The sequence below is a fragment of the Solanum verrucosum genome, unplaced genomic scaffold (genome assembly GCF_900185275.1).
Source record: "Solanum verrucosum unplaced genomic scaffold, falcon-dt-bn FXZP01000228.1, whole genome shotgun sequence".
Taxonomy (NCBI): Eukaryota; Viridiplantae; Streptophyta; class Magnoliopsida; order Solanales; family Solanaceae; genus Solanum; species Solanum verrucosum.
The window spans coordinates 1,176,066-1,248,154 of record NW_026020210.1 but is presented as its reverse complement, the minus strand read 5'-3'; the positions used below and the strand labels follow the sequence as shown (position 1 = coordinate 1,248,154).

At 35.4% G+C, this 72,089-nt stretch overlaps 2 protein-coding genes and 1 pseudogene across 2 annotated transcripts; 1 reads left to right on the top strand and 2 right to left on the bottom strand.

The window, feature by feature from the left end:
* Positions 1 to 18,905: 18,905 nt before the first annotated feature.
* Positions 18,906 to 27,902, bottom strand: LOC125830457 (protein NRT1/ PTR FAMILY 8.3-like). Its single transcript, XM_049509655.1, has 5 exons — positions 27,736 to 27,902; positions 27,387 to 27,492; positions 27,083 to 27,300; positions 22,344 to 22,900; positions 18,906 to 19,728 (listed from the first exon to the last, which is right to left on the bottom strand). The coding sequence occupies exons 1-5, from the start codon at positions 27,787 to 27,789 to the stop codon at positions 18,906 to 18,908; spliced, it is 1,758 nt and encodes a 585-aa protein (XP_049365612.1). The 5' UTR covers positions 27,790 to 27,902.
* Positions 27,903 to 33,869: 5,967 nt separating this feature from the next.
* LOC125830400 (protein NRT1/ PTR FAMILY 8.3-like) lies at positions 33,870 to 38,249 on the top strand (annotated as a pseudogene).
* A 1,378-nt stretch (positions 38,250 to 39,627) lies between these two features.
* On the bottom strand, positions 39,628 to 67,368 carry LOC125830401 (protein NRT1/ PTR FAMILY 8.3-like). The gene is made up of 5 exons (XM_049509593.1): positions 67,158 to 67,368; positions 65,705 to 65,810; positions 65,371 to 65,588; positions 47,505 to 48,061; positions 39,628 to 40,534 (listed from the first exon to the last, which is right to left on the bottom strand). The coding sequence occupies exons 1-5, from the start codon at positions 67,197 to 67,199 to the stop codon at positions 39,715 to 39,717; spliced, it is 1,743 nt and encodes a 580-aa protein (XP_049365550.1). The 5' UTR covers positions 67,200 to 67,368; the 3' UTR covers positions 39,628 to 39,714.
* Between the last annotated feature and the right edge of the window lie 4,721 nt (positions 67,369 to 72,089).

Genomic DNA, 72,089 nt, shown 5'->3' with positions numbered 1-72,089 from the left:
CAGTTTTCAAATGAGCCCATCCTAGAGTGGAAAGGGGGAAATTCTATGCCTAAGGGTCAGTTTGTTTCTTCTCTTAAAGATAGAAAAATGATTTCTAAGGGTTGCATATATCCTCTTGTTTGAGTTAGGGATACGGATATTGAAACCCTTATTATTTAGTCAGTCCCCATTGTAAATGAGTTTCTGAAAGTGTTTCCGAATGATCTATCTGGTATTCCTCTTAAAAGGGAAATTGACTTTGTTATTGACCTTCTCCCAGATACGAAGCGCATCTCTATTCCTCCTTATTATATGGCTCCGACAGAACTTAAGAAATTGAAGGAAGAATCAAAAGATTTATTAATAAGGTTTTCATCCGACCAAGGATCTTTCTATAGGGTGCTCCAGTTTTGTCTGTTTGTAAGAAGGATGATTCATTTTGCATGTGTATTAATTACCAAAAATTGAGCAAGGTTACCATTAATAAGTATCCTCTTCCAAGGATAGATGATTTATTTGATCAACTCGAAGGATGGAGTTACTTCTCTAAGATTAACCTCTAGTCGGGTTATCACCAATTGAGGGTGAAGGAAGGTGACATTCCAAAGACAACTTTTTTAACTCAGTCTGTTCATTATGTGTTTTTGGTAATGTTGTTTGGTTTGACTAATTCTCTAGCCGCATTTATGGACTTGATGAGTAGACTGTTTGGACAATATCTTGATATGTTTGAGGATTGTGTTGCAAGTCCTTAAAGATGGACAACTATTTGCTAAGTGTAGTAAATGCGAGTTTTGTTTGAGATCCGTGGCTTTTTTTTGTCACATTGTTTCTGGTAAGGGTATTGAGGTAGATCCTAAGATGACGGATACAGTTAAGAGTTGGCCTAGACCTATATTTCAGATATTTGAAGTTTCTAAGGATTGGTTGGATATTATAGAAGGTTTGTGGAAGGGATTTCTCTTCGATTGCCCCACCATTGACTGTATTGACCCAAAAAAAGTTCAATTCTTATGGTCAGAAGCGTGTGAGAAGAGTTTTAAAGAATTGAAAGATAGACTTACCTCTGCTCCGGTGTTGAATATACCGAAAGGATCCGATAGGTTTGTTATTTATTGTGATGCTTCAACGATTGAACTATGGTGTGTTCTTATGCAAGAATGGAGGGTGATTGCTTATGCTTCAAGGATTGAATTATGGTGTGTTCTTATGCAAAATGGGAGAGGAATTTCTTATGCTTTAAGGCAACTTAAGATTAAAGAAAATAACTATCCTACCAATGATTTGGAACTAGCGGCGATTGTTTTTTCCTTGAAGATTTGGAGACATTATTTGTATGGTATCCATGTTGATGTATTTATCGACCATAAAAGTTTGAAATTTGTGTTCAAGGAAAATGATCTAAATCTTCACCAACATAAGTGACTAGAACTCTTGAAGGACTATGACATAAGTGTCCTTTATTAGCCGGCCAAAGCCAAAGTGGTGGTTGATGCCTTAAGTTGGTCGTCTATGACTAGTGTTGCACATGTTGAGGATGGTAAGAAATAATTGGTTCTTGATGTTCATAGACTAGCTCGGCTAGGTGTTTGGTTGGTTGGTTCAAGTGAGGCTGGTAGTGTTGTTCAAAATCATTGTTTGTGTTGGATGTGAAAATCAATCAAAGTCTTGATCTGATTTTGGTTGATTTGAAGGAAGTGGTGCTTAAAAATTCCATTGAGTATTTCTCCCAAGGAGAGATGGTGTTCTTTGATATCAATGTCGTTTATGTGTTAAAAAATGTTGATGACTTGAGGGAGAAAATTTTAGCGGAAGCCCACAGTTCTTGGTATCCCATTCACTCAGGAGCCACTAAGATGTACTATGACTTGAGGGATATCTATTGTGGAATGGGATAAAGAAGGATATTGCAGAATTTAAGGCTAAGTGTCCTAATTGTCAACAGGTGAAAGTTGAGCATCAAAAGTTGGGAGGTTCGTCCCAAGATATTAGTATTCTTATTTGGAAGTGAAAAGATGTGAATATGGACTTTATTGTTGGTTTACCCCGCACCTGGTGACAACATGACCCAATTTGGGTTATTGTAGATCATATGACGAAATCGGCTTATTTTATTCTTGTCGAGGTTTCTTATTCGGCGAGGATTATGCTAAATTGTATATAAGGGAAAAGGTTAGATTGTATGGAATGCCCCTATGCATTATCTCATATCGTGGTACCCAATTTACCTCTCAATTCTGGAAATCTTTCCAAAAGGATCTTAGTATTCATATCAAGCTTAGTATGAAGTTTCATCCTCAAATCGATGGGAAAGCGGAGCGTACTATCCAAACTTTGGAAATATGTTGAGAGCTTGTGTGATTAACTTGGTAATTCGGATGATCCTTTGTCTTTGATTGAGTTTGCATATAATAATAGTTACCATTCAAGTATTAGTATGGCTCCATTTGAGGCTTTTTATGGTAAGAGGTATAGATCTCTTATAGGTTAGTTTGAAGCTGGTGAAGTTTCTTTGATAGGTACTGAGTTAGTACATGAGGTTTGGAGAAAGTTTGACTTATAAGAGAAAGGCTGAAAATGGCTCAAAGTCGACAGAAGTCCTATGTTGATGTTAGAAGAAGAGATTTTGAGTTTGATGTCGATGATTGGGTTTACTTGAAAATTCCCCTACGGAGGTTGTAATGAGGTTTGGAAAGAAAGGAAAGCTTAGTCCCTAATATGTGGGCCCATATCAGATTTTGAGGCGTATTGGTAAAGTTTCTTATAAGCTTGATTTGCCTAATGATTTAGTATCGGTACATCTGTTTTTCCATGTTTCCTTATTGAAGAAGTGTGTTGGATATCCGACATCTATTGTACCATCAGAGAATATTCGTATAAAGACAAGTCTTTCTTATGAAGTGGTTTCAGTTGAGATTTAGACCGACAAGTTCAAAAGTTGAGAAACAAAGAGGTTGCATTCGTAAAGGTGTTGTAGAGGAATCAAATGGTTGAGGGTGCTACATGGGAGGCTGAGGCCGATATGATGTCCCAAATCCTCATTTCTTTCTCTCCGATCCTACTTTGACTTGAAGTATTAAACATTTCATGGTTCAGTTTTTTGGTTTCATGCATCTTAGTCATTCTCATGTTCCTATATGTATTCGTGCATGTTTTATTAAATAATGCTTGAGTATGTTTTAGCCTAGAGTTGATTCTCCTCCTCAGATATGTGCATTTTGATGAAGTTGCATTCATATTGGGTTGTAAGTTTCTCTCCTACTCTTTTTATACTATCTTGATTTCTATTGGAGGACGAATGTTCCAGAAGGGGAGATATTGTAACACCTCCAACTTTGAAAAGGTCAAAGTAGGTTAGCAGGCAGGTCCACATGCCTAAAGATACCATAGACCCTTCATGTAAGCCTAAACGGCTCATGAATAGGACCACAACCCGTTTAGGGAAGTGCTCTAGTCGTTTAGGGCTACCAGGATTTGGGGTCACCTAGACGGTTCCCTATACGACCATTGGTGCCTTATACGGACCGTCCAGCCTTCCATATATGTCACCCCGTCAACTTTTAAGTTAGGGTCATTTTGGTCTTTCTCCTATGTGTTTGGTACCTAAGCTATGTCATTTCAACCCCTATTTCAAGACCTATATAAGTGATTTAAGTCCTAAAACTACCTATTCTAAATCATTCACCTAATTCCTAAATTTCCCTCCAATTTCATCCCTAAAATCCTCTCTAAGGCTAAGGAAGAAGAAGCTAGGGTTTCACTTCAACAATTCACCATAGCTATTGGGACTTGATCACTAAGGTATGTTATTATTCACCTATGAAGTAATTTCCTCAATAGGTTCCTCAAAAAAATTCTAATTTTACGAATTAGATTCTCAATTCAAAGTTAGAGTTTTATTCAATCTTCATGGATTCTTTTCAATTGATTTTTTCTATCTTTTAATGCATAAATTGAAGTAATTACATGTTTTTGAGTTAAATTCATATAAACCTATGCATGATCCATGATTTTAGACTATGAACACATGATAAAGCTTATGAACTATGAAATGTGACTTTTATAAAGATAAGCATGCTTTTATGAAAGATATGTAAATGATTTGAGAATACATTAAGAGGAAAGTATCAATGTTGTTGTTGTTGTGAAAGATTTTTTCACATATTACTAGGATCACGATAGTGAAAGGTTTTCTCACATAAGGATTCATAAGGTTGAAAGGTTTTCTTACCTATGTTGAATCAAGTTTTAAAAGTTACTATAAATAATTAAACCTTAGCTTGGCTTGATTGCTTAATTGTGCCCTTTCATGGATGATGATATGATTATGATAAATGACTACTACATGGAAGTTTACTTAGCACCGAGCAGGATTTTCGGTAAAGGTATTTTTTTAGCGTCCGTGGACTTTTAGCAGCAATCCCCAAGTCATAAAACTATGTCCCACCATAGGATTTGTCTCAGATAGACACTAGTTAGTGGATCCACTTTAGCTCAGATTCATGGTTCCTACCTTGGCAAGTAAGGACATCTCTTTTTAGTGTGGTATAGACATTGGATTCCATGTTATAGCTCATATGGCCTATGTCGGTTAAATGGTAAACATCCCACAGTAATGAACTAAGGTTCCTTTCTAAGTATCTCAAAAGTGTTTTAAAGATTTTAAGTTTTCATTAAGCGTGATTATGATTTATGTTTTATAACCTTTTATCTTATGATTTAGCTTGGTCATTGCATCTCATGTAAGGTCTTTTTTAGCATGATTTCATAACTTTATGCATTGTTATCATACTTAGTACATTTCATATACTAATGAATACTTGTGCCTACGTTGTTTCACAAATGTAGGGTCTAATGCTCCTACCTTTCATACTTGTGGCTAGTAGATCGTATTGATGATTTGAAGATCAAAAGTTAGTGAGTCCACATGTTCCGAGGACTTTGACACTTTTATTGCTTTTCTTTACTTCAGTTTTCAGACACTTCTATGTGGTGCATGGGTTACGTCCCAACCACTTTCTCTTGATGTAATTGATGGCTTGTTGAGACAATGTTAGATTTCCGCTTTGTCAAAACTCTTTTATGATATAAGACAGTTTCTTTGAAATCTTTATTTCTATTATCTTATATGATGTATGCTAAGTGTCTTGTATAGGGCCTTCCGGGGTCCTATACTGCATGTTACACCTAAGGTATACTTTGGGTCATGACACATTAAGTAACTTAAACATGACTACTCAAGCTCTACAATCGACTGAGGCATAACAAGTATAAAGTCAGTCCATGCCTAGAACAACATCAAAATCCACTATGTCTAATTCAAGTAAATCAACCATGGTATCTTTATGATAGACAGAGATGGTAAAATTACGATAGATTCTTTCTACTTAAATACACTCACCAACAAGTGTAGAAATGTTGAAGAGTTCAATAAGTTTCTCGAGGCTAATCCCAAACCTCATGGCTATATATGGAGTTATAAAAGATAAACTCACACCTGGATCAAGTAGGAACCACACATCAAAAGAGAAGACTTTGAGCATACTAGTGACAACATATGATAATTTCTCCTGATCCTAGAGACTAGCCATAGCATACAGATGATTTGAACCTCCACCCGTTCATGAAGAAGCTCCCATCTAGGGAACTCTATCTACTAGAGTAACTAAAGAAAACTGGGTCCTATTGCCCCCATTACCTTGCCTCATTTTCAGGTAATCTCTCATGAAGTGACCTATCTGACCACACTTAAAGCAACCATTCAAGCCATCACAATATTCTCGTGGTGATTTATGCCACACCTAGAACAATTTGGGGTCCAAGATGATCCTTTTTGCCGCACTACCATGGGACTGAGTACCTCTGAAGTTCTAAAAATTGTGACTTCTATGATCAATCTTGTTCCTTTTTACTAGTGTACTAGCTAATGATGGAGTAGGTCCATATGACCTTTGTTGAAAAAATAACCGATTTTTGATCTTTGCTGACTAGTTTCATAACTTCTTGTTTTGGCCCTCTTATTGTGAAACTCCCTTTTGTCCTTCAACATATCTTCCTCTACCTGTTGCACGTGAATCATGAGACTAGCTTTTCCATGTATCCTATCAACATAGTTTCCCTACCCTCCCTATTCGATAAGTGGGAGAGTTTAAACACAAACAAACTCATCATGATCTTCATATCAGCCATTATCTCCATGGCATAACGGGATAGTTGCGTGAACTGGAGGCTATATTCATGCACACTTATAGTCCCCTATTTCAGGTTGAGGAACTCCCTCACTTTTGTTTCGCTTAGCTCTCGGGGAAATAAATACCCCAAGAACGCATTCTCAAACATTGTCCAACCTAAGGGTTGTAACGCCCGAGGCTACCCCCTGGACGCAGACACAGGACCTAGGATCACGAGTGACCCCAAGCTAACCCCGCTAGCATAACATGAGCATACTAATAGTAAACTAAAGCAATAAATACAGTGCGGAAACTAATCATGAGATAAATATGATGGGGAATGCCTATATACTAAATCTGAATATATGATAACTGAGAGTTTACCAACGGGAAGGTCAAACTCAAATGCTAAAGCTAAATCTAATTATGTCTGAAATAAGCCTCTAATTGACTAGAGATGCTGGGACATGCCCCAGCTAAATGTAGCAAAACTAAAACTAAAGACTAAAAGCATAAAAGACAATCATATCACTTGTCCTCGAAGAATGAGGACTCACTACTAATGTTGTTGAATTGGAGATCGAGAATCGATCACTGCGTGATCTGGAAGCTGAGAACTTGAACCTACATCACGAGAACGTGTAGCGCAGAGTATGCATCAGTACTTGAAAGGTACTAAGCATGCAGGATAGAGTAAAGCTGAATAATAATCATAACTAAACCAAAGCATATACTGAGGAATGATATGATATAGACATGATACTGAACTGAGAACACTTAATATAAAATATCTGAATGCAATGACCAAATTTATAACATGCTGAGACTGAATATTGAACTGTACTAATAATATGGTCAATGCAATAGAGTCTGACTGAACTGTGGGAGCTACCAATAACTGACATAAAACCATATGAGCTAAACGTGGAGTCCGATATATACGCCCCATCGAGAGGACCCAATATACCTTGCCAAGTGTATAAAGGAACGACTGGCGTGATCACTAAAATGATGCCCACAGAAGGGACTTACAACCTACAGGGGCACCTAGTTCTGGGACTATGAGGGTGACAGACCCTAGTCCAACTCGGTATTAAGTTTCTCCCAATTGATTAAGTAATTAACAAGTTATGACTAAAATTCTGTAATATATTGGATAGATCAAAATACTAACATGCTAACTAAGAATGCAACATTAATATATTGATAATGACACATTCAAAAACTGAGCCATGTATATCTGAATAACTGAAATATCTGACCTAGCATGTGTAATCGAGAACTAAAGAACTACATAGCTAGGGTTATGGAATTCATACAAGAAATGATGTAACAATATGATAATATAATTTGGATAATTAAAGTAACTAATTTATACTGATCTGGTGAAGTTCTATAAATTCTAGGTCTAAATAATAATAAGGGAATCGAGAATTTGACTGAACCCACTAGGGTGAAGTTCTATAAATCCTAGGTCTAAATAATAATAAGGGAATCGAGAATCTGACTGAACCCACTAGTGAAATCCCACATACCTGGTGATGAATTCCACGGAGAAATCTTACTATTTCAGGGCTGGAACTGATGGAATCTTGTTGCGTTCTTGAACTAGGGTTCTTGACCTCTTTCTCCTCTTATGCTCTAATTTTTCTAAGTTTCGATGAATGATCTAACTTAGGTAAGTTCTAGTTAAGTTTCTACGCTAAAACTGATCAAAACCATGTAGTTTAGGGTTTAAACGACATAGTTTAGAGGTCCAACGAAATAGGAAAAGACCAAAAGACCCCCGACTTAAGTGTTGTCGGAGTCACCGACGGACGGGACTGACCGACCGTCGATCGACTGACGGTCCGTGCTGGTCAACCGTCGATTAGTACTGGAGGCTAGTTTATAGGGGTCTGATCCACAGACGCGGACCACGGTCCGTGGGTCCGGCCATGGGTCTACCCTTAGATGAATTTAGGGGCTCAGATTTGGGGAGTTGCAGATGTGAACCACGGACCACCAGCACGGGCCATGGGTCACCCTATGGTCCATGGGTGGCATCCATGTGTTAAACCTGCAACTTCTGGAAATCTATTTTAAGGTTTGTTTTCATATACGGGGTGTTATATTATCTCCCCCTTGGAAATATTCGTCCTCGAATGAAGACTAAACTAGCTGAAATGAAGGGAAAGAGCTACAACCCTACCACTAAACACTGTAAACTAATTTCTGACTGAACTAAGTTCCAAGAATATGCAAATACGCTGAAAATGCAAGTACAAACTGAAGGAACATGATACTAAGACTGAAATTGCACACAAATGACTGAAAAACTGAAGAGGAACTATTACCTCAAGCTGGAATGGAATCGGAAGAAAAAAGGTGAGGATATTTGGCCTTTATGGCTTCTTCTGCTTTCCAAGTAACTCCCTCTACGGACTGACTCCTCCACAAAACCTTGGCTAAAGCAACCTCTTTGTTTCTCAACCTTCGAACCTGGCAATCAAGGATTTCAACTGGTGTCTCTTCATAAGTGAGACTATCCTTCACACCACACTTTCTAAGGGTACAATATATGTTAGATCACTCACACACTTCTTCAACGGCGAAATGTGGAAGACCGGATGCACTGTTGCTAGTTATGTTGGCAACTCTAACTCATATGCCACTTTACCAACCCTTTTTCAAGATCTTGTAAGGGCCTACATATCTAGGACTGAGCTTCCCTTTCTTACCAAACCTCATCACCCTTTTCATAGGTGACACTTTCAGGAAAACTCAATCATCAACTTGGAACTCTAATTACCTTCTCCTTACATCTGCATAGGACTTCTGGCGACTCTGGGTTGTCTTAAGTCTATCTCTAATGAGTTGCACTTTCTCCATAGCATCATGAACTGAATCTGGCCGTATCAAGGCTGCTTCACCTACTTCAAACCAACCAACTGGAGATCTACATCTACGCCCAAACAATGCCTCATAAGGGGCCATCTAAATGCTGGAATGGTAACGATTATTGTAGGTCAAATCTATAAGAGGGAGGTGATCATCCCAACTACCCTTGAAGTCGATCACACAAACTCTCAATATGTCCTCTAAGGTCTGAATGATACGCTCTGCCTGATCATCTGTTCGTTGATGAAATGTTGTGCTAAGATTAACCTCAGTACCAAGACCTTTCTTAAATGACCAGAAATGAGAGGTAAACTGAGGACCACTACCTGAGATGATAGACAAAGGAACCCCATACAACCTGACTATCTCATTAATGTAAAGCTTGGCATAGTCCTCCACCGAGTCTGCAGTATTAATAGCCAAAATGCGCTCAAACTTAGTGACTCTATCAACTATCACCCAAATAGAGTCATGTTGTCTGCAAGTATAAGGCAAACCTGTAATGAAGCCCATGTTGATCACTTCCCACTTCCAAGTGGAAATGTTGATCTCTTGAGTCATACCTCCTGGTTTCTGATGTTCTACTTTCACTTGCTGGCAATTAGGGCAATTAGCCACAAAATTCGTTATATCCCTTTTCATACCATTCCACCAAAAGACTTCCCGCAGATCACGGTACATCATAGTGGCACCTGGATGAATAGAATATATGGAGTTATGGGCTTCTGCAAGAATCTGTTGTCTCAGCTCACCCCCCTTAGGCACACATAATCGACCTTGATGACGAAGCACACCATCTCCCCCTTGGGAGAAAACCTCAACTTTCCATTGATGGACTGCACCCTTTAGTTGAAGCAATATTGGATCATTGTTTGATTTTCCTTAACCTCCGCTACGAATGAAGATTTTGACCCATGGATTGATACACCACTATCTCATACGCTCATAAGACGAACTCCTAAGCGAGCAAGTCTATGAACATCCTTTGCTAGTTCCTTTCTTTCTTCCTCAACATGTTCTACACTACACATAGATAGTCTACTAAGAGCATCTGCTACTACATTTGCCTTACCAGGATGGTAATGCTCACTCATATAATAATCCTTGAGGAATTCAAGTTATCTCCTCTAGCAAAGATTCAACTCTTTCTGGGTGAACGCATATTGAAGGCTCTTATGGTCTGTGAACACATCTATGTGAACACCATACAAGTAATGTCTCCAAGTAAACACCACTGCTGCAAGCTCGAGGTCATGAGTTGGATAGTTTTTCTCATTCACCTTAAGCTGTCTAGAAGCATAAGCTATAACCTTACCTCGTTGCATCAACACACAACCTATGCCGACTCTGGACATATCACAATAGATCACATAACTGTTAGAAACGTCTGGTAGAGTCAAAACAGAAGTTGTAGTCAACCTAGTTTTCAATTCTGCGAAGCTCTTCTCACAATCATCTAACCACTAAAACTTGACCTTTTTCTGAGTCAACTTAGTCAACAAAGAGGTTATGCATGAAAATCCTTCCATGAATCTTCTGTAATAACTAGCTAGACCCAAGAAACTTCTGATATCTGTAGGAAAGGTAGGTCTGGGCCATTGTTTCACTGCTTCTATTTTCTAAGAATCCACTTAGATCCCTTCGCTAGACACTATATGCCCAAGGAAAGCAACTGACTACAACCAAAACTCACATTTGCTAAACTTCGCAAATAACTGGCGATCTTTGAGAGTTTGCAAGATAACCCTCAAATGATTCGCATGTTCTTCCTCATTCCTAGAGTAAATGAGGATATCATCAATAAATACGATAACGAACAAGTCCAAATACTGCTTGAACACTTTGTTCATAAAATCCATGAAAGCTACGAGAGCATTGGTTAGTCTAATGACATAACTACAAATTCATAGTGGCCATACTGAGTTCTGAAGGGTGGTTTTGGGATGTCACTATCTCTGACTCTAAGCTGATGATAACCGGATCTGAGGTCTATATTTATGAAATGACTAGCACCCTGAAGTTGGTCAAACAAGTCATCAATCCTAGGGAGATACTTATTCTTGTTTGTGACTTCATTCAACTGTCGATAGTCAATGCACATTCTGAGAGAACCATCTTTCTTCTTCACGAACAACACTGGTGCACACCATGGGGAAATACTAGGTCTGAAGAAGCCCTTATCTAGAAGGTCTTTCAACTGCTCTTTCAATTCCTAAAGCTCAGCTAGAGCCATTCTGTAAGGAGGAATAGAAATAGGTTGGGTATCTTGAAGGAGGTCAATTCCAAAGTCGATTTCCCTTTTAGGAGAAAATTCGGGAAGATCTTCTCGAAACACTTCTGGCAACTTATTAACTACGGGAACTGACTCAAAAGTTGGGGTTTCGGAGCTTGAATCCTTAACCCAAACTAGATGATAAAGATAACCCTTAGAAATCATCTTTCTGACCTTACGGTAAGAAATGAATCGACTTATAGGCGCTAAGCTACTACCCTTCCATTCTAGGATTGGCTCGTCTGGAAACTAAAAACGAACAATCCTAGTTCTACAATCGACTGAGGCATAACATGAATGTAACCAATCCATGCCTAGAATGACATCGAAGTCTACCATTTCTAACTCTACAAGATCTGCTGAGGTAACTTTCTGGGAGACTGTGACAGGACAATTTATGTATACCCGTCTAGCTATAACTGGGTCACCCACTGGAGTAGAGACTGAGAAGGGTTCTAAAAGAGTTTCTAGACTGACACCTAAGTTTACTGTTATATTGGGAGTTACAAAGGTAAGAGTAGCCCATGGATCTTTCCACTGAGTGTACCATATGTGAGCCACATCCTTAAGCTGGTAGGATGACAACTCAACCCTACCATTACCAGTCACTTGCATCACTCCAAAGATTTTCTTAACCTCATCATTGAAGTTTTGTGGGTCCTCACCAACTTGTGACCCTAAAACTCAAGCGGATTCATCCTTACAAAATCTCGAACCCTAGCTGCCACTGATCCACCATTTTTATTAGTAGGAACTGGAACTTGCTGATTGTTCTGGTCGGTCATACTCTGAGCCGAAAGTTGAATGGCATTCCAAAACTCTGCGTTTGAAACCTCATGGTCTGGGACTAGAGGAATTGCGTTAGCATTGCGTGCATTAGTATTCCATGTGTAAGCTCTACAATGAGGCATGATCTTAAGCGTATAACGATGGATTAGAAAGGAGATCATACCAGCGCACGCTAAGAATATCAAGAAAGTGAAGTTTTCTTAAAACACTTCATAGCATCCCTCTCATTAGATGTGGTGCAATTCACACCCATGAAAAGGACTCTACTTAGTGCGGCATTTTCAGACATCCTAGGACTCTTAAACCTAGTGCTCTGATACCAAGTTTGTCACACCCCAAGGCTACCCCCTAGACGCGGACACGGGACTTAGGATAACGAGTGACCCCAAGCTAACCCTGCTGGCATAACATGAGCATACTAATAGTAAACTAAAGCAATAAATATTGTACGGAAGCTAATCATGAGATTAATCTGAAATGATGGGGAATTCCCATATACTAAATCTGAATATACGATTACTGAGAGTTTAACAACAACTGGAAGGTCAAACTCAAATGCTAAGGTTGAATCTAACTATGCCTGAAATAAGCCTCTAACTAACTAGAGATGCTGGGACATGCCCCAGCTAAATCTAGCAAAACTGAAACTAAAGACTAAAAGCATAAACGACAATCATGTCACTCATCCTCGAAGAATGAGGACTCACCACTAATGTTGTTGAACTGGAGATCAGGAACCGATCTATGCGTGATCTGGAAGCTGAGAACCTGAACCTACATCACGAGAATATGTAGCGTAGAGTATGCATCAGTACTTGAAAGGTACTAAGCATACAGGAAAGAGTAAAGCTGAATAATAATCATAACTGAACCAAAGCATATACTGAGCAATGATATGATATAGACATGATACTGAACTGAGAATACTTAACATAAAATATCTTAATGCAATGACCAAATTTGTAACATGCTGAGACTGAATACTGAACTGTACAAATAATATGGTCAATGCAAGAGCTACCAATAACTGACACAAAACCATGTGAGCTAAACATGGAGTCTGATGTATAAGCCCCATCGAGAGGACTCAATATACCTTGCCAAGGGTATAAAGGCATGACTGGCGTGATCACTAAAATGATGCCCACAGAGGGGACTTACAACCTACGAGGGCACGTAGTTCTGGGACTATGAGGGTGACTGACCCTAGTCCAACTCGGTATTAAGTTTCTCCCAATTGATTAAGTAATTAACAAGTTATGACTGAAATTGTGTAATATACTATATAGCTCAAAATACTGACATGCTAACTGAGAATGCAACATTAATATACTAATAATGACTCATTCAAAAACTGAGGCATGTATATCTGAATAACTGAAATATCTGACCTAGCATGTATAATTCGAGAACTAAAGAACTACATAGCTAGGGTTCTAAAATTCATACAAGAAACGATGTAACAATATGATAATTTGATTTGGATTATTAAAGTAACTAATTTATATTGATTTGCTAAAGTTCTAGAAACCCTAGGTCTAAATAATAATAAGGGAATCAAGAATCTGACTAAATTCTAGGGACCTAATGGGCGAAAGGAACCCACTAGTGAAATCCCACATACCTGGTGACGAATTTCATGGAGAAATCTTTCGATTTCAGGGTTGGAACTGATGGAATCTTGTTGCATTCTTGAACTAGGGTTCTTGACCTCTTTCTCATCTTACGTTCTAATTTTTCTAAGTTTTGATGAATGATCTAACTTAAGTAAGTTCTAGTTATGTTTCTATGCTAAAACTGACCAAAACCACGTAGTTTAGGGTTTAAACGACATAGTTTAGGGGTCCAACGAAATAGGAAAAGACCAAAAGACCCCCGACTTAACTGATGTCGGAGTCACCGACGGACAGGACTGCCAGACCATCGATCAACTGACGGTCCATGTTGGTCAACCGTCGATTAGTACTGGAGGTTGGTTTCTGGGGGTCTGATCTACGGATCACGGTCTGTGGTCTGACCTATGGTCCGTGGGTCGACCCTTAGACGAATTTAGGGGTTGAGTTCTGGGGGGTTGCAAATGTGAACCACGGACCACCAGCATGGGCCATGGGTCACCCTACAATCCGTGGGTGGCATCCGTGAGTTGCACCTGCAACTTTTGGAAATCTATTTTAAGGTTTGTTTTCGGATATGGGGTGTTACAAGGGTGGTGCATCTTTTCCCCTAGTCTTCTTCCACTGATCGTACCAAATCCTCGCAACACCCTTGAGGTGATAAGAAGACAGCTCCACCAACTTTGCATCAACAACATGCATAACCTCAAACACCTTCTGAAGTTCTTCCACATAGTTTTTTGGATCCCCACTGACCTTTGACCCATTGAACTCTGAAGGGTTCATTCTTAGAAATTCTCGCACTCTTCACATCCTGACGGTCGACTCTTTGGTGACCAACCAATGTTTTCACCACTTGAGTCAACATCTGAATCACATTTCTAACTTCAACATTTGTGATGTGCCCTGAGGAGGTTGCACTACTGGTGCATTGGGATCTCCTAGTCCATATTGAACTGGTGGTTACATTCCTCTTAGCAGGATGCCCTCTGACATTTCTTTGTGGAGGCATGAACTGAAAAGATACACGTAAGCACAAGTTAGAAGAAACTTTTATAGAGTTGGACTCTATTGCACAAATAAGAGTAAAAAGAAAGTGAAAAGTTCCTAAATGTCGTAGCTTCCTCATTATAGATGCGGCGCGCTTCATACCGATAAGAAAGATTCTACTAGATATGGCTTCATAGATGCCCTAGGAAATTTGAACTTTGTGCTCTGATATCAAGTTATCACATCCCGAGCCTACACCCTAAATGTGGCTAGAACTCGAGAACTAATTTTTATCCTTGAGCGAATTCTTGTCCAAGTTGACTACTTAGCAGAAGACTAACTAAAGTAGATTTAAGCTTTAAAACAAAATTTAAATTTAAAAGTCTCAAAACTTCTCAACTAGCTCAAAATTGTATACTCAAAATTATCTGAAAGTAATAATTGTTTGCTAAAATAGTTCAAAGTAAATGCGGAAAGAAACTCAACACTAACTATCTATTAAGCCTCTATAGTCCAACATGGATGTCGGGACAAGACCCTCGACACCTCAAAACTTTTAAATTGAAAGACAAAAGTTGAGTCCTCCGGAATACAAGAAAGACTTACCAAAGCTAGCAAGAGGTGCAACTGCATCATAAAAAGATGCAGGTTGAATGACATTAGTATATTGAATGTACCTACATATATAGTTGAGGAAAATAAATAGTTGAACTGAAGAGGCTAAAGCAAGATACTCAACTGAATGTAAAGCATAAGTAGAGATAAAATCATTTAAAATCTTTACAAATGAAATGCTAACTCAATGAACTGTACATATATAAATATGATAGTAAAATACTCTTTACTCTATATGGGAAATCCTCTAATTGACAATCATCAGTATGAGCTTCGTGATGATACAGCACCTCACCCATGTTGCCAGAACTATCATATACCTTGTCGGGGTTAAAACAAACTCAACTCATGGATTCATCTAATAGGCCTTCTCAGAGGCAGTGAAGAGTCTCTAGAAGTCGGTATGATCCTACCCCACACTGGCTACGTGGTTTATGGGGTTATGAGTTATCTGAACTCTCACCTAAATCGATGTTCAATACTATTATATATATATATATATATATATATATATATATGCTTAAAGTAAAAATACTCTCTAGTTGAGATAAGTTCTCAAAAGCACCTCTTTAAGAAGTAACTGCTCTGTACTCAAACTTTATGAAAACTCTTTACTTTTCTCAAAACAATACTCTTTATTTATGAAAAAATGATACATTTGGGAATCATACAGTTCCCTTAATCTCTTCTCAAAATTAGAAGTTTATACTTTAACTTGCTCTTGAACTCATGCTAACTTCTCAAAATCAATTTAAGAATGGATGCTTGTTTTAAAGATTCTCAATCAAAACTCAAAAAGTAGGGTTCATGTGGGATTATCAACTTGAATAATAACTCAAAGATCTCAAAGCATAATATAGTGTAACTCATAATCAAAATTTAGAATTCATGAACAATAACTCGACTCATATAATAGATTCTCGAAACTAAGGGCGTAACCTAGATTTAACTCTTACAAACTAAGTTAAGATGTATGGTGTGAGGAAGAACTCAATCCATCACTATGAATATCCTTACATACCTGGAAGAACAAAGTTCTTGATGAAACTCAGAGAATGACTTATAAATCCTAACTTTCTCCTCTTTGATCCTTGCTCTAAGACTTGGGAGTGTAAATGAACGTAAAAGGATTGATTAACACTATTAAACCCCTTAATTAGGTGTAAAAACGTTGGGGTTTAGGTTTAGAAGGGGTGGAAAAAGACCATAACACCCTTACTTAAAACTGTTGGAGTGATCTACGATTCCGACCTACGGTCCATAGGACTTTCGACGGCCCGTACTGGTCAACCATAGAACCAATTTCTGAAACCCAAAAACTCAATATTTTCCCACGAGACTTTTCCATGAATCGTCGATCATCGTACACCTTTTTGGCTTACGTGACATCCAAACATCTCCCACGTGCCTCAACTAGGTAGAGTCACTGAGTGTGCCACGTAAGCAAAAAGGTGTATAAAATTATTTTTAAAAAAAGTTAGAGGGTAATAGGACTTGAGTTTAGTTAAGGTGTGTTTCTGAGATTTCGGTCATAGTCTAAGGGGGTACTTGTGCCTTATCCCATCTATCTATACTACCTTAAAAGTATGAATTAGATATCTTAAATGTTAACTTATTATAATACCCACGACATAAAACACAAAATTAGTATATCTTCTATATTTTATATCATATTATATTATATACTTTTATTTATACTATATAATATTATATTTAAAGTAGACACCTTTTCACTTTGAAGGGTCATGATTTATTTCAAAGAGTTAAGAACTTTTCGACGAGTTATGACCTTTTCGAAGGGTTGTGATTTTTCTAAAGGAATGTGACTTTTTCGAAGGGTTGTGACTTTTCCAAAGAGTTATGGCTTTTCCGATGAGTTATGACCTTTTCGAAGGGTTGTGACTCTTTTTGATAAGACACAATAACCAATTTTTTCATACTATCCTTTTTCGACTATAAAAATTAAATAAGGGCTTCCTCAAAATTTTAAACTACAATTTTTTAAAGTTTTCAATTGTTCTTCTTAAAACACCTAATTTGGTATATCTTCTATATTTATTATTATATTTATTTATATTATTTTATTTTAAAAGCACACACTTTTTCACATTGAATGGTTGTGACTTTTCCAATGAGTTGGGACCTTTTCGAAGGGTTGTAACTTTCTGAAGGGTTGTGACTTTTATGATTTAACACAATTAGCACATGTTCATACTACCTTTGTTAACTATAAATAGAGGGGTTTCCTCACATTTCTAAACTACGAGTTTCTTAAATTTTTTATTCTTCTCTTCTCAAAAACTCAAGTGCGATTTACAGATGTTGAGAATCTCAAAGTTCAGTGGTATTCGACCAATCCATAACTTAAATGTTAAATTAATATAATACTTCAACTAAAATCATCCAATGCAGTATATCTTCTATATTTTATATCAATGGTTATTTATTTATATTAGGGGAAAATGACAAATATACCCCCAAACTATCATAAATGGTATGTAGATACCCTTCGTCATACTTTTGGGACATTGATGCCCCTACCGTCCAAAACCTAGAGCATATATACCCTTATACTAACGGACATAAACGTGTCATAATCTTATCCACCGACCCGACATTTATTAAATATTGGATCGACCGATAAGATTGTGCCACGTGTCCCTATTTAGTCTTTCGTTAGATTGAAGGGCATATATGCTCTAGTTTTTGGACGGCATGGGCGCTAATGTCCCAAAAGTATGACGGAAGGTATCTGCATACCATTTACAATAGTTCGGGGGTATATTTGTCTTTTTTTTCCCTTTATATTATATTGAAAGCAGGAACTCTAACAATACAATAATAACTAAGTAATGCACTATAGGGAGGAGAAACTATATTTAAGAGGTGTAACTAAGATATTTTAATAGTTACATTTTTATTTTTACATATCACAATTAATTTGAAAATGAGAAAAAAGTCAAAAAAAAAAAGAAAAGGAAAAAGATAAATATAATTGGAAGCCCATATAAAGTGTCACATTACCTTATCTATATCTAGTTTTATATTACAAATAATTATAGGTTTTTTCGAATATTGATTTGACAATTTTAATAGTAATCTGTAATCATAAGAAAGTTCATATCAACTGTTCATAGGAACTTATATTTTATTATTCCATTTATAATTGTTTACTTAAAATTTGATTTAATAAATTGACATTATTTTTTAAAATAGTGCATTACATGATTTGATATTCACGTGCAATGCACATGTCTCACAACTAGTATTTATAAAATTTGCTTATAAGTAAAAAAAAATTAAAGAAAGTGCAATACAATCTTTTTGCCATCATAACACTTGGAGAGACAGTAATTCCACTTCAAAATAGTATTGGAGTGTAACAATGATTTTGGGTAAAGTTATAATGTATTTTACGCCATTTTTCCTTTTAAGAAAATGGGGATATCAACTATATTTAGAAAAATAAATTCAAATTCTAAATATTCTTTGCAAATAGTATGACGAAACAACTCCGACTTCAAAATTTTCAAATGAAGTGAATAATATTTAATTTTCATGGTAAAACGCCAACTTAGCGTATAAACAAACTTGGACTTAGGATGGCATCTTGGACTTATACATTTTGGCACAAAAAACATAGATTACAAAGTTGCAGAAGCTAAGTGCAGCCAAGAGCCAGAAGAAATAATCAAGATGCCCACTGTTCAAGTTGTTTGGAATCCATCCAGGTTTGCCACCTATAGTTGTAATGGATGTTACTACTGTCAGTATGAAAGAGCTCAAGTAATTACCCATAGCAGTGGTCAACAGTGACAGTGCACTGCACAAGCTACGCATTGCATCGGGTGATTGATCATAAAAGAACTCAAGGTGCCCAATGAATGTAAATATCTCAGCTGCTCCCAGTATAAAATACTGAGGAATCTGCCAAAAGATACTGAGAGGTACTGCAACTGCTTCATCCACCAAACCAAGGTCTCTTGCGAGTTGTAGACGCTTGAACTCAACGATAGCAGCAGCTGACATGCAGAACACAGAAAGGAGAAGTCCGATTCCTATTCTCTGTAACTTGGAAAATCCCCTTTCCTTTCCGGTAAAACTCCTTGCAATTGGAACAAGGATCCTATCATAGATTGGGACCCATATAATAACACTTACGGCATCGAAAAGTGAAAGAGATGCGGGAGGAATTCTGAAGGAACCAATGGCAGTGTCCATCACTGTCCCTTGCTCCACAAACAATGTAGCCATTTGTGCATAAACAGCAGAAAAGACTATTCCAGTTGCCCATATCGGGAACATGCGGATCAAAATTTTCAGTTCCTCAACTTGAGTAACAGTACAGAGCCTCCAAGCATTGGAATAGTCTCCAGTTTTGCATTCAGTGTCTGAAACTACAGCAGCTTTGTCAAGGCACCTGAAGAATAAGTATAATTCCAATAAGTTGCAGCAAGTTCAACGTAAGTTGCATTGATGATTGTGGAAAACATAATTGGTGATTCTTTAAAGCATTTTGCAGAGAACTAATTTCTGTTCACATATTTTATAAAATGAACTTTAGAACATACAACACCAACAAAAATAATCTATAGTTCCTTCAAAAATCATATTAATGACTAAAACAATGTTCAAATTAAATAATTTCTAAAGCTTCTGAATCAATAATTAGACGGTAACATTACTTGTTTTACCTTCCTTTTATTGTAGCCCACTAGATGGCTAGCCTTGCTTGACTAAATAAGGTTTGTAAGCTCACTTAATCAGTTGTAGGGACTCTCCTTCCACTCATTGCAACCCTATAGATGGATAGGTTTAAGAACCCGATCAAATCCAGTCTTTTTTAAAGATAACATCTCTTCAGTATCAGTGTAAGGACCAGGTTCTTTCTTCTATAGCTAAGTGTTACAAAACTCTTTACAGTGATATATAGTACAGTTGCAGCTTTCTTCTTCATGAACCTTCTTCTTACTCTTTCCTCAGGACATTAAATATATCCAGTGGTTCTGCATAGAACCAGGTTCCTTTTTAAGTAAAAACGTGTTTCTTTACAATTCAGCCTATAGCACATGAATACATTGCACATATGAGAATGGAACATCTCTAAATTTCGCCCTTTTGGCATCATAAGAAAACAACATTGCTTAGTAGAACCCTCATGAGAACATAGCAATATTAATTTCCCACCCAAGATTTTATCAAAGCCTAAAGAGAAGATATTTTGATGCATCTTTTTAATCCATAGGGACTAGACCAAATAGAAACTTGCACTAGCTTACAACACTGCTATGAAAAGATTTAGTATGGCTTTGGTATTAGAAGGGTGACTAGAAAATAAGTTCTTTTGTTAAGAAGGCAGCTATTCTAGATAAGTTCTCAAGAACCTTGTCAAGGGAAGTAATGGCATCTTTAAATTTCCCCGTTACCTTTTTTATCATCAGTTTTCTGCTCCTAACTTATCAGAACTCACCTAGCCTTCTTGTGCTATCCATGAGTGTGTACCGGTTAGGTATAAAGTTGGGATAGACACTTGCCTTAGATTCCTCCACCATTACTAAAACTAGAACATGGACAAATACTGGGAATCAAGAGAGTTCTTGATCTCACCTTAAGTAATTTTCTCAATTAAGCCTCTTCAGTTGTCTCTTATGTGATCTTAGCCTCTTCATCACATGTGTACTGTTCTTCTTCTACTGAATTTTCCCTCAATTAGGCTATTGATCATGATTGCTTCTCTTTCCTGAGGTCCTAGCTCAATACTGATTCTCTTCTTGCTCTGTACATCATCTTCATTTTCTAGAGAACCAGTTCCTTTATCTGGTTTCTCAAGAAGTTCATGCTTCATATATATAGTCATTGGTCTGAATGGATTAATTGTGCTAGTTTTAATACATGAATAATACCTTCTTAACCAGCAACCAGAATGCGTAAAGCATCCAGGGATTGTGCACTACTGGTGCATCGCGAGAAAAGGTGTCCTAGTTAAGGTTGGCAAAGGACATTAACTACTGCATTCAGTCCCCATCGCCGTGAGCATACCGTGCATCTACCTGTCTATATATATATTTGATTGCTGGGGGAGAAAATAATAGAGGATTACAGAAGAGTTTTTGGAGCACTGAAAGGATGACTCACCAAGGCAGTTCACACACTAGAAATCATCTTATGATGTTTTTGGATAGATTTCATTGATTAAATGCAATCACTAACATCAAAATCACATTGGATTCGTGAGAACTCGTCAAATTCTCAAGAATTACCACATATTGGATTTCTAGGGTGGTTTGACTTCAAAAGTGTAATCCACCACCACACTTCGTTTATGATGCTTAAATAAGTATGCAGAAGGTAATTCTGAGTAGCAACAATGGTTGATTTGAAGTATCGGATGAACCATAGGAATGGGTATAAATGAAGGTTGTCGTGTTGGTTGGGAAAGAAGGTGAATATTAATCGCGAATATGAATTGGTTATTGCAATGATCCAAACAGATCAAATAGTCTATCTAATCAAGGTGATTAATTGGTGAATCAAGATTTCACCATTCATGAACAATTAGGGACTTGGATGACTTGAAGACTAAGTGTAAAGCCTAGACGGCTTATGTTGAGTTGTAATGGATATGAATTGATAAATTTGAACTATATTCATGTAGATATTGTGACCGTTTGAAGAGCAAATTGTTTGAAAAGCTAAGACTACGTCCAAGATAAGTTTGAGTTATACATTCTTTGAGTCCTTTTCCCAACAGCATAATTCCAAAGATGTATGAAAATGTTTTAGAATGTGAATGTATGTTTGAAGGGGAAAGCGAGCGTGAAGTTTCCATCATTCATGAAAGTTATGGCTTAAATTGCAATTCTAAGTATGAAATAATTTGATAAAAGATATTGTGATCTTGACTTCAAAGTAAGAATATTTGGCACCATATTGATTATAAATGTCATGACTTCCGTACGAGCTTTATGAGAACATAGAGGAGAAGAGAGTGTTAAATAAAAATGTTCTCCTTAGCAAAGAAGAAAATAATATTACCTCAGTTCATCAGTGTGCAGTAGCTTCCGGCTTCCTTCAATAGTAGAGCTTTTGTCTGGGGTTTCATAAAGTAGTGTACTATCATCGGGGACAGACAAGTTCCATTTGTGGAAAGCTGCAACCAGAACCTGGCACATTCTTGTGAGAGGACTTCCCCCAGGCTTTTGAAATCTGTAGAGTGGCGTACCGAAAAAGAAACTTGCAATGGCAATGCTCATGAAAACTGCAGGGATGCCAAACCCAAGGCCCCATCCAGCATTTTCTTGAATCCACACAATCAAAGTGCTTGATATCAAAGCTCCAATGTTGATAGAAAAATAGAACCAATTGAAGAAAGATCCCTTTTTAACCCTCTCTTTTGGATCTGTGTCATCAAATTGATCAGCACCAAAGGCCGAAACACATGGCTTAATCCCACCAGTTCCGAGAGCAATCAGATAGAGACCAGAAAAGAATATGGCATATTGGGCAGGAGTTGCTGAAGGGCACACAGAACCCACACATTCAGGGGGCTTAAAATCAGGAACTGAAGCTGATAGTGTCAATGTGCACATTCCCTATATAACCAATCAACAACACAAAAAGCATCAAATAAGAAGTGTAAGTCCAGCAAGAAGATATGAGAGAAAGAAAGGCTGCAAGAACAGAATATTTATTGTAATTCACTGTTGCATTAGAGGCTAGAGCAAAGGTAAAATCCCAGTTACAAGGGAAGATAGGGCACCACAAAGTTAAGGTTCCGGTTCACAAGACAAGACATGTATTTACTGTCTCACTTTAACTTGCTATATCAGTAAAGATGAGGCCTTTAACCATAAGAGTTCAAAAGAGGAAAGGCACTGAGCAGATAGCTACTTCTTTCTTCCTTATCACATTGTTATGTTTTCCCCAACTTTAGTTTGTTTAAAACTTGGAAAATATCAAACACTTCACAAAGTTGTTATAAGTTCCATATGATGAAATCAATAGCTAATTTATAACAGTATTAGAAGAGTGCGTACAATAGACCCATGTGGTTCAGCCCTTCCCCAGACCCCACACATAGCGGGAGCTTAGTGCATTGGGCTGCCCTTCTCTAAATAAATGATTAGAAGGTCAAGTAGATCTCTTTGGATCTTTCATAAAAGGAAATTGGCACTTAAACCGTTTGCCAGGAAAGTGGCTCTACCTTCCTCAAAGTTGCAACCGATGTTACTCGGTCTCGCCAAAAAAGTCGATGAGTACGTGTTGGGTCCTCCAAAAGTAGTGCATTTTTGGAGGATCCGACACTGGTGCGGCAACTGTTTTGGAGAGTCGGCGCAACATAGGTTGCAACAACAATACATACACCTAGAACCAAGGTCAAATGTTTGGTGCCACAGTTGCACCTACCAATTATAAAAGAAATGAAAAAGGTTAAATATGTACCACTTCTATTTAATGTTAATATCTCACTAGGCAGTGTGCCGGAGTGACTAATTTATTCCAAACCAATAGAATAGGCAGGGTCACTTCTACCTTTTACAGCATATCTAAAGTTAGAACTTGCAAAAATTAAGTAGAGCAAAAGCATTTTAAGATTTAAACTGATTACTAAGATTCAAATACACCATGAAAAAACAGTAGAAATGCTTATGTAAAATAATAAAAAACTGATACGCAGTAGTCTTGCACATTCCTGAACCAAGAAATTGTACATTTCCATTGTCCTCATAATTTCATCCCTGTTGCATCTGATGCTTTGCAGGTACGTGAATTCACTTAAATTGGCCCACAACTTCAACAAATAGTCAGCACCTTGGCATTCACTCATCAATTCCTGATGGTTCTTACGTGGAGGAAGGGCGTTGTAACTTGTCCAAATTAAGAATCCTACTATCTTTGGGAAAAACCTCTTCAAATGAGTTGAAAGTTGAAACATACCTCACCATCATCGTCAAATGAAAAATTTTCCAAATATGAGTATCAACAAACTTAGGGGGCTGAATTTCATGAATAATATGGGAAGCAATATCCTCTGATAAACAATGGGAATGTGTTCCAGCATTACATGAAACTTCGTCCAGGACCTCCGGCACATTCATGACATCTTCATCAATAGGAAAATCATCTGATGCTATAAAATAAAGTACACCTAATCTCGTCCAATTATCAAACCAAAAGTTAGAGGATCCCATGTTAATTTGTTACCGAATTTAATGCTCAGTCAACTCTCTTGCCTCTTAACATTTTAAGCCATACATGAGAAACCTTCTTCCATGGAACAATAATCGAGTGAAGCTTTTTACAATATTTTATCACTCATAAAAGAGATCCACGAAGAAGGTTTTGTTCAAAAATTCTACCATAATTTGGCATCATGTAAGGATATAACCCAAACCTTCTTCCCAGTTGGCAAACATAAAGTGCCCCAAGATGTCCATTGCCTTCCACTACTACCAGTCGAGTGACTCCAAAAGGATTGAGCAAATAATTTATGTACTTGATTTATTACACATTTTGGAGAATCAACTCGATTGTAGGTGTATCCGAATACCTTGTGAAACATGGGAGATCAATGTGGCTCGTCCTCCATAGAATAACAGATTTCCTCTCCAAGATTGAAGCTTATCCATCACTTCTATAGTAATATCATTGTATTTTTAAATTTTCCTTCTACTATAAATTTTGGTATAGTCAAGATGAGTAAAAGGAGAACTCTTTTTGTTGATACCAGTAAAGATGAGAACTCTTCGTCCTATACTCTTTGCACCAATTCCTCTGATGCCTTATCATGGATATAAACTGCACTCTTCTCTTCACTTATGGCCCGAGACACCTTCATACTCAAATAATACCTCTATAATCAAATAAAGAGAATCTATTGAAGAGAAAATTATGGTATCAACCGCATATGCTAAATGATTGATTTTTTGGAGTCCATTTTGGCATAGCAAAATCACAGAACACTAAGTTATCATGTAAGGCATTTAAATTCCTAGAAATACTTTGGCAGAAAGAATAAAAAGAGCTCGAGATAGGGAATCACCTTGCTTCACACCTATTGACGATTAAAAGAATCCATAAGATTGTCCATTCAGAAAAATCGAAAACCAGTTGTTGGAAAATATTCTCCTGACCATGTCAATAAAACTCTCTCGAGATTCCATTTTATGCAGGACCTTTGAAGGAAAAAGCCAAGATACTTTATTGTGACCTTTAGCAATATCCAATTTAATAACCACTTTAGCAGACTTAGCTCTCTTCCTGTAGAATTGAGGAAGAAGAAAAGCCTTGTTTGTATTTCAGTATGTCCTTATACTCCATGAGAAGGGTATTTATACAAGTGAATCCTAACTAATTAAGGAAAGGCAATCAATTACAATAAAAAGGAAATATTTTATTTCTATAATTACGCTAGGAAAAGGAAAAATAAAGTCTCCTAATCATGTTTCTTGTGATTAAGAGACTGGCTACATTATTGTTGTTGTTAAAAGAAATCAACCAATGCCTCCTCCCCCATATCCTCCATCCTAGATTGATATGGAACATCTTCCCTTTCCAAAATAGTAAATGGCGTTGTAGTTAAATTAGAAGTATTAGCTTCCTTCCTTAGGAGAGTCATCTGGTACAGTCAGCACATTGTTATTAGCATCACTTTAGTTTTCTTTCTCCTCTATATCAGCTATTGGAGCAAGAGAATTATTTGTTGGTAAAACAGATAACTGCTTACCTTTTGAACCAACAGATTTATGAGCAACAATCCATTGATCAGTTGCACCATCAACCTTCTTACTACTCAGCCTTATCCTAAACGTGCTTCCTTTCAGGATTGCCCACAACTTTACCACTCTTTAACACTTTAATTGGTTCAGTCGGATCAATAGAAGGTACATCATCTAACCTACCAGTTTGGTCTTCATTCTAATCCACATTCAATTTTTGGGGTGTAACATGCAACAAATCCTCACCGCTATGACCTTGAAGGCAGTAGTGTTTACAATACTTGGGCAAATAATCATAATATACTTTTATTCATTTTGATCTGACTTCATCGATAAAAATGTCACGACAGTCAATCTGCACTTTTTTGGAAAATCTCCAAGCTAATCAACCTCAACCTTTACCCTAGCACAGCTAAGTCGAGTTAGACTATCTGTAGTCATGTCCACTGTCAAAGGTTTCCCAACAGCTGATGCAAGAGAAAATACTGACTCTTTAGCAGATAAGTCAAGAGGTAGTCCTGAAATGAAATATATGCAACTGCAATTGACGTTCTTCATCTGGATCAAACCAAGGATCCCCCTTTAACATTGGTAAAATATCCTTAAACTTGAGATAGAACGCCGGTTTGGCTAGCACATTAACTTAGTCCTCTAAAAGCTCGATCAACACAATGTTTTCTTAAGAACCCTATCTTGCAATCAACCTTGATCATATTGAATTGGATAGATCTTTCTTAAATCTTTAAATTCCGGCCATCTATATGAAATTTACCAATAACATTTTATTGTAAATTTTCCTTGATGAAGTCAATCAAAACTCTGTCTGAATCCCACATCACAGTAGGTTCGTTGTGCTGATACACAACAAGTTTGAGTGGAATAGGTTGCATGGGGCTGTAGTGAAGCATCAGAAGGAGGGTTAGGAGGCTGAAAACAATCTCAAGAGGAAACGAAAGATGACATAATATGAATATTCAAGTCACAGAAAGAAATTTAATAATCATCTCACAAACAATAAGTTTAGTATTTTGTGTAAAATGAAGCTGAGATATTTACCACGAAGTAGATAATAGAGAAGGTAGCAATTGTCCGATATCTTCCCCAGTATGCATCTGCCAGTACCGCCCCAATAAGGGGCATTAGGTAACACGTGCCTTGCCAAGTTGTAACATTTCTAGCAGCTGAGACATTTCCCTCATGTAACTTCTTGGTAAGATAGGTAACAAGATTAACAGAAATACCATAGAACGCCAAACGTTCACAACATTCATTACCTGAGACCAAGATCCACAACCAAATCAATTATACCAAAACAGGTAAAAAGAGAAGAAAATAAAAGGGCAATTTGAGTATGGCATACCAAGAATAAAGGGGCAAGCTCTCCAGTTCCCCGTCTCACTTTTTAAAACAGGATTACCCTTGATATCAACAGAACCATCTCTAGTGTAGAGTCCACTATCCTCATTCTACAAATAGGGAATTTTTTAAGAATGCCAAAAAAATAACTTGTTTTTTTAATCATAAAATAACTTGCAAGTAATCACATCTGCATCTACTTTTATTATTGTATATGAATAACTTTCAAAAAACTATAGTAAGTATGATCAAATACAAGTCTAACTCCAACTTCGAAAATTTCAAATAAAGTGATGCCCACTTACAGAGTGATTAAAAATTGAATTATGAAGTAAAGAAAGAGAAATTAGAACCTGATGAATGCCACCATCTTGCAGAAGAGATGTTGCTTCTGTTTGAGTACCCATACGCACAACTTCAAGTTGATGGATCTCACAATTTACTGTATCTGTTACTAAAAATTGAGATTTTTGTTGAATCTACAAAGGGAAATGGCAGAAGAGCAAAAATGGGTCAACTGACAGAGAAGTTAAATAGACTAAAAAGATATTGTTCCCTCTCATTTTTATATTTTGGGTCAGTTTGAAGATGCATTTACTTAGAGTCATACTTTGATCTCATTTCAAATCACATTGATTTGCAGTTATTCAAACCCAATTACCACTTTTGAGATCAAGTTAGGTCTCTGCTCGAGTTTTAAAGTTGTATTTACACATTCCCTCTCTCCATTCCAATGGACCAAGTTCAAACTAGTCTACACAGTAAAATAAGGTAAAATGAATAAAAATATTTATATGGTTAATAATTTGGTTTAAAAATTCTCTTATTATTATTTAATGGGTTAAAAATGTCTTATTTCAATAAATATTTTAATCCTTTTCTTTTTCAACAAATTATTTTCCTAATGTTGATTTTCTTTTAGAAATAATGCATGAGTACCCCTAAACTATGACCGAAATCTCTATGATATGCTTAAACTTAATTAGGATCTAACTATTTTAAAATGGAATAATCACACCTTCAAAAGCTGATGTGGCAAAGAAAATGTGCATACGCATAAAGACTGAAAAAATTAGATACATGTCTTTTTTTATTGGTCTATTTAAAATTAGTTAGTACACATAAATAAATACATACATATATATATATATATATATATATATCATTTCTTTCTTTGTAAAATAATTATTTTAGTTTCTTCCTCTCTTAAACTTTTTTTTTCTTTCATTAATTTCTTATCTTTTCTCTTTATATTATTATTAAAAAAATGTGTATTTTTTTAAAAAAGAAATTAATTAAAAAGTTTAATTTAGTTTTTAAAGTTTTAATTTTTTTTATGTTTAATTTGATTTTCTTCAATTATTTTGATATATGTTCGGAATTAACTTATTTTAAATATAAGGCACTTAAAATTAAATTTAAAACCAAATCAAAAGGAAAGGAAAAGAAAATAAAAAGAATAAATAAAATTAACAAAAATAAAAAACAATAAAGGAAGGTAAAAAAAAATTAAGAAAAAAAGTTTAGATACAAGGAATTTTATTTTTAGAAACTTGTGTGTATTGACTTAATTTAAATACAAGATAAAGAAAATAAGAAGATTTTAAAAAATAAAAAAATAATATTTTTTTTACAGAAGTGGCAGACGCATGTTGTACAAACGCAACCAACCTACCTAGTTGAAGGTATCATGTCACCACAAAAGGTGCATGAAAATATAGAAAAATGAATTTGGTGGGGTAGCATGACTCTGGTTAAGTTAAGGTGTGTCGATGGAATTTCGGTCGTAGTTTAGAGGATACTTATGCATTATTATTTTTTTAATTAGAAAATGTTTATCCTACTTCAATTCGAAAGAGATTAAGATATAAAAATATTTTCTATTTTATTAGAAATTTTTATCATTATCTAAATGAAAATTAATGACGGACTTACTAAGATCTTATATATATATATATATAACATATATTATCAGCTTAAAAGGTACCTGGTTTATTTTAATTATTAAAATGAGATTAAGAGAATATGAATGATTAATTATTTCCTATTTATTTATTAGTTAAAGTGATTTTAAAAGAAAAGAAATAAGAATAAGGTTCTTTAAAAGTAATATTTTTATCGAAATTCCTTTATAGTAATTATTCTATCCCTCATAGTAACCCCATCATTATTTTTCATTTAGATAATGATAAAATATTTTAATAAAATAGAAAATATTTTTATCTCTTAATCTTTTCTGAATGAAGTAGTATAAACATTTTCTAATGAGAAAATGGTCTAAAGCCTCCCCAATCTATACCCGAAATTTCAACTACACACTCCAATTTTATGGGTGTCCTATAACTCCCTGAACTGTTTAAAACAAGAATTAGTATAAACATTTTCTAATGAGAAAATGGTCTAAAGCCTCCCCAATCTATACCCGAAATTCCAACTACACACTCCAATTTTATGGGTGTCCTATCACTCCCTGAACTGTTTAAAACAGGAATTATTACACCCTTAAAACGTCATAACAACATCTATGCTAATGGGTGAGACTCACGCTCGGTAGAAATTTTATTTAAAACTTTTTTTAATTCTTTTTTCTTTTTGACTTATTATTTTTTTTAAAAACAATTTAATGTCAAAACATCAAAGTTTATGAATGTATTTTGGATCTTCAATTTGAAACATGTTGATAACATAGATGGTTGTTAATTATTTGAAGCTGAATACATTGCGTTTGATTGAGTTTATGGTTGTGATTTTCAAATTTAAAGAAACACTCGAAATTTCATGGAAATCGATGAGCTTGAACCCTCCATTAAAATTAGTTTAAAAGCTTGAGCTAACAATTCGACTTGCCACAAACGAGCACCGTTTTGAGTGGGTAATATATCAAAAGGTTGGAAATGTCGTGGGAAGCTTATATCTAAAATTTAAGGTAATTTGGAGATGATTTAGGGTGGTTTTGCATCAAATTTCCGAGTATATGGAATGAAGAAGATGATGAACAGACGCTAACTTTTCAGATGTGTACGAAAAGGATCAGTTATTAAAATTAGTCGTGGGTGTGTTGGGTATTAAATTTAGGATAAAAAATTGTCTTAATTTTCAAAGTTTATTGAAGAAAATCATTTGGGTGTTCATGTATTAAGTTTATCCAAGCTTAATTTGCTTTGATTTAAAAGATTGTTGGTGCATAAATCAAAGATTTTTTATATATAGTTCTTGATTATGGAGAATAATGAGTGAAATTGATATAAACAATTTGTGGTGTATCAATTAATGTAGTGATAGGAATGATTTCAAAATGGTGAAGAACTTTGGTGCTGCCATAGATGCTCAATCAAATTGCCACGAAGAGATTTGATTTATGTTGTGAAGAAGAAAGAAAATTAATAAGAAAAAAATAACAAAAAATACACATATTTATGAAACTTTCAAAAATAAAGTTTTATTATATGTGTTGGTCCTCACTCTCTAAGAGACTGAGATACACTCACTGTGCCACGTAAGGGTCTAGGGAGTAAATTATTTTAGTTTTAAATAGTTCAGGGGGTGTGATAGGACACCCGTGAAATTGAAGTGTATAGTTGGAATTTTGGGTATAGATCGGAGGGCTTTAGATTATTTTCTCTTTTCTAGTTTGTAGACACGTAATTTTTGACCGAACCTAAAATTTTACACCATTTTTAGAACTTAAATATTTTTATAAATCTAAATAAAATATTTTGACTTTTATCGTATTTTATTAAGTTTATTTTAAAATATTTGAAAACAACAAAAATAGAATCACTTTTTAAGGTAAGTTTTATTTTAAATTGTTTTAAAAAAAAATGAAAAGTTACAAAAATATATTTTTATTTTTATTTAGATTTAATAAATAAGCTAGTGTTTCTTAATTATATTTTTTTATTAGCTATTTAGCTTTTCTTATACTTTTCTTTTCAGTAATTTAAATAGTTAGTTAAGATTTTTATATTTTTTATATTTTATATATTTAATTATAAAAAATAAATATCATACACTACCCATTTTCCTCAACTACCCCAACCACTCACAACACTCCACAACACCTATTAACCCCACTCTTCCTCACCCACCTACACCACATCTACACCTATATCTATACATACACTACTACAATACATAGAAGAAGAAACACATGTAGAGAACCCAAAAAAAAAAAAGATAACCAAAAAATCATTTGCACATTTTCCTTTTACTTCATACAAACACACACAGAACATACAATAGACACACCCAACCCACCAAAAACAATTTGCAGTTGGACGTCAACAAAAACACATCAGCAAATACACTCAAAAAAAAGAAGAAAACCAACACGCACCAAAACAACTTTTTTTTTTCTCTGAAAATGCAAACACATGCAGACGATCAAAAAAATCAGGTTATATTTGGAGGCTCCAGTCAAAATTAAGGCTCTTTTTCAGATTCAAATTCTTTTCTTTAAGAAATTCTCTACGGATTAAGGTCCAACTCTAGCACTTTATCTTATTTACGTAGGTCTTACATAGAGTTATTTAAATGCATATGAAATACAAATTGAAATTTGATTGATTTAGTTTCATGGCTTGTTATTGCATTGTTTAATTTTTAGGAAAAAGTATGTAATTTATTTTGCATTGTTTGATTTTTGGAATAACTTTATAATTTATTTGGTCTATTATTCATGTCATTCTACTAATATCTTTGCTTAGATTTAAAATAAATAAAATATAGTGGATTAAGATTGATCTTTAGGTGTTTTCTAGAATATTATTGTGAAAGATGAAAAAGAATTAGCTTAAGGATGACGGTTGAATATCAATAAAAAAGAGAGCTTTGTGTTTAACAACATTCACATTATATATATATATCCTTAATAGGCTTGAAGGAATTTGCTAAGCTTGTGACCATAATCATAGGTATATATTAGGCTCTATTATAAATTAGATGAGTAACAATAATGATTAAATTTCATCTCACTAAAGAATGTGGTTCCACATCATTTTGAGATACTTAAGAAACTCAAGGATGCGGTTACGTACCTTGGCCAAATAATTTTAATAATTAATTTTGTTAATTCAAACCAAGAGATGTAAATTGAGAACTCAACGCTGATTTGGGTCAACAACGAAGAACCCAATGCTTTCCTCACCGCCGTCCTCCTCCACTGCATTTTCCTATGAGAACTCAACGCTAATGTGGATCAACAAAGAAGAATTCAATAACCTCCCAAATTAGCCACAAAATACAATTTCGTCGGAGATGGATTGAATCGGCACAAAATCTCTGACGGTTCATTGAGTTATTCGCTAAATATTGAAGATTGGGTTTGATGATGATGATGATAAAGATATATAAGTGTCCGCTGAATAAGTTTTTTTTTTTGGTAACTATCCGCTGAATAAGTTATTATTTATAATGATGCAATATTTATGATGTTTACGTAGCACCTTTATATCTTTAAAATACACTATTAAATAGTACAAGATAATAGGTCTTGTTCAGAGTTTGGGATTGTTACAATAATTTTGGTTAAAGTTCATTTTCCCTTTGTAAAACATATAAGTATAAATCTTGTTTATATTTTTTTTTATTAAAAACAGTGAAATGTGTTTCGAAAATATGTTGAAACTTTAATTCAAATTTTACCCTAATCTTCTAAATTTTTTTAAAATTATTTAAAAATCTATGATTAATTGCTAATTAAAAACTCAATTTTTTTTAAGAATTAACTTCAAAATCTATCTCCAAGTAAAAGCTAGTCTAATGAAAAGAAGAGGAAAATGATGTGCTTTGTGAAATATAAATAAAGAGAAGTGGAAGAGGGCATGTTTCTTCAAATAATTGTCCACTACACTCTTACCTAATTAATTCATTTAAATAATTCCTCGTGTTTTTTTTTTAATTTTGTTTTTTTGCTTTGGAGTAATTTTTTATTCTTTCCACTCCATCATCAGAATCATCAATGCTCAACCACTAAAATAAGTTCAAAGGAAAAATATATTTTAAAAAAAGTTTTATAATTTAAACTAATTATATAATTATAAATTATTTTAAATTATAAAAAAACAAGAAATATTAAATTAAGTTATGGAATTGTTTGGTAACTAATAAAGAAACAATTTATTTATATATTATAGCTAGTTAGGAAAGAAGTTATTCATTTATAAAATTAATACGATATTTGATTTGCAATTTAGAAACCACATAACTAATAATACATGTATAAGTAATGAGAAAATCAGTGTATTATATATGGAAGAACTAATATATCTAGGAATCCTTTGGTAACTGATTTGAAGATGAGTTAGAGAGATATTAATTAATCACACATATATTTAATTAGGAGGTTAACTTATTTATATATAAAATTTAATACTATTGTGTTATGATATCAATCACATGAAAATATGATTCTACAATAGGAATGTCCAGCCCAAACCAAAATATAAAAATGAGAGGGAAGAGTATCATCATTTTAGTACTCAATTTCTCTGTGGGTTGACCCATTTTTGCTCTCCATATGCCATTTCCCTTTGTAGATTCAAAGAAAAATTTCAATAGATAAAGTGAAGTGTACTGTGATCCATTAAGTTGAAGCTCTGTGTATGGGTACTCAAACAGAAGAAATACCTCTTCTACAAGATGGTGGCATTCATCAGGTTCTAATTTATCTTTCTTTACTTCAAAATACGAGTTAATATCTTTAAAAGGTTACTGAACTATAAGAATTTATCTAGCAAAGTCATCATTTAACTTTGTTTCATATGAATAAAATCACTCAACTGATCATTAAAATAAGAATTTCAAAGACGTACTCCACAAGTAAGGCTATTTTATCTTTCTCAACAATTTGGGGCTAAGCCTTTCAGATTTATGAAATATCAAAGACGTAAATAGTATTTGGCATTCATAAAAATTTCGTATTTGTAGAATGAGAATAGTGGACTCTACACTAGAGATGGTTCTGTTGATATCAATGGTAATCCTGCTTTAAGGAGTGAGACAGGGAATTGGAGAGCTTGCCCCTTTATTCTTGGTATGTCAGACTCAAATTTTGGCGTAGTTATTTATTCAATCTCTTTTATGGTATAATTGATTTGGTTGCGGACCTTGGTCTAAGGTAATGAATGTTGTGAACGTTTGGCATTCTTTGGTATTGCTGGTAATCTTGTTACCTATCTTACCAAGAAGTTACATGAGGGAAATGTCCCAGCAGCTAGAAATGTCACAACTTGGCTAGGCACCTGTTACTTAACGCCCCTTATTGGGGCTGTGATGGCAGATGCATACTGGGGAAGATATCGGACGATTGCTACTTTTTCTATTATCTACTTCATGGTAAATATCTCAGCTTCATTTTACACAAAATACTAAACTTATTTGCTTCTGAGATGAGATTAACCTTGGTGAATCTTATTCTTCTACAATTTGGTGGAACAGAAGTAGTGGTGCGGGTCCGTCATCAACTTTTTACTGAATCTTATATAGATATTCAGATGACAGTCAAACAGAAGTTACACTTTTAAAAGTTATTGTGTTTTAGCTAGTTAGTTTATCATTCATATCTGGAACATTAGGATAGACAGTGGAATTATAGTCAAAAGGAACTTTTGATATTTGAAGATGTTTTTGTCATTCCTATTTGTAACAGCAGAGAGTATTTCATCTCCCCCACCCCAAAATAAAAAAGAAAGAGAGACAACAAGAAAAGGAAAAATAGTAGTAGAAGTTACAGAATCAAGTGATTAAAACTCTGGGGCTTTGAAAACATGTTTTCCATTTCAAAAATGGAAAAGAGAATAACTGCTAAGGCAGGCAGCACTTCCCTAACGAAGTTTGGGGGATATTGAGGCGATTAGTAGTCATGACGGTTGTGACTGCTGGACAGCCTCCTAACCTTACTTCTGATGCTTCACTCCTTAATTAACCCTTCACTGCTACATCCCCATGCAATCTATTCTACTCAAACCTGTTGCGTATCACCACAGCATACCTACTATGACATGGGATTCAGACAGAGTTTGATTGACTTATCATCAATGAAAATTTACAATATGCTGTTATTGGTAAATTTCAAATAGATGGCCGGAACTCAAAGATTTAAGAAAGATCACTCCAACTCAATATGAGATCAAGGTTGATTGCAAGATAAGGTTCTTAAGAAATCATTTTGTGTTAATCGGCTAACACTTTTAGAGGACCAAGTTAATCTGCCATCCAAGCCGGGTTCTATATCAAGTTTTAAAGAGATATTTTTACCAATGTTAAAGCAGGATTGTTGGTTTGATCCAGATGAAGAAAGTCAATTGCAGTTGCATATATTTTGTTTCAGGCCTACCTCTTGATTTATCCGCTAAAGAGTCAGTATTTTCTCTTGCATCAGCTGTTGGGAAACCTTTGACAGTGGACATGTCTACAAAATCAAACTCGAGTTAGGTACACTAGGGTGAAGGTTGAAGTTGATTAGCTTGGAGATTTTCCAAACAAGTGCAGATTGACTGTCGTGGCATTGTTATCGGTGAAGTCAGATCAAAATGAATAAACGTACATTATAATTATTTGCTCAAATATTGCAAACACACAATCTCTTCTTTTCTTTAAAAACCAATTTCAGGATTTTCATCGAAAAACACTCCCAATGGAGGAAAGCTTCTTAAGTTCAACTATCATTATTCCTAACTCTCGGTCATTGCTATTCAACTGATTAGCTGTTGTTATCTCTAATTAATTTCTCTATTGATGTAAGAATTCAACCACTTTATTAATGATCATTGACTATCATCTATGTTGATGATGGTCTGTGGACAATTAGTATAATCAAAACTTTAACCACAAGACATGTATCTTTACAACTGATACATGTCTTGTCTTGTGAACTGGAACCTAACTTTCTAGTGCCCTATTTCCCTTTTGCAACAATGAATTACGAAGCATATATCCCGTTCTTGCTGCCTTTCTTCATCTTATATATATATATATATATATATATATATCTTTTTGCTGGACTTACACTTGTTATTTCATGCTTTTTGTGTTATTGATTGTGTAGGGAATGTGCACATTGACACTTTCAGCTTCAGTTCCTGCTTTTAAGCCCCCTGACTGTGTAGATTCTGTGTGCCCTTCAGCAACTCCTGCTCAGTATGCCATATTCTTTTTTGGCCTCTATCTGATTGCTCTTGGAACTGGTGGGATTAAGCCATGTGTTTCTTCATTTGGTGCTGATCAATTTGATGACACAGATCCAAAAGAGAGGGTTACAAAGGGTTCCTTCTTCAATTGGTTCTATTTTTCTATCAACATTGGAGCTTTGATATCAAGCACTTTGATTGTGTGGATTCAACAAAATTATGGATGGGGCTTTGGGTTTGGCATCCCTGCAGTTTTCATGGGCATTGCCATTGCAAGTTTCTTTTTCGGTACACCACTCTACAGATTTCAAAGGCCTGGGGGAAGTCCTCTCACAAGAATATGCCAGGTTCTGGTTGCAGCATTCCACAAATGGACCTTGCCTGTCCCCGATGATAGTACACTACTTTACGAAACCACAGACAAAAGCTCTGTAATTGACGGAAGCAGAAAGCTACTGCACACTGATGAACTGAGGTGATAATATTCTCTTCTTTGTCAAGGAGAACGTTTTTATTCTAAACTCTTTTCTCCTCTATGTTATCATAATGCTCGTATGAAAGTCATGACATTTATAAAGAAAATAATAATGCCAAAAATTCTTACTTGGACATAGGCTTAGCTTTTCAAACAATTGATGCGTCAAACGCTCAACAATATCTACATCAATATGGTTCAAATCTATCAATTCATATCCATAACAACGCGACATTGCGTACTTGGTTTATTTTCACTTTGAGACGTTGCGATCCTTTGTTCTATCAGTAAATGCATGTCTCTTTAATGGCATTTAGGCACTTGGTGTTGTTATATTTATGCTTTTACACCTTTGTCAATATAAGTAGAAAATATTTAATTTCAAATTTTTGGATCTTGTGCATAACATTATCTTCTTCAGATGCCTTGACAAAGCTGCTGTAGTTTCAGACACCGAATGGAAAACCGGGGACTATTCCAATGCTTGGAAGCTCTGTACTGTTACGCAGGTTGAGGAACTGAAAATTTTGATCCGCATGTTCCCGATATGGGCAACTGGAATAGTCTTTTATGCTGTTTATGCACAAATGGTTACAATGTTTGTGGAGCAAGGGACGGCGATGGACACTGCCATTGGTTCCTTCAGAATTCCTCCAGCATCTATTTTAATTTTCGATGCCATTAGTGTTATTATATGGGTCCCAATCTATGATAGGATCCTTGTTCCATTTGCAAGGAGGCTTACTGGAAAGGAAAGGGGATTTTCCAAGTTACAGCGAATAGGAATTGGACTTTTCCTTTCTGTGTTGTGCATGTCAGCTGCTGCTATCGTTGAGTTCAAGCGTCTACAAATCGCAAGAGACCTTGGTTTGGTAGATGAACCAGTTGCAGTACCTCTCAGTATCTTTTGGCAGATTCCGCAGTATTTTATACTGGGAGCAGCCGAGATATTTACTTCCATTGGGCACCTTGAGTTCTTCTATGATCAATCACCCGATGCAATGCGTAGCTTGTGCAGTGCATTGCCACTGATGACCAATGCTTTGGGTCATTACTTGAGCTCTTTCATACTCACACTGGTAACATCCATTACAACTCAAGGTGGCAAACCTGGATGGATTCCAAACAACTTGAACAGTGGGCATCTTGATTATTTCTTCTGGCTCTTGGCTGCACTTAGCTTCTGCAACTTTGTAATCTATGTTTTATGTGCCAAAATGTATAAATCCAAGAAGCCATCCTAAGTCCAAGTTCGTTTTATATACTAAGGGGGCGTTTGACTATGAAAATTAAATAATATTCACTTTATTTGAAAATTTTAAAGTTGGAGTTGTGTTTTCACAGGTTTGACGGTTCGTCAGGCTTGCTGTCAGAGCTCTCCTTTGGCAGCACTGTGCTTTATTTTACTTTCTTTCTTGACTGGACTGATTTCTTGTCTAACACAATAGAAAAAACTATTAGAAGACACTATCATTGCCTAAGAACTAGCAATTATTCATAGCTGAAAGCATCAAATGTGCCGGCAAATGCCGGCACATCAACACCCTCAATTTAGAGCATTTACTTGTCCTCAACCAACACCTAACACTGTATTTACAGACTCATGGACTATCAAGTAGTTTCAAACATTCTTTACTCAGGCATGCACATGTATAACAGCTTCAACTAACAACTAACTTTCAAATAGAAGTTAGTAGCGGAAGGAGTGTTGGTTAATGTAAGAGATGCGAAAAGAGTGAATTGCAAATAATAAAGGGCCTGGGTTAAAAGTAGCTAAATGAAGTTCAACGTCTTGAGATGAATTGAGAGGTTATCAAATACACGTTGATAGATGTTGTTGGTCACTTATGGTTGAAGGTACTCGAATGTGAAATTACATACAAAAGGTATAGGCAATCAACATAATGATATCAAGAAATCAGTGTAAACTCTCGTTCAAGTAGTATTGTGTTCTTCGCTAAAAATAAGATCTTAAAAGAAACCCTAAAAAGTACTATTTATAGTTCCAGGAATTTTGAATCAAGACTGCAATTTCCTGACTCGTCCTACGCCTCGCCTGACAGCCCAACACAGGTGTGACGTCTGACCGTCGTGTGCTCTTCAAAGAGTGGTTGTAACCCTGCATGTCAGATGCAGACGGCTCATCAGAGATCTGATGGTCAGTTAGACCCAGCGTCGCCGGAACTACAGAAGATGGAATCAACTCTGCAAGTGTAACGCTGGGTCTGACGGCACATCATAGGCCTCACGATTCGTCGTCTTTTCCATCAACCAGGCTTCAAACACTAGAATTTTTCTCTGCAAGTATGACGGTCTGTCACGCTTGCCATCAGAGCTCTCCTTTGGCAGCACTTTACTTCATTTTGCTTTCTTTCTCGACTTGACTGATTTCCTGTCTAACACTGTAGAAAAAATATTAAAAGACACTATCGTTGCTTAACAACTAGCAATTATTCATAGCTAAAAACATCAAATGTGCCATCAAATGCAAGCATATCAGAGTGTGTAATAACAATTTTGAGCAAAGTTACAGTGTGTTTTAAGCCATTTTTCCTTCTGAGAAATTGCGGATTATAAACCATATTTAGAAAAAATACATTCAAATTCTAAATATCCTTTGCAAAAAGTATGACCAAACACAATTTCAACTTTAAAAATTCCAAAATAAAATGAATAATATTTAATTTCCATGGCCAAATGCCCACTTAGCGTATAAAACAAACTTGCACTTAGGATGGCTTCTTGGATTTATACATTTTGGCACAGAAAAGATAGATTACAAAGTTGCAGAAGCTAAGTGCAGCCAAGAGCCAGAAGAAGTAATCAAGATGCCCACTGTTCAAGTTGTTTGGAATCCATCCAGGTTTCGCACCTTGAGTTGTAATGGATGTTACTACTGTCAATATGAAAGAGCTCAAGTAATTACCCATAGCAGTGGTCAACAGTGACAGTGCACTGCACAAGCTACGCATTGCATCGGGTGATTGATCATAAAAGAACTCAAGGTGCCCAATGAAAGTAAATATCTCAGCTGCTCCCAGTATAAAATACTGAGGAATCTGCCAAAAGATACTGAGAGGTACTGCAACTGCTTCATCCACCAAACCAAAGTCTCTTGCGAGTTGTAGACGCTTGAACTCAACGATAGCAGCAGCTGACATGCCCAACACAGAAAGGAAAAGTCCAATTCCTATTCTCTGTAACTTGGAAAATCCCCTTTCATTTCCGGTAAGCCTCCTTGCAATTGGAACAAGGATCCTATCATAGACTGGAACCCATAAAATAACACTAATGATATCGAAAAGTGAAAGAGATGCTGGAGGAATTCTGAAGGAACCAATGGAAGTGTCCATTACCATCCCTTGCTCCACAAACAACGTCGCTTGTGCATAAACAACAGAAAAGACTATTCCAGTTGCCCATATCGGGAACATGCGGATCAAAATTTTCAGTTCCTCAACCTGTGTAACAGTACAGAGCCTCCAAGCATTGGAATAGTCCCCAGTTTTCGATTCGGTGTCTGAAACTACAGCAGCTTTGTCAAGGCACCTGAAGAAGATAGAGGATTGATAATTTGAAGCCAAACTAAACCAGGTCCTTTGCTTAACCAAATAGTAGAGGAAAGTGGTATTTTCATGAGATAGCTAGCAAGAGTAAGTACAATTCCAAGTTGCTGCAAGTTCAACATAAGTTGCATTGAGGATTGTGGAAAACATACTTGGTGATTCACTAAATTTTTCGGAGAACTAGTTTTTGTTCATGCATTTTATATAATGAACTTTAAGAACATACAACACCAACAAAAATAAGCTATAGTTCCTTCAAAGTATCATATTAATGACTAAAATATTGTTCAAATTAAGTATTTTTGAAAGCATCTGAATGAATAATTAGATGGTAACATTACTTGTATAGACAAAGGATAATCTTAGAACAAGATGATTTCCCTAAAAGATAAGTACCGGCTATTAAAGGTGTAAAAGCATAAATATAACAACATCAAGTACCTAAATGCCATTAAGGAGCCATTTACTGACAGAACAAAGGGCCACAATGTCACAAAGTAAAAATAAACCAAGTACACAATAACACGAAATATCGATCCTTAAAATTCATGTTGTTGAAATTTGCTTTTAGTTACTACAATAGTCTTTAGCAAAAATAAGTTGTTTAGTTTAAGATGAATTTGAAATTTCGAATTTTAGTTAGGTTGTTTGAGTTGTTGAGATATTTTAGGTCGTTTTAAATTTCAAATTATGCAAATTATATGTTTTATACGGGCAATTTAAAGCCCCTCCATGCTTAATAAAATAATTGAATGTCATTTCAATACATTGAGAGACATTTTCAATTCTTTTTTGCTGTCCCATCTTTTAAAATAATCAACATTTGCAGCCTTAAGTTTCCTAGAAATACAAATATAAAGAATTATCAAAGAAATTCAAAATAATTCATATGTTCATGACAAAATCTTTATGTAAATCCAATTTATTCACTAGTGATTACTGAAAAACGTTAAAGCAGTAACATGACAGAGTAAACACACTCAAAGAACTCATTCTTCACACTAAAAGAACTAATTCCCCCTGCTAAAGAATAGCATCCATACCATAAACAGAGTTCTATATGGATCATCTGAGTATCTAAAATTTATTAGAAAGATTTTTCTTGATTTTTTGTTTGATTTGACAACTCAGTAATTAGTGCATATCAATAATAGGAATCGGTTTCTGTCATTGCAGAAGTTGAATCCTCCTCAGGACTCTTATATAACTCTCTCTATATGTGTAGTCTCACAGTTTCCCCCATTTTGTTGATGAAAAACCCATAGCATCTTTATATATCTTTATGTGCACTCTATAGCTTCATCAATCTCTATTGATCTTCATGTGCATCCTCCGCCTTAAGAACAACTCCTATGTTGACAATCTTCCCTTAAGAACTAGCTCTATTGTTGATCTAACTTCCGACTTCTGCTGCCATCTGATTTCAGTAAGGTTTGTGAGCTTACCTCCGTCCATTTCGACCTCAACAAGTTTTGTAAGCTTGCTTCAGCCTTTGTAGACTTCAACGAAGTTTGTAAGCTTGTATGAACCCATGTAGGTTTTACCTTCCTTTTATTGTAGCCCACTAGATGGCTAGGTTGCTTGACTAAATAAGTTTTGTAAACTCACTTAATCAGTTTTAGGGACTCTCCCTCCACTCATTGCAACCCTATAAGATGGATAGGTTTAGGAATCCAATGAAATCCATGTCTTTTGCAAAGAACATCTCTTCAGTATCAGTGTAAGGACCAGGTTCTTTCTTCTACAACCAAGTGTTTACAAAATTCTTTACAATTGTTATAGTACAGTTGCAGATTTCTTCTTTATGAACCTTCTTAGTCCTTCCTCGGGACATTATATCTTTTCTTCTTCAATCCTAAATATATCCGGTTGTTCTACATAGAACCAGGTTCCTTTTTAAGTAAGAACATGTTTCTTTACAATTCAGTCTATAGAACATGAATACATTGTACATATGAGAATGGAACATCTCTAAGTTTCACCCTTTTGGAATCATAAGAAAAAAACAGTGCTTAGTAGAATCTTCATGAGAACATAGCAATATGTATTTCCCACTCAAGAACTTATCAAAGCTTAAATAGAGGATATTTTGATGCATCATTTTAGTCCATAGGGACTAGACCAAATAGACAATTACATTAGCTTACAACACTGCTATGAAAAGAGTTAGTAAGGTTTTGGTGTTCAAAGGTGAGTTGAAAATAAGTTCTTTTGCTAAGAAGGAAGTATATTCTAAATAAGTTCTTAAGAACCTTGTCAAGGTAAGCAATGACATCTTTCAATTTCCCCCTTGCCTTTCTTATCATCAGTTTTCTGCTCCTAACTTATCAAGGGAAACACTAATGATAAGGTCTTTATTATCACACCTCTTGATTCATCCTTGTTGGACTGAACTCAGATGACCAGGTTCTCTATCGGTCTCTTTTATTATCCAGCTCTTCATCAACATTCAAGACCAACCATCCCTTTTGATTTTTCACTCCTAATTTTCACAATGATGAAACTCCCTCAACTCCAATCAATATTTTTTTCTTATAATCCAGAGTTATCTTCTTCTTTATAATCCACCTTCCTTATTTCCCCCCTGAATCACTGCCTCCTCATATTGATGCTCTTTTGTTGTTTTGGGCTTTTGTCAATTGAGGATTTTGGAACTTTGAATTAGAGATTCTTTGGTGTAATGTGAGTCAAATAAGGAAGTGTTTTGAAGGTTTTAAACTATGTGGGGATGAAGTGTGATCAAGCATTCTGGTGATTGGTTTCTAGTTTGATGATGATGTGATCTAAGGTAGGATGTCAAAATTTGCTTTAGGGAACTGGATTAATGGTTTAACAGTGTAGACAAGCTTATGCAATTTAACTACAAAGAAAGGAGATGCATACCTGACTTGTCATAAGAACCAGATTATTTGACTTTCTTTGCGTCTGATCATTCTTAAGAGTAGGGTAACATCACCAGAACTCATCTAGCCTTTTTGAGTTATCCATGAGTGCGTACCGGTTAAGGTATAAGGTAGGAATATACACTTGTCTTAGATTCATCCACCATTACTAAATCTAGAACATGGACGACTACTGGGAATCAAGAGAGTTCTTGATCTCATCTTAAGTAATTTTCTCAAGTAAGCCTCTTCACTTTCTCTCATGTGATCCTTGCTTCTTCATCACATGTGTACTGCTCTTCTTCTACTGAATTGTACCTCAATTAGTCTATTGATCATGATTACTTCTCTTGCCTGAGGTCCTAACTCAATGCTGATTCTCTTCTTGCTCTGTACACCATCTTCATTTTCTGGAGAACCAGTTCCTTTATCTGGTTTCTCAAGAAGTTCATGCTTCATATCTATAGTCATTGGTCTGAATCGATCAATTGTGCTAGTTTTAAACATGAATATTTCCTTCTTAACCAGCAACCAAAAGACAGCTAAGTTCACTATGAGCCATCACGAGATAATCGCAGGGATAGACCTAAAGCATCCAGGGATTGTGCATTGTTGTAGTGCATCACGAGAAAAGGTGTCCTAGTTAAGGTTGGCGTATATGGACTTGGGCAATCCTTTCCTCATGAGCTAGATTTTGGGGTTGAGCTAGGCACATGTGTCATATCTTTACATGCTATCTGTTAGAATAGGAATAGGAATAGGAACAAGAAATAGTATATACAATCCTTTTTTTTTACGACAAGGGAAACCCGCAGCCGCTACCCCTTTGGGTGCGCACAAGGTAAAAACCCCACTGCTTTGCAATAGCTCGCAAACCACATAGGAGAGATAACCCGCACTAGGCAAGCCCGGTGTGACGAGCTCAACCCAGAAGGCAAAACCCCTTGCTTTCGCTGGAAAGGGATTTCGAACTTGAGACCTCCAACATGGAAGTTCCAAGCCTTAGAATAGGAGAAGAAATAGTATAAAATCCTATTTGGAAAAGGATAAGTATATATAGTCCTACTTGGAAAAGGATTGTACTCCCTCTGTCCAACAATACTTGTCCACTATTGACTTTGCACACTTCTTAAGAAATTATAAATAGAGAGGTAATTTTACTATACCACCCTTTGAATGTAATAAATAAAATTTCTTGAGAAATATAATGAGGAAATGACTATAATTAATGATAAGAGTAAATTAGAAACTAAGTGTAAAACTATCCATTAATTTCATTAAGTGGACAAGTATTGTTGGACATCCCAAAATAATATAGTGGACAACTATTGTTGGACGGAGGAAGTATTATAGTGTCTATAAATAAGACACAATTCAATAATATATTTTTCTTATATATTTCTCACACGACATCAGAGCTTCTACGATTTTGGTAGAGAATTTTTTTTAAAAAAAAGCTTCTACAACTAGCGGGCGCTATAACTCATATAGCCACCCATCTAGCCAATGATTATGTTGGCAAAAGTTGAGGCAATACTATATGGATGAAAAATAATCATGCTGAGAATGACTGATTTGAGAAGCAATTGGGACAAAGAAAGTAGCACCATGTCATCTTTCCGGTGACTACTTTCTCATATCTAATTTGCATAGCACCATGCATCTTTTTGGTGACTACTTTCTTTATATCTAATTTGTGTATCACCATGCTATCATTTCGGGGACTACTTTCTCATTTTCAATTTGTATAGCACTTTGTATCTTTCTGGTGACTACTTTCACGTATTTGATTTGTGTAGCACCATGCATATTTTCTGTAACTACTTTTTCATATTTGATTTGTGTAGCGCCGTGCATCTTTCGAGTGGCTACTTTCTCATATTTGATTAGTGTAGCACCGTGCATCTTCTCGTACTACTTTCTCATATTTGATTTGTGTTCTTTTTAATAACTCCTTAGATGTGACTTACAAAGTTCCAATTTTCGTCAATATTGTGCAAAATCCAACACTACCGCAAGGTCCAACAACCTCTGGCGACCAAAGCCTAACCAATGTCGTCGATCATAGATCCCTCACTCGCAGCTAGATGTAGGGTTCCAGCGACCGCATCAGTACCACAAGCCGATGTGTGAGCCTGTCTGACCAGCTTTCTGGCAACTTTTGGGTTCAATATCGACTTGTCTCTTGATTCTAAGACGATCTATATATTTTATACCAGATTTTAAGCACTTTTCGATGACCGGTGCACTATAAAGAAGTCTATATGGAGCAACCACCTAGTTTAGTTACTAAGGGGGAGTTTAGTGGCCTTGTTTGTCGATTGCATAGGTTACTCTATGGTTTGAAATAGTCTTCTCGAGCTTGGTTTGGGAAGTTCAACACAATAATTCAGTAGTTTGGCATGACTTGTAGTGGAGCTGATCACTTTGTGTTTTATCGACATTCTACATCAAATTCAGTTTTTCTATGAGAAGACTAAGTATATTGAGATTGATTGTCACTTTGTCAAAGAAAAGATACTCTACAACATTTGTGAAGTCAAATCATCTTGCAGATATCTTCACAAAGTCCCTCACCGGTCCTCATATTAGTTACATCTGTAACAAGCTAGGTACACATGACTTGTATACATCAGCTTGAGGGGAAGTATTAGAATAGGAATAGGAACAAGAATAGTAGATACAATCCTACTTAGAATAGGAATAGGAACAAGAATAGTAGATACAATCCTACTTAGAATAGGAATAGGAATAGTATAAAATCCTACTTGGAAAAAGATAAGTATAATATCCTACTCGGAAAAGGCATATATTCTAGTGTCTATAAATAGGGTCTTAGTGTAATTATGTAGACACAATTCAATAATATATTTTTCTCCTATATTTCTCACAGCAGTAGAGCTAGGTCCATCCCCGTTTGGGCTCACGATCCACGCTCGAGTTGAGATTGGGCGTGAAGGGCCAGTTGAGCCTGGACGTGAAGGGGGTGTTAGAGTGGGTAAAAATCCTACATCGGTTGGGAAATAACCAGGTGGTCTGCTTATATGGACTTGGGCAATCCGCCCCTCATGAGCTAGCTTTTGATGTTGAGTTAGGCTCAGGTGTCATATCTTTATAGACATTAAATGGTGCATTCAGTTCCCATTCTCGTGAGCATACTGCACACCTACCTGTCTATATATATTTGATTGTGGGGTTTGGGGTGGGGGGGATAATAGAGGATTGGAGAAGAGTTTTTTTTTAGGGAGACCTACCAAAGCATTTAAGACACTGGGAGCATTTTATGATGTTTTTGGATAGATTTCAGTGATTAAATGCTATCACTAACATCAAAATCATATTGGATTTGTTAGAATTCATCAAATTTTTAAAAATCGCCACATATTGGATTTCTGAGGTGGTTTGACTACAAAAGGGTAATTACACTACCATACTTCGTTTATGATGCTTAAATAAGTATGTAGAAGCCAATTCTGAGTAGCACCCATGGTTGAATTGAAGTATTGATGAACCATAGGAATGGGTATAAATGAAGGTTGTCGTGTTGGTTGGGAAAGAAGGTGAATATTAATTGGTTATTGTAGTGTTCCAAACATATACAATAGTCTATTTAATCAAGGGGATTAATTGGTGAGTCAAGATTTTACCACTCATGAACAATTACGGACTTGGATGACTTGCAGACTAAGTCTAAAGCCCAGATGGCTTATGTTGAGTTGTAATGGATATGAATTGATAGATTTGAACTATATTCATGTAGATATTGTTGAGCATTTGGACCATCAATTGTTGAAAAGCTATGACTACATCCAAGATAAGTTGAGATACACCTTCCTTGAGTCATTTGTCCAAAAGCATGATTCTAAAGATGTACGGAAATGTTTTAGAATGTGAATGTATGTTCGAAGGGGCAAGCGCACCTCAAGTTCCCATGTTTCATGAAGTAAGAATTTTTGGCATCGTTATTGACTTTATAAATGTCATGACTTTCATACGAGCAATATGAGAACATATAGGAGAAGAGAGTGTAAAATAAAAATGTTCTCCTGGCAAAGAAGAAAATATTATCACCTCAGTTCATCAGTGTGCAGTAGCTTTCGGCTTCCTTCAATTGCAGAGCTTTTGTCTGGGGTTTCATAAAGTAGTGTACTATCATCAGGGACAGACAAGTTCCATTTGTGGAATGCTGCAACCAGAACCTGGCACATTCTTGTGAGAGAACTTCCCCCAGGCTTTTGAAATCTGTAGAGTGGTGTACCAAAAAAGAAACTTGCAATGGCAATCCCCATGAAAACTGCAGGGATGAAAAACCCAAGGCCCCATCCAGCATTTTCTTGAATCCACACAATCAAAGTGCTTGATATCAAAGCTCCAATGTTGATAGAGAGATAGAACCAATTGAAGAAGGATCCCTTCTTAACTCTCTCTTTTGGATCTGTGTCATCAAATTGATCAGCACCAAATGACGAAACACATGGCTTAATCCCACCAGTTCCAAGAGCAATCAGATAGAGGCCAAAAAAGAATATGGCATACTGGGCAGGAGTTGCTGGAGGGCACACAGAACCCACACATTCAGGGGGCTTAAAAGCAGGAACTGAAGCTGATAGTGTCAATGTGCACATTCCCTACACAACCAACCAACAACACAAAAAGCATGAAATAAGAGGTGGAATTCCAACAAGAAGATATAAGAGAAAGAAAGGCTGCAAGAACAAGATATGCTTCGTAATTCATTGTTGCACTAGAGGCTAGAACAAAGGTGAAAATCCCAGTAGCAAAGGGGAGATAGGTCACTACAAAGTTAGGGTTCTGGTTCACAAGACAAGACATGTATTCACTGTCTCACTTTAACTTGCTATATCAGTTGTAAAGATGCGACCTTTAACCATAAGAGTTCAAAAGAGGAAAGACACTGAGAGCATAGCTACTATCTTTCTTCCTTATCACATTCTTATGTTTCCCCAACTTTAGTTTGTCTAAAACTTGGTAAATATCACATACTTCACAAAGTTATTATAAGTTCCATATAATGAAGTTGATAGCTAACTTTAAACAGTATTAGAAGGCTGCGTACAATAGACCCGTGTGGTCCAGCCCTTCCCGGACCCCCACGCGTAGCGGGAGCTTAGTCATAGTGCACTGGATTTCCCTTTTGCAAATGAATGATTAGAAGGTAAAGTAGATCTCTTGTCATAAAAGGAAATTGGCACTTAAGCAGTTTGCTAGGAAAGTGACTCTAGCTTCCTCAAAGTTGCAACCTATGTTACACAGGCTCTCCGAAAAAGTCGATGAGTACATGCTGGATTTTCCAAAAGAAGTGCATTTTTTGGAGTAACCGACCCGGTGCGGCAACTGTTTTGGAGAGTCCGTGCAACATAGGTTGCAACAATAATACACAAACCTAGAACCAATGTCAAATTATTTAGTACCACAGTGGCACCCACCAATTATAAAAGAAATGAAAAAGGTTAAATATGTATCACTTCTTTTTATAGTTAATGTCTCCCTAGGCAGTGCGCCAGAGTGACTGATTTATTCCAAACCAATAGAATTAGCAAGGTCACTTCTACGTTTTACAGCATATCTTAAGTTAGAACTTGCAAAAATTAAGTAGAGCAAAAGCATTTTAGAATTTATACTGGATACTAAGATTCAAATACACCATGAGAGAAAGGTAGAAATGCTCATGTAGAATAATAAAAACTGATACACAGCTGCCTTGCACATCCCTGAACCATGAAATTGTCCGTTTCCATCGTCCTCTAATGTCATCCGTTTTGCATCTTATGTTTTGCAGGTACGTAAATTCACTTAAATTGACCTACAACTTCAACAAATAGTCAGCACCTCAGCATTCACTCATTACTTCCTGATGGTTCTTACGCGTAGGAAGGGGCGTTGAAACTTGTCCACATTAAGAACCCTACTATCTTTGGGGAAAAAACTCTTCAAATGAGTTAAAAGTTGAAACATACCTAACCATCGTCATCAAATGTAAAATTTTCCAAATATGAGTATCAACAAACTTTGGGGGCTGAATTTCATGAATATTATTGCTCCTTTGATAAACAATGGGGATGTGTTGCAGCATTACATAAAACATTATCCAGGACCTCCGGCACATTCATGGTATCTTCATCAATAGGAAAATCATCTGACACTATAAAGTGTCCCAAGATGTCCATTGTCTTCAACTATTACCAGTCGAGTGACTCCAAAAGAATTGAGCAAATGATTTATGCAATTGATGTATTACACATTTTGGAGAATCAACTTCAGACATTAGGTATGCATACCTTGTGAAACATAGGAGATCAATGTAGCTCCTCCTCCATAAAATTACAGATTATTACAGATTTCCTCTCCAAGATTGAAGCTTGTTTCATCACTTTTATAGTAATATAATTGTATTTTAAAAAATTTCCCTCTACTGTAATATTTGGGATAGTCAAGGTAAGTAAAAGGAGAACTCTTCTTGTTGTTACCAGTAAAGGTGAGAACTTTTCGCGCTACACTCTTAGCACCAATTCCACTGATGCCTTATCATGCATATAACTGCACCCTTCGCTTCATTAACTTTGTGGCCCGAGACACCTTCATACTCAAACAATACCTTAATAATAAAATAAAGAGAATCTTTATCCTTTGAAAATAAAATTACAGTATCAAATGCATATGCTAAATGATTGATTTTTTTGGACTCCATTTTGGCATAGCAAACTCACAGAACACTAAGTTGTCATGTAAGGCATTTAAACTCCTAGAAACTAGATAGTACTTTGACACAGAGAATAAAAAGAGCTCGAGAGAGGGAATCACCTTGCTTCACACCTATTGACGATTAAAAGAATCCATAAGATTGTCCACTCAGAAAAACAGAAAACCAGTTTGTTGGAAAATATTCTCCTGACCATGTCAATAAAAATCTCTCCAGATTCCATTTTATGCAGGATCTTTGAAGGAAAAAGTCAAGATACTTTTATTGTGACCTTTAGCAATATTCAGTTTAGTAACCACTTTAGCATACTTAGCTCTCTTCCTGTAGAATTGAGAAAGAAGAAAAGCCTTCTTTGTATTTCAGTATGTCTTTACATTCCATGAGAAGGGTATTTATACAAGTGAATCCTAACTGATTAAGAAAAGACAATCAATTACAATAAAAGGAAATATTTTACTCCTATAATTATGCTAGGGAGAGGGAAAATGAAGTCTCCTAAAATCATGTCAACTAACTAATACAATCAACATCTAATTAATTAACACAATCAACACTCCCCTTAAGTTGGAGGAAAGATGCCACACATGCCATCTTGCAAAAAGTACGAAAATTCCTTTTCTTACCGCCTTTTTTGTAAGCACATTTGTTGGTTGCTTTCTGACGGTACATCAAAGTGTTACTAGTAACTTTCTCTTTGATAAAGTGTCGACAAGTTTCAATATGTTTTTTTCGGTCATGTCGAACAGGATTCTAAGTTATATCGATTTCAAATTTGTTGCTGCAATACAAGGAAAGATTCCCTTTTTCTGACAACCTCGATTCTTTCAGTAACGATTGTAGTATACTATTGGAATTTTATGAAGATATGCTAGGAAAGAAAGATACTAAGAGGATGATTCTTTCAGTAACGATTGTAGAATACTATTGGACTTTTATGAAGACATGCTAGGAAAGAAAGATACTAAGAGGACGATTCTTTCAGTAACGATTGTAGAATACTATTGGACTTTTATGAAGACATGCTAGGAAAGAAAGATACTAAGAGGACAAAGGCTTTCTCCAGTTTCCTAAACAATGGTCCTAAATTGACAATGGAGCAACAAATAGCAATAATTCAGCCTTACAAAGATGAGGAGGTCCAGAGAGCAATATTCAGTATTGATAAGAATAAGAGCCGTGGACCGGGTGGATATGGAAGTGAGTTTTTCAGATCAGCTTGGGATATTGTAGGAAATGATATCAGAAAGGAAACTCTAGATTTCTTTAAGAACGGCAGGCTACTGCAGTAGCTGAATGCTGCTGTGATATCATTGATACCAAAGGTGGACGTCCCTCAGAATGCAGGCCAGTTCAAACCAATATTATGTTGTAATCTGCTGTATAAAACAATAACCCAGATGATATGTGTTAAAGTTTGCTTTTAGTTACTACAGTAACTTTTAGCAAAATAAGTTTTTTTTTTTTGAAACTTGGTAACTTACCTCTGTTCTAGCAAAATAAGTTATTTAGTTTGAATAAATTTGAATTTTGAATTTTAGTTAGTTTGTTTATGCTGTTGAGATATTTTAGGTTGTTTAAATTTTAAATTATGCAGATTATGTATTTTATGTTGGCTATTTAAAGCCCCTCAATGCTTAATAAAATTATTGAAAGCTATTGAAAGTCATTTCAATCCAAATTTTCAATCTTTTTGTGCTGCCCCATTTTTTTAAAAACACCAACAGTGGTATCAACAGCTTCATTGATCTTAAGGGATTTGTGAAATCTTCCAAAGAACTACCATACATTTTTAACCCGTAAGGGATACCTTTTTTAACCCATCAGGGCTATCCATTTTTAACCCATCAAGGCTACCTTTCCAACCCGTGCTTTTTTCAACGCACAGGATTTTCTAAATAATTTTTTAACCAAAATAATGGCAAGCAACAGTCTCTCTTTGAATGCCCCAAAAAATTTCACAAACAAACTATCAAATTTGGCCTGTGAGAATAAAGTCATATTTTGAAACCTATGTGATATGTGATGGAAGAAAAACCCTTACAACCTCTCTCTGCAAATCATACAAAAGTTCAAATTAAAGCACTTTCAAAAACACTTCTACACAAGACAATGTCATCGCATGTGTTTTTGAAGAACAAAATCAAAAGAAGAAAAAGAAAAAAGAAGATTTTGCAAGTTCAAAAATAATGAAAAAAATTCAGCATCAACTACCAAAACAAAAATTGAGGAGGAGCATTTTTTTCAATTGTAGTAACTAAAGCAAAGGAGGAGTGTAGAAGTTTGCTTTTAGTTACTGCAGTAACTTTTAGCAAAATAAGTTATTTAGTATGAATAAATTTGAATTTTGAATTTTAGTTAGTTTATTTATGTTGTTAAGATATTTTAGGTTGTTTAAATTTTAAATTATGCAGATTATGTGTTTTATGTTGGCTATTTAAAGCCCCTCAATGCTTAATAAAATTATTGAAAGTCATTTCAATCCAAATTTTCAATCTTTTTGTGCTGCCCCATTTTTTTAAAAACACCAACAATATGTGAGAGATTGAAGGTAGCAATCAGCAGTATTGTGGCAGAAAATCCCTTCCATTTGTAAAAGGAAGGTCTCTAGTGCATAATGTGCTAATATGCCATGACCTCCTTGTCAATTTTGCTGAATGAGTTCTCTCAAATGAGAGTTCTTCCATTAAATAGAAAGAATTCTGATTTACATGCCTAAAAATCTGCTATATATCCCTAAATATATGCTATTCCTAATTGTAATATCTCGGAAAATATGCTACATTAATCTATGCTATCTCCTATCATCATTAGACAAATATTTAGAGTTATAACATAGATATGTACAGATATTTAGAATTTGTCCAATCATGCTAACATCCCCCCTCAAATTGATGCCGCTGGATCAAAAAGCATCAATTTGCCTACCAAAAACTGATGACGTTGTCGTGCCATAGACTTTGTAAACATATCAGCTATTTGAAGATCACTGGATACATGTGGAAGAGTAATGACTCTCTTATCTACAGCTTCTCTGATATAATGACAGTCCACTTCAATGTGTTTGGTCCTTTCATGATAAACTGGATTAGTAGCAATCTGAATAGCACTTGTGTTGTGAGCATGGAGAGGAGTGGGATTAGATTGAGGAAATCCAATTTCTGCAAGTAAACCACGAAGCCAAACAATCTCAGAGCAAGAAGTAGACATTGCTCGATATTCAGATTCGATGGAAGATTTTGATACACGGTCTTGCTTTTTGCTCTTCCAAGATATCAAGGAATCTCCAACAAACATGCACCAACCCGTGACGTAGCGACGAGTATCAGGACATCCAGCCCAATCAGAATCACTAAATGCATTAAGCTGAATCTCAGAACCACTAGGAAAGAATAATCCACGAGTAGATGTTCCCAAGAGATATCGAATGATGCGACGGACAGCCAGCAAATGTAGATGGCATGGAGCCTGCATAAATTGACTCACTTGTTGAACTGCAAAAGAGATATCAGGCCGAGTAATAGTAAGATAATTTAGGCTCCCAACTAATTGCCGATACAAAGTTGGATCAGGAAGAAGATCTCCTTTCGCACGACAGTACTTTACATTCAATTCCAATGGAGTATTTACAGAGGAAGACTCTTGAAGACCAACCAAAGCAATCAAGTCCCGGGTATATTTTTGTTGGTTCAAGAACACACCTAAAGAATTATAATGAACTTCTAACCCCAAAAAAATATGTAAGAATACCAAGATCTTTCATATGAAAAGAATCCTTAAGCTGCTGATGGAGGCTAATGATTAGTGAAGAATCAGTTCTTGTGATAATAATGTCATCTACATACACCAAAAGAAGAACACAACCTGCAGATGTTTTTCGAAGAAACAAAGACGAATCATATATGCTCTGCTCAAAAGAGAATTGAAGCAAAGTAGACCGAAACTTGTCAAACCAAGCTCTTGGAGCTTGTTTTAATCCATATAAAGACTGCTTCAACTTGCATACATCTGATGTAGGTGATGAGAACAAACCAGGTGGGGGTTTCATATAAATACCTTCTTTGAGATCACCATGAAGAAAAGTATTTTTGACATTCATTTGATGAAGAGGCCTCTACCTCCACGAGGTAGTGGCAAGGTCTGCGTACACTCTACCCTCCCCAGACCCCACCTAGTGGGATTTCACTGGGTATGTTGTTGTTGTTGTATTTGATGAAGAGGCCAATTTTGTGATGCAGCAATGGCAATAATAGTTCACACCATAGTCATTTTTGCTACAGGTGCAAAAGTCTCCTCATAGTTTACACCATACTCTTGTTTGTTGCCAAGGACCACCAATCGAGCTTTGTACCGATCAAGAGTTCCATCAGAATTAAGTTTAATTGAATAAACCCATTTACATCCAATTGGACGGACATTTGGAGGACAAGGAACAATGTCCCATGTGTTATTTTCTTTAAGAGCCAAAAGTTCCTCCTCCATTGCTTTTTGCCAACATTCAAGCTTGGAAGCTTGTGAGTGACCTGTTCGAATAGAGATGGTGGATAAAGTAGAAGAAAAACCATACCGTTTAGGAGTTTGAGACACTCTAGTAGATCGCCGAGGAGGCTCAAGAGGAACAGACCTTGAAGGATTCTCAGATTCTGGTTGTGGAGCAGTCTCAGGTGGTGGATCTGTTTTGGGATGGGGTAAAGTTGGCCGACGTCGTTCATACACAAATCCTGGTTTGAACCACTTAGAAGACAATGACAAATCCTCAAAAGTAGGAAGAAGAGGAGAAACAGAAGATGACTCAACATGAGTAGGAAAAAAATACTGATTCTCAAAGAAAATAACATTTCTAGAAACACGAAATTTGTTAGAACTTGGATCATAGCAAATAAATTCTTTCTACGAAGTACTATAGCCCATAAAAGCACATTTAATAGACTGAACAGAGAGTTTATTGCGTTGAAAAGGAGGCAGGTGCACAAAACAAACACAACCAAACGTATGAAAACTATGATAGCTAGGATGCTTATGAAAAAGACGATAATATGGAGACTCAAGATTTAACACTTTAGATGGAAGTCTATTAATCAAATAGACAGCAGTAGACAAAGCTTCAACCCAATATTTAGATGGAATAGAGAACTCAATCAATAAAGTACGAGTGACATCTAAAAGATGACGATTTTTACGCTCAGCAACCCCATTTTGTTGTGGCGTATATGGGCAAGAGCGTTGTGATACAATTCCTTTCTCAAGCAAGAAATTATTGAATTCATGAGACATATATTCTCTACCAGAATCAGATCTTAATATTTTGATGCATGTGGAAAATTGAGTCACAACGTAAGCCAAAAATTTCTTGAATATGGAAAACACTTCAGATTTAGATCGAAGAAAATACACCCATGTAAACCGACTATAGTCATCTATAAATGTCACAAAATACTTGAAATGAGCATGAGAAATAACTAGTGAAATGCCCCAAACATCACTATGAATGACATCAAAACACTTTGCAACACAACTACCAAAATTAGGAAAAGGAAGAGTTTTACTTTTGCCTAATTTACAAGTAGAACAATCAAAGGAAGCAACTGAAAATTGATTTTGATTTCCCAATAAACCAGAATTGGACAAATGAGACAACACAATAAAATTTGGATGTCCTAGACGTTTATGCCAAACCTCATTCTTAGTAGTGGTAGAAGCAAAAGCTAGAACACGAGGAATAGAAAAGTGTATAGGAAACAATCTTCCTACTTTAGGCCCCTTCGCGATTATCGTCCCCGACACCTGATCCTGCACAAGGCAACCATTACGAGAAAAATTCACATCACAATTGTTATCTACCAATTGGCCAACTGAAATAAGACTAGTGGAGAGCTTTGGTGATACCAAAACGTTCTTGAAAGTTTCAGTAATATCCCCAACCTTGGTAATGGGTAAATTACTACCATTGGCAACCTGAATTTGTATTGGACCATTATACTCACGGATGTTTTTGAGTATATTAGTTGAGTTGGTCATATGACTGGAAGCGCCAGAATCAACAAGCCAAAATTTAGATATTACCTCATTACCTTACAGCCCCAAAGCTGAAAATGCTGACAAGATCATTTGTTGTACCATTTAAGGAGTAAGAACTTGTCCTACTGAAGACAAGTTATCTGTAGTTGAACCATTTATCCCAACTTGAAAAGCATTTGCCCTACGGTTTTGAGGACGTGTGGGACACTCTTTAATAATGTGTCCTTGTTGTTTACAATAATTACAGAACTTCTTGCCACAATTGCTAGCAATATGACCATATTTCTTGCAACTGTAGCATTGAGTTCTAGCCATATCCATGCCCTTTCCTTTCCCTTGAGCTGTAAATGCGACAGTGACAACATTTCCTTGATGAAAAGCATTTTGTGTGAAGAGACGCTGCTCTTCACGAAGTTATTCCCTAAAACAAACATCCAACGAGGGAGATGGATCACGGTTCATCAAGTTGGAGCGAACATTTTCAAAATCAGATAGTAATTTCATCAAAAATTGATCTCGCTTGCTTTGTTCATGAACTCCTTGAATGATGGAGAGAGATTCAGAAGGTATTTTACCATAAACGATATCGGTAAATTCTGCCCATAAGTTCTGAAATCTAGAGAAATAATCTTGAACAGAGAGACCTCCTTGAGAATACATAGCAATTTCATGCTCTAACTGAAAGCGCCTTGCGCTATGGTCTTGGTTGTAAACCTTTTGTAAATAATCCCACATGGCCTTTGCTGTCTTGTATGGCCTGAGATTAAGAACAATAAGAGGCTCAATTGACCCTAAAATCCATGTCATCACCCGAGCATCTTTAACCTTCCATTGACCAAGCTTTGTAGGATCAGTAGGAGTAGGATCGCTTCCATCTATATGTCCCCAAAATTCTTTTCCGGTGACAAATAGTTGGAATTGAAATTCCCAGGCAGAGTAATTTTTTCCTGTGAAACGAACATGGAAGGACTCAAACTGATATGACGCCATGTTTCTTGACAAGTTAAGGAAGATAGAAATGCAATGATACAAAATAACCAGAATGACCAAGACTAAGATTCCAAGATGCCTAAAATTCCAAGATACTTAGGACTTACTGTTGACTAAAAAATAGTATTCCATGCTTAGGAATCCCCAACCTGATGCTTATATGATTGTCGAAACTGACGCTTCAGAAACAGGTTATGGAGGAATCCTAAAACAAAAGATAGATCTTGAATCTATAGAACAACTTGTCTGTTTTACATCCGGAATCTAGAATTCTGCACAAAAGAATTATTCAACTATTAAAAAAGAAGTTTTGTCTATCGTGTTATGTATCACGAAATTTCAAGATGATCTTATTAACAAAGAATTTTTACTAAGAGTAGACTGCAAGTCTGCTAAAGAGATTTTACAAAACGATGTTAAAAATCTTGTTTCAAAACAAATCTTTGCTAGGTCGCAAGCTCTACTATCTAGATTTGATTTCAAAATTGATTTTATTAAAGGAGAAGAAAATTCTCTACCAGATTTTCTAACTCGTGAATTCTTGCAGGGAAAGCATGAGGCCGTTTAAACCTGTCACTCCTTCTAAAGGAGAAAATCTTCCCAAAGCATAAATGGCTAGACCATTTAATCATCCTCCCCTAGCTCCAACAAAAGCAGGAACTCCACAAAGACCTGAACTATCTTTCCAAAACAAGTTCACTGCCTTAGCCAAGTATCCACAGCATCACTAGAGCACTAGAGCTGCAAAACTAGAGGTGATGTTACCTGTGTTGGTGACAAATGGTTCGGCTAAATGATCGTTATTAATATTGGGAAGAGCATTATCAATATTGTTTTCATTCTCCTTTGAAGAATCATGTTCAGATTCAAGGTCTTGAATAGTAGTTCTTTTAGGAACTTGGTTGGTGAGGATATCAGTCTCAACGATACAAAGTCGAGATTTGATATTTCTGATCTCTTCTTTGAGACTAGAAACCTCATGACGAAGATCTGCGATGGAAGGTTCAGAATGAGTGTGAGCGATTCATGATTTGTTTCATGCTGAATGGTTCAACTATCGGACGAGATTTAGGCTTGTCCGTGTTGAGAATGAGATTTTTGAGTTCCAGGAGAAAACGATTCCTAGCCTCATCATCATTTATATGTTGAACAATATCAAAAAGAGCTTCTTTCAAATGATCGGAAAGGACTCTGATGTGAGGGGTACTATCACAAGTACAAAAGGCTTCAATACAAGTGCAATCTTTTCCTGATTGGCTATTGTCTAATTCATAGTCAAGATCAATGTCTTCATCAGATGTACCTGAAGATTCAGAAAAAGGTTCGTCAAGAATAGCAAGAAGCTTACCCTTGGTTTCTTCATCAATGCCAAGAAGGTTGATCTTCTTTTTCTTGGCTCCTGAACGACATTCACTAGCTCTATGGCCAGTCTTACCACATGTCCAACACACATCTGGTTTGGTATCCTTGTCTCTTGGACCTATGTTTCTTTCTTCTAGGTCTGGTAGAATCATCTCTTCTTCGGGATTTCTTCCGATGAGATTTCTCTTTTTTGTCCTTCTTAACTTTATCAGGGGAGTGATAAAGCCAAAGTCACGACAAAAACTTCCAAGTTCTCGCTTAGAAGAAGACTGCTCTTTCTTGAGTTGATGCTTAAGTCTAATGTCCGTGCAGAGTTCAAGCCCAACAATGTTGATGGTGCTTACCAAATCACCATAAGTTAGATTACTGTAAGGAATACGACCATCATTGCGATCCTGATTCTTAGTCCTTACTTTGTCTGCAAAAAGAGGAGGTAACCCGCTAATGAAGCGTTCCTTCCAAAAATCCAAATTGCAATCTGGACGAATCATGACCTTGCTGAGAAAGGCATGCTTGTAGTGAATAAAGCTGTCTAGGTTCGGACAACTCAGATTGTTCAAGATTTGGAGACTCCTATCCTGGAATAACTTTGGTTCGCCAATAAAATGCTTAGCGATATGATAAAGGAGAGTAGCACAAGCATCTTCCCTTGTGACCTGGGAAGTAGACTGAGTGCTTCCTTCAGTTTTAACAACTGTCTCTGTTGCAGTGGCATTATGATGAGTTGCTTAATTTCATCAGTGCAGTAGTTATCCCACCAATGTTTTAACATTCCGGTGAAACCTGCAGCAATCATACTAGCAGCATCTCTATCTGCAGAACCTCGCATTTTATAAGCAGTTATAGCAACACCCATTTCATGGAGTTTATTGTATACCTGATGCTCAGCTAGGCCATCAATGTTCCATTCAGTGATGCTTCTTCCTTCATGAGAGGAAGTGGATAAGAATGCATTCTCCTCATACTGCAAGTCTGGGAAGGATGGTTTGGTATGATAGTTTTTCATATTATGAAAACGACCATTGGAAAGCTTTTGTAGAAGAGTGGATTTCTCCTGCAAAGTGGAAACAAATTTCTCCTGAAGGGTAGAAACCTTTTTGGGGGGTTTTACCATCTTTCTTGGAGATGTTGAAATTGTTAAGTTGTTCATTGATTCTTTCAATGATGTTTCCAGTTACTTCAAAAGTATCAGATAATTTAGGGATTTTTTCTTTGGAAAATTCTGGGATTTTGAATCTTGGGTAGGTTTCAATATTATGGCTAGATGAAGTAGAAACCGGGGTAGGTCTTCTACTAATGGTAGGTTTGGTATCTTCTATTTGTCTGGATATGACATGAAGAATTTGGTTTGAGTAGTTATTTTGTTCTACTACTCGGTCAATGTCTGCAGCTGTGAGTAAAGCGCCTGTCTTATCACTTTTCTCATTGAAAGGAGAAGCTTTGATCACTGTACCTGCAACAGGGATGTTAATTCCTTCTAGAGGGGGAGTAATAGATTCAACAACCTTATTGGATGCAGTATACCATTTGTTAATGATAACCTGTAATGACTCGGTACAATTTTCAATCTTACCAGTCATTTCAAACCATTTGAAGAATTCGATTTCACAACCGATTCTTCTCATATCAGCCATCCACAAATCTCTAAAGGATTCTCTTTGTTCAAGAGTATAGGTAACAACATACCATTTTATCTTTACCTGATTATCTGGATGAGTCTATTGCTCATGCAAAATGTTTGGAATAGGTTCAAAGACTTTACCAGTTTTTATCATAGTGATCCATCCAGGTTTTTCTTCTGGTGGTTCCATTTCACTAGCTGAAGGACTGCCAGGAAGATCCTGATAGAACACTTTGGGGATGTTACCAGAAAAGTCTACACCTGTGACTTTGCCTTTGCTGTTGTCAATGACTTGAATGGTGTCATCTTCTACTTCCTCCGGGGTTTTTAAAGAAGGCGCTGGTCTGGGAACGGGTCTCGAAGGACACGAAGTAGAGGGACTAGACCAGGATGGCCTTCGGTACGATGAAGATCTCCTAACAGCATTGTCAAGGAATTTGAGTTCTATTGACCCGTCAGGAAATTGAACGACTTTTTCAATCTGAGATCTTTCAGAATGAGACGCAAAAGGTTGAGTTAAGGCTTCAAAACGCCAATCATTACTAGAGAGAATATCGTTCCATTTGAGAAGACGTGGAACAAAAATAGAACTATGATCATGGTTGGCTTCCATAAGCATAGTCTCACCTTTAGTACTCTCAACACGAGCTCTAGGGGCAAGAGTGGTTTTCATAAGCCTATAATAAATGTGATAAATGATAGCAATATCGCGAGTATTGATTTTATTGTTAAGATTTTTGGTTTTGACGTTAAGAGTCAAAGAATCCATGACATTAGGATCATTAATGTCTAAAGAAAAGTTAGGCTAACAATTAAAGTAAACTGGCCCATCAGCAAGGTTACTCTGCAAAACTCCTAACAAAGAATCATCAAAATTCAAAAATTTGTCATCTCGAAGGATGACACAAACAGGAATATCAAGGCCTTTTCTAAAGAGAGGCTTAACAGCTACTTGCACCAAACCAATATGCAAAATTATAATCAGATTTATAATGATTAATATCACAATCTTTAAGCAGACAAATAATTTCTAAAGAATTATTGATAGCTATGGTAGACTCATAAGTCTTAATATGGTGACGAGTTATAAAACTGAAATTACCTAAGTGGTAAATCTTTTTAAAAGGTTCTTCTGGTATACTCCAGTTTTGTAAATCATTTTCTAACTTAGCAATCTGCTTGAGAAGATAAATTAATACTATTTAAAATGTTTTGGTTATTATCCATACAATTTTGAAAATACTGTCTAATGGATTTACAGTACAAAATTAATCCTAACAAGTATAGCAATAATAAAACAATAAGTATGCGAGTATATATGGAGTATTAAACTGAATAATTCTAGTAATGATTGGCGTTTTGATCTCTAGTAATGATTGGCATTATCCAAAGCTTTCAAAAAAAAAAAATCTGAAAGAAACCACATATGAATGACACTAAGAATCAAACCACTGAAAAAGGCTCTAATACCATGTCAATTTTGCTGAATGAGTTCTCTCAAATGAGAGTTCTTCCACTAGATAGAAAGAATTTTGATTTACATGCTTAAAAATCTGCTATATATCCCTAAATATATGCTATTCCTAATTGTAATATCTCTTAAAATATGCTACATTAATCTATGCTATCTCCTATCATCATTACACAAATATTTAGAGTTATAACATAGATATGTACAGATATTTAGAATCTGTCCAATCATGCTAACACTCCTAAGGCATTACAAGAGGATAACATCTCCAAGATGTATGATGAAAATAGATCTTAGGAAAGCATATGATATGGTATCCTGGGAGTTTATTGAGGAGGCACTACATGGATATGGTTTTCCAGAAACTTTCACCAGACTAGTGATGAGTTGTGTGACTTCAACAAAATTATCCATCAAGGTTAATGGTGAAAATCATGGATATTTTAAAGGGAAGAGAGGATTGAGGCAGGGGGACACAACGTCACCACTGTTATTTGTGTTGGTCATGGAGTATCTGTCTAGGCATTACAGAAGGTAGGAGAACTACCAAACTTTAAGTTCCATCGAATGTGTCATAGCACCAAGCTAAAGCATCTGATTTTGGTGGATGACTTGATGCTATTTTGCAAAGGGGATCTTAAGTCTACAGGAAGGATGATAGAGGTGTTGAACCATTTCAGTAGGGTGACAGGCCTTATGGCAAATCTGGATAAGTCTAATATATTTGTAGCTGGGGTGGATGATGCTATGAAGGAACAAATGTTGCAGCTGACAGGATTTACACTAGGTGATCTTCCAATCAGATATTTGGGCTTGCCATTATCATCAAAGAAATGGACAAGAATAGATTTACATCAACTGGTCGACAAAATAACCAACAGGATTACTAGTGCATACTCAAAAACTTTGTCATAACTCATATGCAAGCAGACTGCAGGTAATAAATGCTGTACTCTTCTCGCTCTATAACTTTTGGAGTAATGTCTTCATCTTGCCTCAAAATATTTTGAAAGGGGTTGATAAGAAATGTAGGGATTATCTATGGGGAAATAAGGAGAACAAGAGGAATGTAGCACTTGTATCATGGGAGAAAATTTGTGTGCCAAAGAAGAATGGTGGACTGAACATCAAGAGCTGCAAATTGTGGAATATTGCATCAGTTGGTAAGTTGATATGGCAGATTGACAGTAAGGCAGATACACTATGGATAAGATGGGTGCATGGACCATATATGAAAGATGAGCAAGATGTATGGACACATACACCCTCTAAGGATAGCAGCTGGTACTCGAAGCTTAACTCCATTAAACTAACTATGAGAATGTGGTATACTAAACCTACTGTCTATCGACCAATGGAGCATATATTGTGAGCTGTAGCTACAACCAATTGCTGGGTAGGCAGCTGAGACTACCTGTAGAGGATTTGATATGGAATCTACTCATGTTGCCTAGACACAGTTTATTATATGGCTAGCAAATCAGGAAAAACTGCAAACTAAAGAGAGGATGATCAGATTGAAACAACCAGTAGAAGATGACAAGTGTTGTCTATGTGGAGTAAGAAAGCTGGAGACTCAAGTACATTTATTTGCAGAATGCACCTGGACAACAAAAGTGAAGGAAGCACTGGAGACTTGGTTGGGTATTAAAGTACAAAAAAGGGAAGTGGTACAATGCCTAAAATGGATAAAAGGAAGACACTGGAAGCAATATAAGAAGGATAAAGCTACAGCTATATGGGGAGCCAGAATCTACCACACTTAAAGAGCAAGAAATTGGAAACTATTCTTAGGGACAATAGTAAATACAGAGATTACAATCACACAGATAAAGAAAGAGATAGCGGAAAGAGTGGATTACGTGACATATCCAAAGGAAGGTGTCATGGTTTATGTTATCTTCAAATGACATAGTATTGATCAACGAGACACGGGTACAGTTAATGATAGGCTAGAAGTTTGGAGACAAATCCTTGAATCTAAAGGTTTTAGGCTAAGCAGGTTTAAAATAGATCATCCAGAGTGCACGTCCAGTGATGTAACACATAAAGCGGAGCTGCAAGTGAAGATCAATACATAAGTCATACCTAAGAGGGGAAGTTTCAAGTATCTTGCATCTGTAATCCAAGAATATGGAGAGATTGACAATGATGTCACTCATTGTATTAGAGCGGGGTGGATGAAATGGAGGCTTGCGTCTGGGTTACCGTGTGATAAGAATATGTCATCAAGACTTAAAGATAAGTTCTACAAAATGGTGGTTAGACCTACATTATTGTATGGAACAGAGTGTTGCCAGCCAAGAATGCACACGTTCAGAAGATAAAGGTGGCAGAGATGAGAGATGAGGATGCTCTGGTAGATGTGTGGGCATACTAGGGGAGATAGAATTAGGAATGAAGTTATACAGTACAACGTGGGAATGGCCTCTTTGGAAAACAAGATGAGGAGCAAGGCTGTTTGGTTCGGGCAGGTGAAGAGGTGTGTGAATGCACAAGTAAGGAGGTATGAGAGGTTGGCTATAGCAGACTTTAGAAGAGGTAGAGGTAGGTCAAAGGATATGACCCTAGATACGAAGGTAAAGAGGTCGAGGATTTGGGGTAGAAGGGTCGTAGGTAGCTATGTGTTATTGTACTTGTATGTGGGAGAGGTAGGGACTAGCTTCCTCTTCTCACCTTCTTTTATTTTTAGTAGTGTTATTTAGTATTTTCCTAGTATCTCATTCTTCAATTTTTACTAGTAACATTGACCTAAAAGGTAGGGATTCAAGATAGAACCCGAGTTTCTAGGAGCTGGACAGGAGCTTAGCGGAGAAGCTCGAGTTATTCAGCTATGGTGGATGAAAAGATAGAAGATGAAGAATAGAATTCAATAGAAAAGTGTACTTGTATATTCAATATGTAATGATACAATGCCCTATATAGAAATGAGAAAGAACCTTATCTTGATAACTGCTTCTAACTAATTCAACAACCCCTAAGCTAACTGACTAACAAGGGCAACTATGCAGCTAACTAATTATGCTGACTCAGCTACTAATTACAATATTCTGATATCAGTCCAATCTCAAAGGTTCCCAACAGCTGATGCAAGAGAAAATACCAACTCTTTAGCAGATAAATCAGGAGGTAGGCCTGAAAGGAAATATATGCAGCTGCAATTGACATTCTTCATCTGGATCAAACCAAGGTTTCCACTTTAACATTGGTAAAATGTCTTTAACCTTGAAATAGAACGCCGGCTTGGCAAGCACATTAACATAGTCCTCTAAAAGTGTTAACCGATTAAAACAAAACGATTTCTTAAGAACCCTATCTTGCAATCAACCTTGAACTCATATTGAATTGGAATGATCTTTCTTAAATCTTTAAGTTTCGGCCATCTATATGAAATTTACCAATAACAGCTAACTGTAAATTTTCCTTGATTCTGTCTGAATCCCACGTCACAGTAGGTTCGCATACACAACAGGTTTGTGTGGAATAGGTTGCATGGGGCTGTAGCAGTGGAGAGTTTAAGGAGTGAAGCATCAGAAGTAGAGGCTGAACACCCACTTAGTTTTGGCATTCCCCATGGAGAGGAAACAAAACAAGAATCAGTAGATTGAAGTTAGTTATATTAAGATAAACTCTCCGGTAGGAAAGGAAAAAATAAAAATGACAAAATATGAATATGCAAGTCACAGAAAGAAATTTTATAATCATCTCACAACCAATAAGTTAAGTATTTTGTGTAAAATGAAGCTGAGATATTTACCATGAAGTAGATAATAGAGAAGGTAGCAATTGTCCGATATCTTCCCCAGTATGCATCTGCCAGCACAGCCCCAATAAGGGGCGTTAGGTAACACGTGCCTTGCCAAGTTGTGACATTTCTAGCAGCTGAGACATTTCCCTCATGTAACTTCTTGGTAAGATAGGTAACAAGATTAAGAGCAATGCCATAGAACGCCAAGCGTTCACAACATTCATTACCTGAGACCAAGGTCCGCAACTAAATCAATTATACCATAAAATAGAGTGAATAAGCAACTATGCCAAAACAGGTAAAAAGAGAAGAAAAAGAAAAGAAAAAATTGAGTGTGACATACCAAGAATAAAGGGGCAAGCTCTCCAGTTCCCTGTCTCACTCTTTAAAACAGGATTACCGTTGATATCAACAGAACCATCTCTAGTGTAGAGTCCACCGTTCTCATTCTACAAATAGGAATTTTTTTAAGAATGCCAACAAAAGTAACTTGTTTTTTTAGCATAATAATAAATGTACTTCTTTAACTTGGCTTCAACCGACATCTATGCCCTTAACTTTGGGTATGCACAAGTAGACACTTCAACTTTGACGTTCTACGTGGCGTCCTATGTGTATTATGCTACGTAGGACATGTATGACTACTTGCTCAACTTTATACAAGTTTAAATTTCTACTTGTGCACACCGAAAGTTGGAGGGCATAGATCTCAGCTAAAGCCAAGTTATTAAAGGGCACATTTATGTATTGTGTCTTTCTTCATGTCAAAATAACTTGCAGGTAATCACCTTTGCATCTACTTATCAACTTCTACATTAAGAGCCCGTTTGGATTGGCTTAAAAAAGTAGTTTTTAAGTCAAAAATAAAAAGTCAAATTGAAATGACTTTTATGTCAAAAAATAAAAAGTAGGGGGAGACCTACTTTTGGTTTCTGACTTATTTTAAGTCATTTTTACCTTGCCAAACACTTCGTAACTTATTTTAAGTTATTTTTTATATTAGTCAAACACTTCCAGAAGTCAAAAACTGACTTAAAAGTAGGTTTGACCAACTTTTAAGCCAATCCAAACGGGCTCTACGAATGGCAAACTATATGCTTTGAGATGTGGAATAGCTAGAGTATTTACACATACCAACTTAATTTGTACTCCATATAAAAAAAGTGTACAAGGATAAATAATGCCCCTCGAGGCCTCGACTATGCGAAATAGAACAATTTTTCCCTCCGTTAAAAAAGTGTTCCGTTCCTACCCCTGCCGTTACCAAAGTCTAGGACCATCTTTTACCGTTATTTCTTTTATCGTCCTCTCCAAAAAAGTTAGTATTGAAAATCCCCTATCCCCGGTCCTTCTTCCATATTGGTTCAGGGGCCATTTTATGGTATAGTTAAATGCATAAATCAGGTATCTACTTCTATTATTATACATATGAATAATTTTCAAATATAGTTGTAGTGCAAATAATTTGCAATATGTGAGAGGAACTGAACTGAACTATATAAGTCATTGAATTAATGTATTTATAAAAATAAAATAAAGGAATATTCATAGCAATCTCAGATTTAACAAATGGAGGTCAATTTAGAAATTCATGTAGTTTCAACTATAAATGAGAAGGTTCTTCTTACTTTCTTCATATACATTAATAGAATTAAAAAAATTATTAGTTGAATCTATTGGGCAATGAGCATGAAAATTTCAAATAAAGTGAATATTTTTTTATTTCACAGTCAAATGCCCAGTTACAGAGTGTGAATAAAAAAATCAATTCTGAAGTAAAGAAAGAGAAAGTAAACCTGATGAAAGGCAGCATCTTGTAGAAGAGATTGAGTAGCCATACTCGCAGCTTCACTTTATGTGGTGCTAAAACATGAATTTTTTGTTGAATCTAAAAAGGCAAATAGCACAAAACCAAAAATGGGTGTACCCTACCATTTTCATTTTTGGGGTCAGTTTGCACGTGTAATCATATTTTGATTTCATCTCTAATGCGCTTCATCTGGAAAGACCAATTTGATTTTTTGAAGTTCTTTTTTATATAAATATGAAAATTCCATGAGTTTTAAAAGGCCTAATATATAAATTCGTTCTTTAATTTAGCCTTATTTTACATTTATGTCCTTCAATTTTGTGTGCGCATAAGTAAATACTTAAATTTATATAAAATTGAATAAATAGACACACACGTACTACATGGCAATTTGTGTTTTACGTGGTCTCCTACATGTATTATGACACATATGACTCATGTATCTACTTGTTCGATTTTATACAAATTTAAGTATTTGTTGTGCAAATTTATATATTATACTCAAAGTTGGAGGATATAAATATGAAATGAGGTCAAGTTAAAGGACACATTTATGAATTATGTTTTTTACAAAATATTTTTTAAAAAAAAATTATACAATCTTATCAAATGAGTAATGTATAGTTTATAACAAAATATGTGACTAAAGCACTGTATTGATAAATTATATATCTTCATATTTTTTAACAAATAAATATTTGTGATTATAAATTTTTACAAGTATACAGAATTTTATAATGAATCACTAGTCTATTATAGTCATAACAAATTATTATTATTTGATATAGTCCTTTCAGATGGTGCAAATAATCTATTCACGCCGAGTATGAGCCTATTCTTATAATTCAAATGATGGGAATTTAAATTTATGAGTCAAGTTTTATGTTTCAAAAAAAATTAGAATTTCAAATTATGCTCTGGGGAAATTTGAAATTATGATCCCAAATTGCATATCCAATCGCTGAATTTAAATTATGGTTTTATATTACATGTAGAAATGCCTACTTGATAAGGCAGTAAGGGGTAGTTGGTTAAAATTATGCAAGTCTTGATAATGTTGATATTAGTTATGACAGTAATAATTATGTGAATATTAACAATTCTACATTCTACCCCCAATAAGATAATACACATCATAGTCATATGGTAGCTAATTAGAAGTATGTATGCATTCATAATGTATGAATTAGCTATGAGAGAAACTATGTATTATTTTATGCAGGAATTAGTTATTTATGTATTAGTTATTCCACTTTGTTTCCTACACAAAATAATACATAGATTATATCATAATTTATACATGTATGATGTATTAGTTATGAAAATTTTTAAATTATCAATCAAATGGTATATTAATTTATTTTCTATCTACCTACCAATTATCATATAAATTATACAAAAACTAATACATAAATAACTTATTTCTTATTCAATTATCAACTAACATTTTCTCCTAACTTAAACTTCTGATGATGGAGTAGATAGAATAAAAGATTACTCCAAAGTCCAAATAATAGGACCCATGAATTATTTAAATTAGATAAGACTAGTGGTCAATTATTGGAAGACCTACCCTCTCAACAAAAGATTTTGATCCGGCAAGCGCAATTTGCAGTCTACAATACCCCTTCCACTCCATTTTCCTCTTCTTTTTTTTAGACTCCGCCTTTATTAGGTTATAGATTTTGAAGTTGATTTTTTAAAAAAATTAATTTTTTAAATTAGTATTTAATCATAAATTTTAAATATTTTTAGAAAATTAGATTTTGATGAAGTTTGAATTGAAGTTTCAACAATTACTTTAATGAAAACTAATAATGAAACAATTATCAGCTACTACAATTCATCAAATAACAATTAGTTACGAAGATCGATCGGTGCAAAAATAAATAAATAATAACAATAATAGTAACTAGTTATTCTTCAATATAATTTTTTTCATAGTTTACGAAAAAGTTCTAGTAGCTAGGAGTCCAATTAATGAGGAAAAATGATAAATAGAATTAATTGGAGTCATAAATAGATGAATTTTTTAAATAACATATACAAGTTTGGAGTAATTTTAATTTTTTTTTAAAGAACTCACCAATTATTTTTGGGCCAAATACCACTTTTTTGTACGTTTTGGAATTTTTGCCAATTTTTTTTTTCAAACTAAACAAATTCTATGACCAAACAAATTTTGTCAAAATTATTTCCAAAAAGTTCTTGCAATATCTATGGCTAAATGTGTTAGAGTTTTGCCTGGATTTTCTTACTTTATTTGAAATTTATTTTTTCCTTAAAAGAAAAGTCAAAGTATTGTCATAAATGCTTGAACTTTTTTTGAAAGAAAAATATAATTTTCTTTTATATTTGGTTTATTCTTTCCTAAGAGAGAAGGTTTGAAACTCTATAACTTGAAGACTCTTTTTCTCATAGCATAATACAATAACATCCACAATATAGTCGTTTAGAGACTTTTGTTTATGGAGAGATTTTCTCTCTACAATTTTAATGTTTTTTATTAGTTTTTAATATGTAGGTCAATCGGTCAAATTCCAAATAACAATATTTTGATTTTTAGTATAAGTTTGTCATTTCATTTATCAATATCATGATTTGTAATTGTAAGCTTCCGCATGACGCCCTGATCACTTTCAAACCCAACAAGTGGTATCTGAACACATGGTTCAATGATCCAATAATTGAACAAGATTGAAGACATGTCAAGTGGTTTCAAATCAATTTGCAATCAATGTGATGATAATGAAATTTTTTGTGCTACTACATGTGGAGAAAAATTTCAAATATATTTTCAACAATATCTTGTTGCTCCATCCTTTAAAACAAAATAAATTTTCAACCCATCCTTACTTTAACCCATGGGCTCCAACTTTAATCCCTGCAAACTTTTAATATTCGGGTTCCACTTTTAACTCATGCATCTTATTTTTAACGCATGCGCTCCACTTTCAACTAATGCATATTACTTTTAACGCACGAGCTCCACTTTCAACTAATGTATATTACTTTTAATGATGAGCTACACTTTCAACTCTGCTCATAACTTTTAACACAAGGCTCCAATTTTCAACTCATATCAATTCTTAAATCATGGTAAGCAGTAGTGATACTTCAAGATTGTGTGAAGAAAGATGGTCAAGATTATTGTACCAGAAAATTCAAGCCAAAAGGGGAGATTTGTTAGGGTTTTGTCCTGATTTTCTTATCTTATTTAAAGTTTATTTTTTCCTTAAAAGAAAAGTCAAAGTATTACCATAAATGTTTGAACTTTTTCTGAAATGAAAATATAATTTTCTTCCATATTTGGTTTATTTTTTCCTTGGAGGGAAGGTTTGGAACTCTATAAATTGAAGACCGTTTTTCTCATAGCATAATAAAATAGCATCAACAATGTAATCGTTTAAGGACTTTTGTTTATGGAGAGATTTTCTCTCTACAATTTTAATGTTTTTCTATTAATTTTTAATATGTAGGTCAATCAGTCAAATTCCATATAATAATATTTTGATTTTTACTGTAAGTTTTTGTCATCTAATTTATCAATAATATGATTTGCAATTGTAAGTTTTCACATGACGCTCTAATCACTTTCGAACCCAACAAAATGAGTGTGAAGTTGTGATTTTTTATATTTAAATTTGTGTTTAAACAAGCATTTTACTTGAAAAACTAAAATTTTGTGAGTGAGTCACAAAAATCTAGGTCTTCATGATATTTGAAGATCAAATTTGATCAAACTTCATGGCCAAACAGATATTTGAAGATATTTTTTAAAACTATTCCCAAAATCTATGGTCAAATGTTAGATCAAACTACCATATCTTTTTAAAAAAACTTCTCAGATCCTTCTGACGGTCATTAGAAATTTTCTGAGGTAACATGACACTATTAAGATATAATTTTTTAAATAAAAATATTATGTATCTTACCAAATTATGTTAGTAATTTCTATTTTGTGCACTCACATATTAATATATTTATATATAGATATGTTGTCATTAAATAAGTTAATTGTATGATTAATAAAGTATTAAAGTTCTGAGCCTTAAAAGTAAATATCTATTAATATAAGTTTATTTTAGTTAACTTAAAAAATTCATGAACCTTTTCTTAAGTCTGATGATGACTTATTGAAAAGATAGATTTTCAACGTAAAAATGCATCTCAGAATCTTTAAATAAACATGGTCCCTAAACTAGAAGAACATTGTTTTTCTCTTCTCCCTCCATCTCAGAAAAGAACAACTAAAAAAGCACTTCTTCAAGGTTTAGAAGATCTTGTCTTCTTCAGTCACGTTATTGCAACAGAAAAAGATTAATTCTATTTTCATTTTTTTATATTGATATCTATGTTTAGTGATTTACTTGCGATCTTGAATGAATTATTTAAAGTTTTCCAACAAACTAAGCCCTTCTAATTATCCGAAAGTAATACATAGTGAGAGTTTGATTCTGTAGATGTATATGATTATCACATTTGGGGTTGCCTAGAAGTGTCTTGTATCACAATCAGACTAAAGGTTGCTTGTAACATCTTTGGGATTGCAATTGTATTCCCTTTGGGACTAGAGATACATATGGATCTAGTCTTGTGGGGTCACTGAAGGTGCTCGGGGTATATCGAATAATATTTTCAAATAAATGAAGAGTAGATGTTTTTGTTGGATATGTGGAGAGAGAGAGAGAGAGAGTTTTGGTGCATTTGTATGAAAGAGATCAAATAATTTTGAAATATGAAAACTGATGAAATGGTGACTGATGAGAATTAAGTTCCAAAAATATCCCTAAACTTGAGCCAAATAACGTGAGATATCTCATGCCCATAAACGTCTCTGCTCAAATGCAAGTGAAGCCTAAAAATTAAAATCGTGCATATATTTTTAACCCTAGCTATTACATTTTGTAATATAAAT

Excerpts from the sequence above, each read along its gene's own strand:
- LOC125830401 (XM_049509593.1), bottom strand. The coding sequence starts at position 67,199 with ATGGCTACTCAATCTCTTCTACAAGATGCTGCCTTTCATCAG. Across the intron at positions 48,062-65,370 it reads TCTCTATTATCTACTTCATG|GGAATGTGCACATTGACACT; the intron begins GTAAATATCTCA and ends TTGGTTGTGTAG. Across the intron at positions 40,535-47,504 it reads CTGCACACTGATGAACTGAG|GTGCCTTGACAAAGCTGCTG; the intron begins GTGATAATATTT and ends TATCTTCTTCAG.
- LOC125830457 (XM_049509655.1), bottom strand. The coding sequence starts at position 27,789 with ATGGGTACTCAAACAGAAGCAACATCTCTTCTGCAAGATGGTGGCATT. Across the intron at positions 27,493-27,735 it reads AAGATGGTGGCATTCATCAG|AATGAGGATAGTGGACTCTA; the intron begins GTTCTAATTTCT and ends CCCTATTTGTAG. Across the intron at positions 22,901-27,082 it reads TCTCTATTATCTACTTCGTG|GGAATGTGCACATTGACACT; the intron begins GTAAATATCTCA and ends TTGGTTATATAG.